Source organism: Pelobates fuscus, chromosome 6 (genome assembly GCF_036172605.1).
Source record: "Pelobates fuscus isolate aPelFus1 chromosome 6, aPelFus1.pri, whole genome shotgun sequence".
NCBI lineage: Eukaryota > Metazoa > Chordata > Amphibia > Anura > Pelobatidae > Pelobates > Pelobates fuscus.
Window position 1 is genome coordinate 44,093,478 of NC_086322.1, and position 72,089 is coordinate 44,165,566.

The following is a 72,089-nucleotide window of genomic DNA, read 5'->3' on the forward strand; positions in this document are numbered from 1 at the left end:
CGGGCCCATCACTCCAGGTACCAGCTGCCACATTTTGCGGCCCCGGTCCATGCAGCAAACCGCTGGGGCAGCATTTTAAGAGGTCCATCGGGTGGCCCATGCTGTCAGGGCCACCCGATGGACATGGATTGTCAGTGGGCCCGGTTAGCGCTGGGAGCTTTAACAGCGAGACCAAGCCCCCTGTGATGACATCACTGCTGGGAGGGAGTGACTCCCTGGTCACTCTTCCCAGCATACAGAGAGCCCGCGCGGGAGGAAGCCGGAAGGAAGGAGTCAGAGTGGGAACTCTGACTCCCATCAGGCTGAGCCACCACTGGACCCCAGGGAAATTCACAAAAGGTAGGAAACATTTTGGGTATGTGTGTGTATCTGTATGTATGTGTGTGTCTGTGTCTCTGCATGTGTGTGTGTATCTGTATGTTTGTGTGTGTGTCTCTGTACGTGTGTATGAATGTGTGTGTCTGTGTCTCTGTATGTGTGCGTGTGTATCTGTATGTATGTATGTGTGTGTGTATCTGTGTGTGTCTGTGTCTCTGTATGTGTGTATGTATATGTGTGTCTGTGTCTCTGTATATGTGTGTGTGTATGTATGTGTGTGTCTATGTCTTTGTATATGTGTGTATGTATGTGTGTGTCTCTGTGTGTGTGTCTGTGTATCTGTATGTGTGTGTGTGTCTCTGTATGTGTGTGTGTGTGTGTCTTTATGTGTGTGTGTCTGTTTTGTGTGTGTCTGTCTATGTCTGTGTGTGTGTATGTGTGTGTGTCTGTGTCTGTATGTATGTATGTGTCTGTATGTGTGTGTCTCTGTATGTATGTGTCTGCATGTATGTATGTATGTGTCTGTCGGGGGGTATGTGTTTGTGTCTGTATGTATGTGTCGGGAGGGGCCCACGGTCAGAGGGGAGAGGGTCAGGGTAGAGGGGGGGGAAGGGGAGGGGGGGCCCACGGATCATTTTCACACCGGGGCCCCATGGATTATGTGTACACCCTCCCCTCTTTACCAGACAAAGATAGACAGGGTTCAGTGAGAATTCAAAGTGAATATGCAATTCAAGGCCAGAGTACCCAATCTGAAACATAGATGACTTTTATAAGAATTATACATACCTATAAAGACAAGCCCCACTAGAGAGCTGCTCAATGTAGTTGTTCTGGTGAGTATAGTAAGTCCCTGCAGGCTTTTTGCAGTAAACACTGTCTTTTCAGAGAAAATTAAGTGTTTAAATTACAGCCTAGTGACACCTCCAGTGGCCACTCCTCAGATGATCATCATCTCCAGCGCCGGGACTCCTGTACTGTAGCCGTCCTCTCCACCTTTAAAGATGTCAGAATGTCTGCTGACATCTTCCGCGATCTCCTCCAATCCAATGCTTCTTATAAATAAGTATTTATGGACGAAATGCACATGCAAGGCCATATGCGGCAGTTCTCCAATCAAATGCTGCTATGCCAGGCTGCTATGAGGAAATCAGCCTCTAGAGGTGTAATTAACCCTGTAATGTAAACATTGCTGTGTCTACAAAACATCTACAAAAAGCATTGTTTCACATTAAAGGACCACTATAGGTGCCCAGACCACTTCAGATCAACAAAGTGGTCTGGGTGCCAGGTCCCTCTAGTTTTAACCATGCAGCTGAAAACATAGCCGTTTCAGAGAAACGGCTATGTTTCATTGAGGGTTAATCCAGCCTCTAGTGGCTGTTTCACTGAAAGCCGCTAGAGGCGCTTCCGCGATTCTCACTGTGAAAATCCCAGTGAGAAGACGCTGGTCGTCCATAGGACAGCATTGAGTAATGCTTTCCTATGGGCGGTTTGTATGTGTGTCCGGCTTTTGCCGCGCATGCGCATTCGGAACTGACGTCGGCAAAGGGAGGAGAGTTCCCCAGCACAGAGGCAGCCTGGCGCTGGAGAAAGGTTTTTAACCCCTTCAGCCCAGCGGGAGGGGACCCCTAAAGGTTGGGGGGGACCTAATGACCCTATAGTGCCAGGAAAACGAGTTTGTTTTCCTGGCACTATAGTGGTCCTTTAAGGGTTAACATACATGTACCACAGCACTTCAACCACTTCATTGAGATGAAGTGGTCTTTGTAACTTTAGGGCTCTTTTAAGTCACTCAATTTCCGATGGCCTTCACGTTTCATATCACGCAAATCTGACTCTAACCCTTAGTCGTCTTAGCAGGTGACCATTTTATATTCATACACTGTATTTTTGTTTAGATCATGAGCCTTCATTTACCATATTTCAAATTATCCTGCAGGTTTGAACTATTTGCAATAAATCAGATGTAGATCTGTCACAATACAAATATAAACTGATTCAGAAGAGGTGCTGACTCCGTGAGAGCTCAATCTATACTCTGTATATAATTCTAATAAACGCATACCAGAGACGTATTGCACGTTGGCATGCTCTTGCCAAGGTATTATTGTATGGAAAATATCCTGGACGATGTACTGTACACAGTGCGTGCCACATTGTCTTGATCCCAAACATAAACATCTCTCATTCTTTTCCACATTTCCCTCTTAGGTTCGCACATAAGTTTTAGAAAAGATTTACCAATTACCTATCAGTGTCTTTGAAGAAATGACTGCTCCACTCCTAAGCATTTAATGCATGCTTTTATTTTGTTTGTGACTTGTGATCTGCATTTAAAAGATCTTGATGTAGTAGTTATGGTGCCAAGTGCTCCCTCAAAATGTTTTTGAGTGACTTCTTTCCTGATGTCCACCAAGCACCAATCCTTGCCTCCATTACCATTTAATGAGTGCCAGATTTTCTACGGTGGGGAGGGGTGCTAGGACACCCTTACTGCCATAATCACTTCAGAAAGCTGTAGTGGTTGTGGTGTGTCAAGTGTTCCTTTAATGCAAGCTAGACGCCTATATGTTCACTGCAATCACAACCCTGTTGATAAGCAGATGTATATGAAAGCTTGTGGCTCAGTGGCCCATATGTCTATATTAATAACAGATGAATTGTGATATAATCATATATAAACGTTATACTCCTACTGTGAGAGATTACCACCAGTACAGGTGAGATCCTCTAACAAACTGCATCTGTATGTCAAACACAGTTATAATTATAAAACATAAATGTTTAATGTTCCTTGATATAAACGTTAGCACAGTGGGTAAGGAATGATACATGAATGAAGAGGCCGGGTGGGGTCTAAACTCAGATGATCAGAATCGGCTTCAGCCTTTAGGCGCTCTGTGCGAAAAATCTTCACTGTGCCGCTCCTGGTCAAATATATAGTGTGTATACTGTGTGTGGATAGGAGTGTAGTGTTTGTATAGGGGCATTATTAAATTATTCATTATTACAAAAAGTAATAATACCTTGCAGAGAGGTGGGCATGCTGATCTCCGGTGGTCTGGTGTGTTGGGTCATACACTGTCAAATACATCCACATGCACACAGTTCTAGGCACATAGTCTCACACACAGTTGCAGGCAGACCATCACAAACACACACACACACTATTACAGGCAGCAACACACAGTCACAGGCAGTAACAATTTATGCAACTAAACTGTAATTAACATCATGAACAATGTATTTTTTTTTTACACAAACTGATTTCTAACTACTACACTTATTGTAATTTAAAGACACATTACTGGGAGTATTATTCATGTAGTCACCTACTATATATACCAAAAATATGGAACTCCTAGAAAAGAAGGAAATTTGGATAGAAAAGGGAACAGAGAGATTTGGACCTAAAATAGAGAAATGTCCTAAATATGGACATTTGGGAGGTATGCTTTAATCACGGCTAACAAACCCTAGGAGTGTGTAAGGGGTGTGTCAGGCCTGCTCAGGCAGGGCCAGATTAAGAGCCCAGTGGGCGTGGTGCTGACAATTATGATGGGCCTAGTTACAAAATCTTATTGACCAAAAACACTAAAACAGTCATACCTCCTAAGCGTCATGTATCTGCTGGAGAAAGGGCCGTCTATAATATGAATAGGACCCTGGGCAAATAATTTTGTTGGGCCCCCTTGGCCCTGCGACCCTCTCAATCCACCAACCCCCCAATTACGCCCAACCACCAATCACACTGACATATTGACACATACACACACAGACAGACATATTAAAACATTCACAGATACATACTGACACACACATATTCTGACACACAAATATATACTGGCAGACATATTGACACACATTCAGACATACTGACACACACACAGACGCACATACATACACACACAGACACATACACTGACAGATATACTGACACACATACAGACACATACACTGACAGACGTATTGACACACACACAGACATGCTGACACACACAGGCATACTGACATACACACAGACACACTGACACACACACAGGCATACTGACATACACACAGACATACTGACACACCGACATACACACACACATACACTGACAGATGTACTGACACACACACAGACACATACACTGACAGAAATACTGACACACACACACACTGACAGAAGTATTGACACACACACAGACATGCTGACACACACAGGCATACTGATATACACACACAGACACACTGAAACACAGACAGACATACTGACACATACACAGACAGACATACTGACACACACAGAAATACTGACACTCACACACTGACAGAAGTATTGACACACACAGAAATACTGACACACACACACTGACAGAAGTATTGACACACACACAGACATGCTGACACACACAGGCATACTGATATACACACACACAGACACACTGAAACACAGACAGACATACTGACACACACACACACAGACATACATACTAACACACACAAAGACAGAAATACTGACACACACAGACATACTGACACACACAGAGACAGAAATACTGACACACACACAGACATACACACACAAACATACTGACATACATTTAGCCACCCTCTAACCACCATTACCTTTTCTGGAGGGTGGTTTCGCTGGAGTCCAGTGGCAGGCTGAGGCAGTTGGGAGTTCTCCTCTGAAACTCCCTTCCTCCCTGCCTTTCTCCTCCTGTGCGGCTCTGATATCCGGTGGGAGGAAGTGACGTGCGGCACTCACTTCCTCCCAGCCGGCTGCCGAACAGGAAGGGGCCCGGTTTGCGCTGTTTAAGCGTAACAGCTTTTCTTTACATATAACTTTAAAAATAAGCATGATTCATAAAAAGGTAGCACGAGGTGGATTTTGGACATGCTAAAACAAAACAAAAAAAAGAACTGCTTTAAACCACCTAGAATGTCCCAAAAGAGACATTCTCCTGGCTACAGGTCTAACCACACACACCCAAAAAAAACCATAGCAGTACAGTACTACTTTAAGTAAAAGTTTATAACGAAAAAAGTGCTTCTTAAAAATAAATATCACTCCCACTTCTATCAGTTCTAATTGGGAAGCATTCAGGCCACATTCCTGCTTTATCTGGTGTCTCTCTACATACCAGACACATGAGTGCAGCAGTAATCTCTAAATATAGCCCATTGCCCACAATATATACCAGCCAAGGATTGTAGAGAAGAGATAAAGACCCTTATGCTGCAACTGTTGACCTTTCGCTGGGGGCACTTCAGTGAGAGATGGCATAATGCTGAATAAAATATTGACGGGAAACTTGATTAAGAAACCACCAACAAAAAATAATATAAGGGACTACGAAATTGGATGGCTACTGAGCCTGAGGTTTTACTACTGAGGATTTACTAGAAGATTTTTGTTAAACGATGCCACTTTAATTAAGGTACTTTACAATCAGTATAGAGAACAAAAATTCCTTGGTCCTGCTGTAATATAAACACTGTAGTGGTTATGGTGTCATGAGTCCTCTGGTACCATATCACAGTAATCACAGTAAGCACCCTCCACCCCGAAGAAAATAACAGAGCCAAGTCCCTTCCCTGCCGGTCCATGAAGGGCCGGCGCTACCCATGGCAACGCTCCAGAGAGAGCTCTAGCACCAGGAGCAGCAGACTAGAGTTCACTTTTACCACTACAACCACCAGGGCAAGGCCGCCATTGGGGGTGACTACCATGACGGTTGTCATGGGCCCGGCGGTCCTGGGGGCCCGGGCCCCATGTGTAGCGGCGGAACTGCCACCAGTGCAGCTGCACCGGGGTCCGCCCACTGATGGGGCCCATCGGGTGGCCCAAGCATTTAAGGCCACCCGATGGGCCCTATATCTTCAGGGGCCCAGTCAGCGCTGCGGCTGTGTAAGAACGCGACCGGGCCCCTTTAAAAAAATGCAGCCGCAAGTACTGCTTGGAGGAAGTCACAGCTGGTCACTTTCTACCAGCTCACTCCGCGCGGAAGGGAGGCGCCAGGCCATGAAGAGGGAGAGCCACACCAACTCCCATCAGCCACAGTCATCCTCCTGCAACGAAACGATAAAAAACAGGAGGGTGGCTGAAAAATTAGCTACGTGTGTCTGTGTGTATGTATGTCAGAATGTATGTATATATGTGTATCTATGTATGTGTCTGTATGTATGTATATCAGTATGTATGTATGTCAGTATGTGTATGTATATGTATATATGTCATTTAGTATGTATGTCAGTATGTATATGTATGTATGTCAGTATGTATGCATGTTTGTTTGTCAGTATGTGTATGTATGTATGTCAGTATGTATGTATGTGTCTGTATGTATGTCAGTATGTAGTATGTCAGTATGTGTGTATGTATGTCAGTATGTATGCATGTGTGTATGTATATTTATGTATGTCAGTATGTATGTATGTGTGTGTGTATGTATGTATGTATGTCAATATGTATGTGTGTGTGCGTCTGTATGTCTTTATGCATGTGTGTGTCTGTAAGTATGTTTGTTAGTACGTGTCTGTGTGTTACTATGTATGTCTGTGTGTCTGTATATGTGTGTATGTCTCTTTCAGTATGTGTGTGCCAGTATGTATGCCTGTCTGTGTGTATGTCTGTTTCAGTATGTGTGTCTGTTAGGTTGTATGTGTGTGTGTTAGTATGTGTCCTTTTGTATCAGTGCGTGTGTTTGTGTCTGTGTGTACTTGTGTGGGCAGGATTTGGAGGCGGCCCTTATGGCGGGCTTGGAGGTAGGCCCAGACCTTGAGCTGTGTGATGGTGGCTCTGCACCAGGGATTCTCCATCAGACCACCAGGGCTTGACAATCGCTACCCCCCCTCAATAGGCAAAGGTAAGAAGGGAGGGGGGATATAAACCATATTTATTTTAATAAAAAAAAACAAAAAAAATTATATTTGTTTTAATCAGCCCGCACCCCCAACACACAATAATTCCGTACACATTCACACACTGCCCCCCCCCCCCACACACACACACACACACTTTCCCCGCATACACACAATGCCCCATACACACACCACCCCCATACACACACTGCTAGTGATGTCGCAAACATAAAATTTTCCGTTCGCGAACGGCGAACGCGAACTTCCGCAAATGTTCGCGAACCGGCGAACGGGAGAACCGCCATAGACTTCAATGGGCAGGCAAATTTTAAAACCCACAGGGATTCTTTCTGGCCATAATAGTGATGGAAAAGTTTTTTCAAGGGGACTAACACCTGGACTGTGGCATGCCGGAGGGGGAAACATGGCAAAACTCCCATGGAAAATGACACACTTGATGCAGAGTCTGGTTTTAATCCATAAAGGGCATAAATCACCTAACATTTCTAAATCACAATGGATATGGATTGACGCCTGACATATGACATATTGACACCTTGACATATGGATTGACACCTGTCCTCAGAGACCCTGATACACACTGACACAGAGCAGAATAGGGACTGTTCCCCCTACATAGGGTCACTTGGCAGATACGGATTGACACCTGTCCTCAGGGACCCTGATACACACTGACACAGAGAAGAATAGGGACTGTTCCCCCTACATAGGGTCACTTAGCAGATATGGATTGACACCTGTCCTCAGGGACCCTGATACACACTGACACAGAGCAGAATAGGGACTGTTCCTCCTACATAGGGTCACTTGGCAGATATGGATTGACACCTGTCCTCAGAGACCCTGATACACACTGACACAGAGCAGAATAGGGAATATTCACTAAATGCCAAACATTGTTATACAGGGAAATATTCAGTAAATAAGGATAAGGGGGGGGGGGACCTACTGTCCTCCCCCCAGGCCCCCACCCCTGCGCGGTGGGTGGGGGCCATAAATCACAATGGGGGGGACCTACTGTCCTCCCCCGTGCCCCCACCCGTGAGCGGTGGGTGGGAGCCATAAAAATAATGAGGGGGGGGACCTACTGTATGATGTTGTATCGATCAGGTAGTGTAAGGGTTACGCCCGCTTCACAGTGACAGACCAAACTCCCCGTTTAACGCACCGCAAACAACCACAAACAGTCCATTTGCACAACCGCAAACTCCCCATTTGCACAAGGTTGGATACCAAGCTAGCCATGTCCCTTTCCTTGTCCTCACTGATGTCATTGAAGGTCTCTTCCTCCACCCAGCCACGTACAACACCAAGGGTCCCCGAAAGGTGACAACAAGCCCCCTGGGACGCCTGCTGTGTTTGGTGTTCCACCTCCTCAAAGCCACCTTCCTCCTCTGACTCCTCTTCTTCAGACTCCTCTCTCTGCATTGCCTCTCTCTGCGTTATTATAAAGTGTGTTAAGTAGTACTATTCTTATCAGTTTAATCCCTGTTACGAGTAGAGGACTATTTCCTTGTTTCGCCAAACCCCTTCAAAGATGGAAAAAGCGGTATGAGTGGAAGAAACGAGGTAACGTGGTCAGCTGGTGGTGCCAGCCCCACCGAGGGCTTGTACCCAGGTATGCTAATAAACTGAAAAAAGAAAAAATCTCCCAAGAAGGAGATCTAAAACTGGCATAGGAAAAGGTTAAACAACTATAATAAAGTGATACCTACAAATCCTAGTGAGCATAGGTGTATAATAGAGGGAGAAAGGGAAAGCAGAGTAATGCTTCCTAATACCGTGGTTAGTACCCTTTGTTAAAGTAAATTGAGCAATGGACAAAAGTCTTTATTGTATCATTTATAAATAACAAAGGGATACTATACTCATTCCCCTATAGTGGCTAATTGTGTAATAATGGTAATACTATTACCTATTACATAATATAGCCAGGGGCAAGGAAATTCCCTCTAAATAGATGGTATAGGCAGAGAGTATGGAGACCGGAGTGATGCTGTCATAAAAGTGTCAATAAGGTGATATAAAGTTAAATGTATCACAGACACACAGACACCCTTTCTCTTAGCTAGTTTCCAGAAATGCTGGATAGGTAGAAGGGCTATAAAGACTCAGAGAGGTCTAAGAAGAATCCTCTAAACTAGCCCTAATCTCCTTAAACACCTTCAATGGTGTTCTAAGCTAAAGCTCAATCTAAACGTTTAGATGACTGCCTGATTTCCCATCACAGATGCTGGCTAGGAATAACACTGTGCAAGACAAAGAGTGGGTCTAAGTGCCCATAGCGCAGTAAAGTGTCCCTAGTGAAATGAAAAAGAGAATAACGAGCTGGCGCCCTATCAGGGGACGTGTATATGGCATCGATTTTAGGAACCGGGAGATGGAAAAGGATGCTTGGTCGGTCCTCCTACTTCAAATTTGGGGCACTGCGCGTGCAATCTAATGTGCCACCAGATAGGAGTGGTGTGTTAAGTAGTACTATTCCTATCAGTTTAATCCCTGTTATGTGCCTTTTTTTTGGTTTGGTTTTTGAAGCCACAGTGCAGCACCAGAGGCCCAAAAAATTAGGCATGTACACATGCCTGAAAAATTAGGTATTCTTGCAGCCGCTGCTGTAGCAGCGGCCAGAAAATTGATGTTTGTTTCCCAGGCAGAAAGTGCCCTAAAACATTGCGGCGTGAACCCTAGTTGGTGGCGGATAAGTCACGCAAGTCAACCAGCATTCAGAGCTAAAATACAGCAGCGTGTGGACCATTTTTAGCCCAAGGCAGCTCTTCTCATCAGGCCTTTTTTAGTCGAATGTTTCGCCCACTGTCAGTCCCTTTGGGATCCATCCCTCATTCATCTTAATAAAGGTGAGGTAATCTAGAGGTAAGGTGAGGTAATCTAGAAGATCTTCTCTTCTCAGTGACAATACCTCCTGCTGCACTGAAGGTTCTTTCTGACATGACACTTGAAGCGGGACAGGCCAGAAGTTCTATCGCAAATTGGGATAGCGCAGGCCACAGGTCAAGCCTGCACACCCAGTAGTCAAGGGGTTCATCGCTCCTCAGAGTGTCGATATCTTCAGTTAAGGCGAGGTAGTCTGCTACCTGTCGGTCGAGTCGTTCTCTGAGGGTGGATCCCGAAGGGCTGTGGCAATGCGTAGGACTTAAAAAGCTGTGCATGTCCTCCATCAACAACACGTCTGTAAAGCGTCCTGTCCTTGCCGGCGTGGTCGTGGGGGGAGGAGGATGACTTTCACCTCTTCCCCTGTTAGATTCCCGTTGTGCTGTGACATCACCCTTATATGCTGTGTAAAGCATACTTTTTAATTTATTTTTCAAATGCTGCATCCTTTCCGACTTGTTGTAATTTGGTAACATTTCAGCCACTTTCTGCTTATACCGGGGGTCTAGTAGCGTGGACACCCAGTACAGGTCGTTCTTCTTCAGCCTTTTTATACGAGGGTCCCTCAACAGGCACGACAGCATGATACCCCATTTGCACGAGGTTGGATGCCGAGCTACTCATTTCCTGTTCCTCCTCCTCAGTGATCTCAATGAAGGTATGTTCTTCCCCCCAGCCACGTACAACGCCACGGGTACCAGATAGGTGACAACGAGCACCCTGGGATGCCTGTTGTGGTTGGTCTTCCTCCTCCTCCTCAAAGCCACATTCCTCCTCTGACTCCTCTTCCTCACAATCCTCTTCCAGCGTTCCCGCAGGTCCAGCAAGCGATGCTGATAAGGCTGTTTCTGGTGGTGATGGTGACCACAACTCTTCCTCTTCACGCTCATCTACGGCCTGATCCAGCACTCTTCGCAGGGCACGCTCCAGGAAGAAAACAAATGGTATGATGTCGCTGATGGTGCCTTCGTGCGACTGACTAGGTTTGTCACCTGCTCAAAAGGACGCATGAGCCTACAGGCATTGCGCGTGAGCGTCCAGTAACGTGGCAAAAAAATTCCCAGCTCCCCAGAGGCTGTCCTAGCATCCCGGTCATACAAATATTCATTAATGGCTTTTTCTTGTTGGAGCAGGCGGTCGAACATTAGGAGTGTTGAATTCCAACGTGTCGGGCTGTTGCAAATCAAGCGCCTCACTGGCATGTTGTTTCGCCGCTGGATATCTGCAAAGTGCGCCATGGCCGTGTAGGAACGCCTGAAATGGCCACACACCTTCCTGGCCTGCTTCAGGACGTCCTGTAAGCCTGTGTACTTATGCACAAAGCGTTGTACGATCAGATTACACACATGTGCCATGCACGGCACATGTGTCAACTTGCCCAACTTCAATGCCGCCAACAAATTTGTTCCATTGTCAAAAACCACTTTGCCGATCTCCAGTTGCTGCGGAGTTAGCCACTTTTCCACCTGTGCGTTCAGGGCGGACAGGAGTGCTTGTCTGGTGTGACTCTCTGCTTTCAAGCAAGTCAAACCCAAGACGTCGTGACACTGCCGTATCCGGGATGTGGAATAGTACCTGGGGAGCTGGGGGGGTGCCGTTGATGTGGAGCAAGACGCAGCAGCAGAAGAGGACTCAGCCGAGGAGGTTATGGAAGAGGATGGAATAGGAGGAGTAGAGGAGGTGGCAGCAGGCCTGCCTGCTAGTCGTGGCGGTGTCACCAACTCCTCTGCAGAGCCACGCATTCCCTGCTTGGCAGCCATCAGCAGGTGATAAACCTGCCCTGACCATGCTTTGCAGACCAGGTATTAGTGGTCAGATGGACCCTTGCCCCAACAATGTGTGCCAGACATGCCATTACTTCCTTTTGCACAATCGAGTACAGGTTGGGGATTGCCTTTTGTGAAAATAAATTTCGTCCGGGTACCTTCCACTGCGGTGTCCCAATAGCTACACATTTTTTGAACGCCTCAGACTCCACCAGCTTGTATGGTAAAAGCTGGCGGGCTAATAGTTCAGACAAGCCAGCTGTCAGACGCCGGGCAAGGGGGTGACTTTCTGACATTGGCTTCTTACGCTCAAACATGTCCTTGACAGACACCTGACTGTGGGCAGGTGAGCGGGAACTGCTCAAGGTTAGAGACGGAGTGGCGGATGGTTGAGAGGGGGCAAGGAGGACAGCAGTGGTTGATGTGGCTGAAGATGCTGGACCAGGAGGAGGATGGCGGCTTTGAGTTTGTGTGCTGCTTGTACTCATGTGTTGATCCCATAGGCGTTTGTGATGTGCGATCATGTGCCTACACAAAGCAGTTGTACCTAGGTGGGTGTTGGACTTCCCACGACTCAGTTTCTTTTGGCACAGGTTGCAAATGGCATCGCTGTTGTCAGAGGCAGACACACAAAAAAAATTCCACACTGCTGAGTTCTGCAATGACGGCATTCTGGTGGTGGACACAGCATGCGTTGATTGGCGTGCTGTCGGGCTGACCCCGGGTGCCGATGCATGCTGTCTGACTGTGCCACTAGCTCCTTGCGACGACCTCCCCCTGCTTCCAACTCGTCTCCTCCTCCTCTCTGTCTCCCCATCTGAACTTTTGCTCTGTTCTTCTTCTTGCCGAGCGGGCACCCACGTGACATCCATGGACGCATTGTCATCATCAACCGCTTCACTTGTATCTGACAACTCAGCAAAGGAAGCAGCAGTGGGTACAACATCATCATCATCACACCGTACGTCCATGTGTGTAATTCTGCCTGACTGAGACATATCCCTGTTATCTACATCCTCTGGAAATAATGGTTGCGAATCACTCATTTCTTCAAACGGATGTGTAAATAACTCCTCTGACAGATAAAGTGAAGCGGCTGTGGTGCTAGTGTTGGTAGTGGCGGCAGGTGGGTGAGTGGTATCTTGAGAGGTGCCCGAAGCTAAGCTGGAGGAGGATGGTGCGTCAAGGTTCCGAGCGGAAGCTGTAGAAGATTGAGTGTCCTGTGTTAGCCAGTCAACTATGTCCTCGGAACTTTTCAAGTTCAGAGTACGTGGCCTCTAAAAACTGGGCATTATTCTAGGGCAAAAGGGAATCACAGCACCACGACCATGACGGCCCCTGCGGGGTGGCCTGCCTCTGCCTGTCATTTTTTTTTTTATTAGTCTGTGAAACCAGATATGAGTGGCACTGTGCAGTGGCAGAGTACACGCTGTAGGCCTGACACACCCGCTTGAAGATAACTAACTGCTATTCAATCTATAACAGTGAAAAAGTTTTGGGGTTTTTAAATGCACGCTATTGTGACACCAGATATGAGTGGCACTGTGCACTGGCAGAGGTTGGCAGAGTACACGCTGTAGGCCTGACACACACTTATGAAGGACACTGACTGCTATTATATTACAGTCAAAAATGTGTTTTTGTTTTTAAATGCAAGCTATTGTGACACCAGATATGAGTGGCACTGTGCACTGGCAGAGGTTGGCAGAGTACACGCTGTAGGCCTGACACACACTTATGAAGGACACTGACTGCTATTATATTACAGTCAAAAATGTTTTTTTGTTTTTAAATGCAAGCTATTGTGATACCAGATATGAGTGGCACTGTGCACTGGCAGAGGTTGGCAGAGTACACGCTGTAGGCCTGACACCCGCTTGAAGGACACTGACTGCTATTAGATTACAGTCAAAAACTTTTTTTGTTTTTAAATGTACGCTATTGTGACACCAGATATGAGTGGCACTGTGCACTGGCAGAGGTTGGCAGAGTACACGCTGTAGGCCTGACACACACTTATGAAGGACACTGACTGCTATTATATTACAGTCAAAAACTTTTTTTGTTTTTAAATGCAAGCTATTGTGACACCAGATATGAGTGGCACTGTGCACTGGCAGAGGTTGGCAGAGTACACGCTGTAGGCCTGACACCCGCTTGAAGGACTCTGACTGCTATTAGATTACAGTCAAAAACTTTTTTTGTTTTTAAATGCACGCTAATGTGACACCAGATATGAGTGACACTGTGCACTGGCAGAGGTTGGCAGAGTACACACTGTAGGCCTGACACACACTTATGAAGGACACTGACTGCTATTATATTACAGTCAAAAACTTTTTTTGTTTTTAAATGGAAGCTATTGTGATACCAGATATGAGTGGCACTGTGCACTGGCAGAGGTTGGCAGAGTACATGCTGTAGGCCTTACATCCGCTTGAAGGACACTGACTGCTATTAGATTACAGTCAAAAACTTTTTTGTTTTTAAATGCACGCTATTGTGGCACCAGATATGAGTGGCACTGTGCACTGGCAGAGGTTGGCAGAGTAGACGCTGTAGGCCTGACACACCCGCTTGAAGACAACTAACTGCTATTCAATCTATAACAGTGAAAAAAAAATTTGGTATTTAAATGCACGCTATTGTGACACCAGATATGAGTGGCACTGTGCACTGGCAGAGGTTGGCAGAGTAAACGCTGTAGGCCTGACACCCGCTTGAAGGACACTGAATGCTATTAGATTACAGTCAAAAACTTTTTTGTTTTTAAATGCACGCTATTGTGACACCAGATATGAGTGGCACTGTGCACTGGCAGAGGTTGGCAGAGTACACGCTGTAGGCCTGACACACACTTATGAAGGACACTGACTGCTATTATATTACATTCAAAAACTTTTTTGTTTTTAAATGCAAGCTATTGTGACACCAGATATGAGTGGCACTGTGCACTGGCAGAGGTTGGCAGAGTACATGCTGTAGGCCTGACATCCGCTTGAAGGACACTGACTGCTATTAGATTACAGTCAAAAACTTTTTTATTTTTAAATGCAAGCTATTGAGGCTCCAGATATGAGTGGCACTGTGCACTGGCAGAGGTTGGCAGAGTAGACGCTGTAGACCTGACACACCCGCTTGAAGACAACTAACTGCTATTCAATCTATAACAGTGAAAACAATTTTTTTGTTTTTAAATGCACGCTATTGTGACTCCAGATATGAGTGGCACTGTGCCCTGGCAGAGGTTGGCCGAGTACATGTTGTTGGCCTGACACACAGACGCTTGCAGACAACTAACTGCTATTCAATCTATTACAGTGAAAAAAAATGTTTTTGTTTTTAAATGCACGCTATTGTGACACCAGATATGAGTGGCACTGTGCATTGGCAGAGGTTGGCAGAGTACACGATGTTGGCCTGACACACAGACGCTTGCAGACAACTAACTGCTATTCAATCTAATACAGTGAAAAACATTTTTTTGTTTTTAAATGCACGCTATTGTGACACCAGAAATGAGTGGCACTGTGCACTGGCAGAGATTAGAAGAGTAGACGCTGTAGGCTGACACACACGCTTGAAGACAACTAACTGCTATTCAATCTATAACAGTGAAAAAACCTTTTTTTGTTTTTAAATGCAAGCTATTGTGACACTAGATATGAGTGGCACTGTGCACTGGCAGAGGTTGGCAGAGTACACGCTGTAGGCCTGACACACACTTATGAAGGACACTGACTGCTATTATATTACAGTCAAAAACTTTTTTTGTTTTTAAATGCAAGCTATTGTGATACCAGATATGAGTGGCACTGTGCACTGGCAGAGGTTGGCAGAGTACACGCTGTAGGCCTGACATCTGCTTGAAGGACACTGACTGCTATTAGATTACAGTCAAAAACTTTTTTGTTTTTAAATGCACGCTATTGTGGCACCAGATATGAGTGGCACTGTGCACTGGCAGAGGTCGGCAGAGTAGACGCTGTAGGCCTGACACACCCGCTTGAAGACAACTAACTGCTATTCAATCTATAACAGTGAAAAAAAATTTTGTATTTAAATGCACGCTATTGTGACACCAGATATGAGTGGCACTGTGCACTGGCAGAGGTTGGCAGAGTAAACGCTGTAGGCCTGACACCCGCTTGAAGGACACTGACTGCTATTAGATTACAGTCAAAAACTTTTTTTGTTTTTAAATGCACGCTATTGTGACACCAGATATGAGTGGCACTGTGCACTGGCAGAGGTTGGCAGAGTACACGCTGTAGGCCTGACACACACTTATGAAGGACACTGACTGCTATTATATTACAGTCAAAAACTTTTTTGTTTTTAAATGCAAGCTATTGTGACACCAGATATGAGTGGCACTGTGCACTGGCAGAGGTTGGCAGAGTACACGCTGTAGGCCTGACATCCGCTTGAAGGACACTGACTGCTATTAGATTACAGTCAAAAACTATTTTATTTTTAAATGCAAGCTATTGAGGCACCAGGTATGAGTGGCACTGTGCACTGGCAGAGGTTGGCAGAGTAGACGCTGTAGGCCTGACACACCCGCTTGAAGACAACTACCTGCTATTCAATCTATAACAGTGAAAAAAAATTTTTTGTTTAAATGCACGCTATTGTGACACCAGATATGAGTGGCACTGTGCACTGGCAGAGGTTGGCAGAGTACACGATGTTGGCCTGACACACAGACGCTTGCAGACAACTAACTGCTATTCAATCTACTACAGTGAAAATTTTTTTTTGTTTTTAAATGCACGCTATTGTGACACCAGATATGAGTGGCACTGTGCACTGGCAGAGGTTGGCAGAGTACACGCTGTTGGCCTGACACACAGACGCTTGCAGACAACTAACTGCTATTCAATCTATTACAGTGAAAAAATGTTTTTGTTTTTAAATGCAAGCTATTGTGACACCAGATATGAGTGGCACTGTGCACTGGCAGAGGTTGGCAGAGTACACGCTGTAGGCCTGACACACACTTATGAAGGACACTGACTGCTATTATATTACAGTCAAAAACTTTTTTTGTTTTTAAATGCAAGCTATTGTGATACCAGATATGAGTGGCACTGTGCACTGGCAGAGGTTGGCAGAGTACACGCTGTAGGTCTGACATCCGCTTGAAGGACACTGACTGCTATTAGATTACAGTCAAAAACTTTTTTGTTTTTAAATGCACGCTATTGTGGCACCAGATATGAGTGGCACTGTGCACTGGCAGAGGTTGGCAGAGTAGACGCTGGAGGCCTGACACACCCGCTTGAAGACAACTAACTGCTATTCAATCTATAACAGTGAAAAAAATGTTTGTATTTAAATGCACGCTATTGTGACACCAGATATGAGTGGCACTGTGCACTGGCAGAGGTTGGCAGAGTAAACGCTGTAGGCCTGACACCCGCTTGAAGGACACTGACTGCTATTAGATTACAGTCAAAAACTTTTTTTGTTTTTAAATGCACGCTATTGTGACACCAGATATGAGTGGCACTGTGGACTGGCAGAGGTTGGCAGAGTACACGCTGTAGGCCTGACACACACTTATGAAGGACACTGACTGCTATAATATTACAGTCAAAAACTTTTTTTGTTTTTAAATGCAAGCTATTGTGACACCAGATATGAGTGGCACTGTGCACTGGCAGAGGTTGGCAGAGTACACGCTGTAGGCCTGACATCCGCTTGAAGGACACTGACTGCTATTAGATTACAGTCAAAAACTTTTTTATTTTTAAATGCAAGCTATTGAGGCACCAGATATGAGTGGCACTGTGCACTGGCAGAGGTTGGCAGAGTAGACGCTGTAGGCCTGACACACCCGCTTGAAGACAACTAACTGCTATTCAATCTATAACAGTGAAAAAAAAATTTGTTTTTAAATGCACGCTATTGTGACACCAGATATGAGTGGCACTGTGCACTGGCAGAGGATGGCAGAGTACACGATGTTGGCCTGACACACAGACGCTTGCAGACAACTAACTGCTATTCAATCTATTACAGTGAAAAAAAATGTTTTGTTTTTAAATGCACGCTATTGTGACACCAGATATGAGTGGCACTGTGCACTGGCAGAGGTTGGCAGAGTACACGCTGTTGGCCTGACACACAGACGCTTGCAGACAACTAACTGCTATTCAATCTATTACAGTGAAAACATTTTTTGTTTTTAAATGCACGCTATTGTGACACCAGATATGAGTGGCACTGTGCACTGGCAGAGGTTAGCAGAGTAGATGCTGTAGGCCTGACACACACGCTTGAAGACAACTAACTGCTATTCAATCTATAACAGTGAAAAAACGTTTTTTTGTTTTTAAATGCAAGCTATTGTGACACCAGATATGAGTGGCACTGTGCACTGGCAGAGGTTGGCAGAGTGCACGCTGTAGGCCTGACACACAGACGCTTGCAGACAACTAACTGCTATTCAATCTATTACAGTGAAAAAAATATTGTTTTTAAATGCAAGCTATTGTGACACCAGATATGAGTGGTGGCACTGGGCAAGTGGGCACAGTATCCACTGTGAGCCTGACACAGAAGTTGGCAGGCAGGCAACTGCAATTAGATTACATAGGGAAAAAAAAGCAGACTGATTTTCTAGCCCTAAAAAGGGCTTTTTGGGGTGCTGTCCTTACAGCAGAGATCAGATGAGTCCTTCAGTACTGTAGTGGACACTGAATACACTAGCCTAGCTATCCATTTCCCTATCAAATCAGCAGCAGCTACACTTTCCCTCCTCTCACTAAGAATGCAGCTTCAGCATTAATCTAAAATTGATGCTGTACAGGAGGTGGGAGGGTCTGGAAGGGAGGGTCTGCTGCTGATTGGCTGGAATGTGTCTGCTGACTGTGAGGCACAGGGTCAAAGTTTACTCAATGACGACGAATAGGGGGCGGATCGAACCGCGCATATGTTCGCCCGCCGTGGCGAACGCAACACGCTATGTTAGCCAGGAACTATTCGCCAGCGAACCGTTCGGTACATCACTACACACTGCCTCTCTACAACCCCATGCACACACTGCCCCCATACAAACACAAAGCACCCATCAAACACACTACCCCTCACACACACTACCCCTCACAGACATACATTGCACCTCTTACACACATACACACTATACTGCCCCTATCCCCTACTGCAGCCTCTATTCCAGCAGAGCCAAGGTAAGTTGTCAAACTGTTCTAAATGGTTTGACTACTTAAACTGGGGGGCGCTACGGCACTCCCACCACCATAACCACTATAGAAAGCTGTGGTGGTCATTGTGCCTGGATTGTTTCTTTAAATAATCTACCATTGTCCATCCCGAGATTAGGTTCTGGAGCCGCCCCTGAGGTTGAGGTGAGAGGTTGAGCAAAAGAAGATCCAAATATACCCTGGTTTCACACTATGTCAGTAATTACTCAAATGTCTATGAGATTATTCACTAAACAATTAATTGCAAGCCTCCCAACCGTTCCAATTTCAGCGGGACAGCCCTGATTTTTGGGTCCTGTCCCCCCTTAGTTCCCTAGTGTCACGCTTTAAGGGACAACAAAAAACTATTCCCAGCAGTCATAGCATGAGTGCGTCATTAGAAGCGCTCGTGCTCTGTTTAGGGGTCAATTCTCAGTCGCTAAATTGATTGGCAGGCAATCTGGTGTGTATTCACACAAGGCTGACCTGCCAGTAATGTGGGTGGACACGCCCCCTTTGGGCAGAGCTAGTGATGCGCTCGGCTGCGGTCATTTTAAATATGCAATTGTCCCCCCAAGTAGCAGGGAGACTCCCATGCAGGGCCGGACTGGCCCACCGGGATACCGGGAAATTTCCCGGTGGGCCGCGGCATCTGGGGGCTGCGCAAGTATGTGCCACCGGGTGGCCGGTCCTGTGGCACACTCAGAGGGGGGCCGGCGGCCGCGTTCCAGGCTGGAGCCGCCGGGCCGGATCCCAGCCTCGCCGGTCCGGCGGAACTCCTACTGCTGAGGGCTGAAGGGGGAGGGAGCATATCTCTACCATGCTCCCTCGCGGTTCCCACAATTCACAGCACGGATGCTGCTGGGGATTGTGGGAACCGCGAGGGAGCATGGTAGAGATATGCTCCCTCCCCCTTCAGCCCTCAGCAGTAGGAGTGCCGCTGGTCCGGCGAGGCTGCAGTGTGGAACGCTGCCGGCCCCCTGACTCCTCTGCCGGCCCCCTGACTCCTCTGCCGGCCCCTGACTCCTCTGCCGGCCCCCTGACTCCTCTAAGGTGGGTGGGGGAGATGGGGGGGGGTGAATAGAGAGAGAGACACAGAGGGGATGGGGGGGTGAATAGAGAGAGAGACAGAGGGGGTGGGGGGTGAATAGAGAGAGAGAGACAGAGGGGGTGGGAGGTGAATAGAGAGAGAGACAGAGGGGGCGGGGGGTGAATAGAGAGAGAGACAGAGGGGGCGGGGGGTGAATAGAGAGAGAGACAGAGGGGGTGGGGGTGAATAGAGAGAGAGACAGAGGGGGTGGGGGGTGAATAGAGAGAGAGAAAGAGGGGGTGGGGGGTGAATAGAGAGAGAGACAGAGGGGGTGGGGGGTGAATAGAGAGAGAGACAGAGGGGGTGGGGGGTGAATAGAGAGAGAGAGACAGAGGGGGTGGGGGGTGAATAGAGAGAGTGACAGAGGGGGTGGGGGGTGAATAGAGAGAGTGACAGAGGGGGTGGGGGGTGAATAGAGAGAGAGACAGAGGGGATGGGGGGTGAATAGAAAGAGAGACAGAGGGGATAGGGGCGGTGAATAGAGAGAGACAGAGGGAATGGGGGGGTGAATAGAGAGAGATACAGAGGGAATGGGGGGGTGAATAGAGAGAGAGACAGAGGAAATGGGGGGTTGAATAGAGAGAGAGACAGAGGGGGGGAGTGCCACAGGGAGAGGGGGGAGAGTGAGACACAAGGGGAGAAAGAGGGGTGAATAGAGAGAGACAGAGGGGGAGGGAGAGTGCCACAGGGAAAGGAGGGAGAAAGAGACAGAGGGGGGAGAGTGAGACACAAGGGGAGAAAGAGAGGCGAATAGAGAGAGACAGAGGGGGAGGGAGAGTGCCACAGGGAAAGGGGGGAGAGTGAGACACAAGGGGAGAAAGAGGGGTGAATAGAGAGAGACAGAGGGGGGGGAGAGTGCCACAGGGAAACTCTAGCCCTGGAGCTACAGGCTAGAGTTCACTCTCACCACTGCGACCACCAGGTCCAAGTGGTGAGAGTGAACTCTAGCCCCATACAAACACTGCCCACACACACACCATACACATTCACACACTGCCCCCCCCCCCCCCATACACACACACAGACCCCCATACACACATTGCCCTACACACACAGCCACCCATACACACATTGCCCCACGCACCCTACACACTGAACCTTTCACACACATTGCACCCCTCACACATTGCACCACTGCTCCTAAACCCTACTACAGCCCCATATCCCAGCAGACCCCAGGTAAGTTGTCAAACTGTACTTAAACGGTTTGACTATTTACTCTGGAAACGGGTCCCGGCACAACTGGCACCATACCCACTACACAGAGCAGTAGTGGTTATTGTGCACGGATTATTTCTTTAAATAATCTATTGGTTCCCCCTCCTGAGATCAGGCTCTGGATCCACCACTGATTATATATATAATTATGCCTATTATATTTACACATATATTAATGTACATTTATATATGCATAATACACTGAGAAATGTCATTGATATGTACAATATGTAATAAGCAGATATTGGCCCAGTCTTGTTGCTAGGTACATACTCCAGCACAATAACATATTTAAAGTGAAGAGTGCACCCACAGAACCTCAAAATAAACAAGATAACGTCATTTTTTACAGTTGTGCCCTACATACATTCACCATTTCAGTCCCATTACCAAGCTTTCCTTAATATGTCATGGTAGTTGGACTGAAACATTGGTTATATGCAAAGGCACGTCTGCTTAAAATAAATCTGCACTCTTTTTTTTAAGCCTATGAGTGCTTTTTTTCACGTTGGAGTAATAATTTTAATTTTAAGTTATCTTTTCTAACTCTGTATCTGCACACTATGCTGGCGCGACGCATTATGGGGCTGGTAAATAATTTTTTTCCAGGGCTGCTTTTAATTCCCAGTCCGGCCCTGCTCCCATGGTCTTAGAAATACCCTGGTCAGGTCTCTCTGCTTTCCTCCTGCTCCTTGATTGGTCCTGGGATATGCCAGCAGCCCAGCATTGATCACTGTTTGTACGAGCTGAAGCATAAGAGGGACATCTCCACAACTGCTACATATGCCGATACACAGACACACACTGCCACACATGCAGACACACAGAAGTAAGCACGGACACAAATCTAGATACACAATACACTGCCACACATGCAGAAACACACACACACTGACACACATGGAGTTACACAGACCCATAGATACAAACACTGCCACAGATGTAGGTGCACAGACACACAGAAGCAAACACTGACACACATTTGGATACACAGATACACACACTGACACATGCAAATACACACACACACGTATACAAACACTGACACACATACAGATACAAACACTACATACATAAATACAGATCCAGACACACAAGCAGATACAGACACACAAAAACACACATACAGGTAAATATTTTAGCCACCTTCCATTTTCCTGTTTGGGAGCAGGATGGTGACTTCTGCTGGCTGGAGTTGTTGGGAATTAGAGGCTAGCTCCTCTCCCAGTCCGAGGGCTTAAACCCTCCTAAAACCCGGTTGCGCTGTTTATAGTGCACACAACCGGGCCCCTGATGGCACCTGTCCATCAAGTGACCCATGCACTTAGGGCCTTCCAATAGACAAATGCTATCAGGGCCCTGCAGTTCCCAGCCTGTACAGTGTGCCAGCAGTAGAGCCACCATTACTGATTTTGAATTGCGTTTTCCTGGGGGAACTGGAACTGTACCTTAGGGTATGCATATATCACAGGTTGGGAACCACTGATCTAAAGGATTGATAGGTCAGCCTGGCGGGAATGCACACCAGGCTGCCTGTCCATCATTGAGGCTGGCCCACTGAGGGCAGACCCTGCAGGCAGCATTGTTTCATTGAACACAATAGCGATATAATGATTGTGATGGTGGCACAGCACCCAAAAATTTAAGACTGTTCCACTGAACCAGGGATGGTTGGGAGGAATGATTTAGTTTAGGTCAATCTTGCCCAATTAAAAAAAAAAAAAAAGTTTGTTTATTTTGGCCATTCACTTTGGATTCACTCAGAATTGAGCAATTCTCACTTTAGTGACTAGTTACGGGATAGGCAACCTCTGGCACTCCAGATGTTTTGGACTACATCTCCCATAATGCTCTTACACCCATAATGCTGGCAAAGCATCATGGTAGGTGTAGTCCAAAACATCTGGAGTGCCACTAGTACTAACAAGGCAGTGTGACCCCTTTCACATACAGCCCACCAACATGTGCTATCAGGAGTCCAGGAAAATAGTAATGATGGTTGCCCTCTGTCTATGAGTACATTTTTATTAAAGCCATTTTTTTTTTTTTTTTTTTGTTATAACAATGTTACTATGATCAAGCTACAAACTGATCCTGACTGCTCCCCCTACACGTGGAATGTCTCTTATCTCATTATAAAGCTAGCGGCTGGAATGTTGCCCTAAACAAAGATGGCCGCCGCGGGCATGTACTTCCGGTCACCTGGCAAAACCGCCGCTCACGACGTCATATATAGCGTCTCTCTGCCCCTGCCGTCGACGTCAGCCGTGACGTGTTATCCCCGCCCCGTTTGGCGGAGTCCTGCAGGAGGGTGGGGGAGTTAGAGGGAGATACCGAGTGCCTGTAACATGGCGTCGGAGGGTGCCATCATCCCGCAGCTAGTGGAGAGTATAACACAGAGCAGCCCCGCTGCCAGTTGTAGCGTGCCCATGGCGGGGGGTGACATTAGTAGTAATGTACAGACAGGTGAGTGTGAGTGAGCCCCAGCAGTCCTACACTCAGGGCCCGGGTTACAGGACACTCAGCCGGGGGAGCCGGCTAGGCCCAGGGCCCCGGGGGGCCAGGAAGGGCTCCCAGGGGCCACAACACGGTCCTGCCTTCCTGGGCCTCTGCTGTGTGAGAGGGGGAGACACACAGGCCATGGCTGCCTACAGGACAGGCTGGAGATACAGAGCTATATATAAACAATGTTATATACTCCATATTATACCATGTTATATAACAGGACAGGCTGGAGATACAGAGCTATACACCGTGTTATATACTCCATATTATACCATGTTGTATAACAGGACAGGCTGGAGATACAGAGCTATACACCGTGTTATATACTCCATATTATACCATGTTATATAACAGGACAGGCTGGAGATACAGAGCTATACACCGTGTTATATACTCCATATTATACCATGTTGTATAACAGGACAGGCTGGAGATACAGAGCTATACACCGTGTTATATACTCCATATTATACCATGTTATATAACAGGACAGGCTGGAGATACAGAGCTATACACCGTGTTATATACTCCATATTATACCATGTTGTATAACAGGACAGGCTGGAGATACAGAGCTATACACCGTGTTATATACTCCATATTATACCATGTTATATAACAGGACAGGCTGGAGATACAGAGCTATACACAGTGTTATATACTCCATATACCATATTATATAATAGGACAGGCTGGAGATATACTCCATGTTATATACACCAGGTTATGGCTCAGTAAATCTCCCTCATTCCTGTGTGTACAGGAAGGCCAAGGCTGCTTAAATAACCGCCTGGAGACATACTCCATGTTATATACTCCATATACCATGTTATATAACAGGACAGGCTGGAGATATACAGAGCTATACACCATGTTATATACACAATGTTATGCCTCAGTTAATCTTCCCCTAGTCCTGTGTGTACAGTAAGGCCATGGCTGCCTATAGGAGAGGCTGGAGATATACAAAGTTATACACCATGTTATATTTTCCATATACCATGTTATATACACCATGTTATATAACAGGAGAGGCTGGAGATAGACAGAGCTATACGCCATGTTATATACACCATGTTATGGCTCAGTAAATCTCCCCCAGTCCTGTGTGTACAGGAAGGCCATGGCTGCTTACAGGAGAGGCTGGAGATAGACAGAGCTATACACCATGTAATATACACCAGGTTATGGCTCAGTAAATCTTCCCCTAGTCCTGTGTGTACAGGAAGGCCATGGCCGCCTACAGGAGAGGCTGGAGATCTACAGAGCTATACACCATGTAATATATACCAGGTTATGGCTCAGTAAATCTTCCCCTAGTCCTGTGTGTACAGGAAGGCCATGGCCGCCTACAGGAGAGGCTGGAGATAACAGAGCTATACACCAGGTTATGGCTCAGTAAATCTCCCTCATTCCAGTGTGTACAGGAAGGCCATGGCTGCCTATAGGAGAGGCTGGAGATATACAGAGCTATACACCATGTTATATATTCCATGTTGTATACACCAGGTTATGGCTCCGTAAATATCCCAGGACTGTGTACACATAGAGTTCTGCCTATTGGAGGGCCTGGAGATATACAGAGCTATATTCTATGTATCATGGTAAGCGATATATATATATATATATATATATATACACACACACACTATTTTTATAGCTCAGGCTCAGTAAGTCTCCACAGCAGCCCTTTGTGTACAGAAAGGCCTGGCAGTCTCCTCAGCAGTAGTTATGTTTTTCATGATTTTTGCCATTTTTCTTTATAAGCCCCTTGTATGTACATAGAAGCCCATGGGAGTTTCCCCTGTAATTCCATATACAGGGCCAGGTTAAAAAGGCAGGGCCTTTCCAGATACATCTAAGGTGCTTCATGTGGATAAATTTCATCTTTTATGCATAAAGTATGGATTACATTATGGTATTGATGAGATTTAACATTAAGCATTCTAAATGATTGTATTTGGGTTGGTTCCTGTTTTTTTGACTCGCCTTCTGTGTTTATATATAGGTTCCACCCTAATGTCACTGTAGAGATATTATGTATCTTGCCTTCTTACACATCTATAGGCTAGGACTTGGGTAGGGATTGTACGGCAATCCAGATGGTGTGGACTACGTCTCCTTTAATGCTCTTGCAGCCATAATACTGGCAAAGTATCATGGGAGACGTAGCCCACAACATGGAGTACCTATCGTTGCCTACCCCTGGGCTAGATGATTTTAAGAGAAAGGTAATCTCGTATTTTAATGTTTTTATTTCCAATGTGAGGATCCAGAGCTCTAAATGCCTTATCCTTATTAAAAACAGACTTAAGATACAAATTTCTGCTCCTAACACTAACTTAAAAAAAACACAAAAATACGAATTTACCAATAAATAAAATGTGACATCCAACATTTTGTGTATTGTGTTTGCAGTGGAGAGATTGCCTTGTAAGACTTTACTTTGTGGGTTTATTCATTAAACTCCAAGTTGTAGTAAACTGGGGAATTTTCACACATGTAGCTCTTAGCTCGTTGACTGGGAGTGATCAGCTGACGTTCTCAGCCAATAAGCTCAGGAGATGTAATGGAAGCTCTTAGCGGGGCAGGGCTCACATATGACATGGATAAACACTTACTAAAATTGGGGTGCTGTAAAGACCTCCTGCATCCTCACACAAGTAATATCAAGTGAAAGGATGGTGTAGTACTCTTCACAAGTTGTGAGGTGTCATTTTTTTTTTTTTTAGTTAATTGCAGAAAACACACAAATGGCAATGTTGCCATTTGTGTGTTTCCTTCAGTGCAATCAGGGCTGTCCAACAGATAGATCCCCAGATGTTGTAGAATCACAACTCCCATGATGCTCTGCATGCCTTTAGAATGACAAAGCATCATGGGAGTTGTAGTTCTACAACATCTGGGGACCTACCTGTTGGGCAACCCTGCGACTAAATAAAACACCTCAGAACTTTTGCAGAGTGTTCTTTCACTTCAAATTACTGAAGTGGTGCTGATCCTTGGAGTGTTCCTTTACTTTTAGTCTCAGTTTTACCATTCTGCCTTCAATTTGCTGCTTTTTAAAGTTTAGCATATGTGTGCAAATTTCCCTAGAATTTCTGTACAAGTAGTTAGTGAATCTAAACCCCATTATTTTATGGGTATCTAGTGAGAAATACAGCGCGGCTTCCTATAATTTAGAATTAGGAACCCTAAGGTATTGTATGTAAATTAGACGCTTATATACTTTTGTGCAGCATGCAGTTGGGGAGCTTCTAAAATCATATCTAGCTTAGGTAGAATAAATTTCCCTCAAATATTCATATGTTGCTCCTTACTATAAGATTATAGCTATAGTTGTAATTAATTCTTTGTTGCCCTGAGATTATGTATGAAAAGAGATTAGGAGGCCCTTGGTTCTAATTATGGGTAATTTGAAACTGAAGAGGAGTTATAACATGGAACTGGATTCCTCAGACCGCATGTGCTTTTTGAGTGAGTATATTTGGAGCAACAAGTCTCATGGGTCAGAGCTACCCTGAGCCCATTCACATTACTAATAGTGGATTGGAGCAGTAGAAATTTGTAAAAATCGCTGCTACTATAAGACAGCACAAAGCAAAAAACATTTAACCCCTTAAGGACCAAACTTCTGGACTAAAATGGAATCATGACGTGTCACACATGTCATGTGTCCTTAAGGGGTTAAAGGGACTATTTAGGCACCATAACAGCTTTATGTAAATTACGTTTTTTTATGGTGCCAGAATGGGTTAAACTGTTCTCAACCTCACCCCAAAGTTTCCTCCAATGTCAACTTCCTCCAGGCGGCATCCCACACCTGAACTTTCAGTTTCAGAAAGCGCAGCATGCTGCCAGGCAGGGGCAACACTAATTGGCTGAGAGAAACATAAGAGTGCACTCTGGAACCTCAGTGGCACCATAACTTCATTTAGATGAAGTTGTTGTGGTTCCTGCAGTGTTCCTTTAATTCTGACCTTCATTGGTGAGAGCCAAACCACAAACTGCGGATTAGTTGACCAATGCAAAGCTGGTAGTGAAACACAGTCCTGTTCACTACACAGTGAACAGGGCTGTGTATAAACTGTGGTGCTTAACAGTTTATTGAGCAGTTCCAATTATCCCATGTGATGATTAGAACAACTATTTGTGAATAAACCGCTTATCCCGTAAATAACAGCTAGACAGAATTTTATGGGATAAGACCATCCTGGTGTGGGAGAGGTCTGCCAGCAAGTAACTTTAAGTTTGTTTTATGTAACCTGTTTTCTAATGCATTAAAATATATGGCAAATTGTTAACACTTGAGGACTAACCCTTTAACACTTTAAGCCTGGGACTTCACTGTGAGCTCTCTTGTCTCCCTTTAAAACACATGCCCTAATAAAATTGACATTGCCTCTGAAGGCTTCACCTTAACATAGAGCCTAGTATATTAGTACGGTATGAATGCTAAATGATGTACACAGGTGAAAAGGCATATTTCTCGTCTATTTATTTTTGATACTGAAAAGTCCTACTGTATTCACACTTCCCATTAATAGAGTATGCAGTTTATCGTGTCAAAATGCCATATTCCACAGCAAGTATAGCAAAGATATTGCTCTTTAAAAAAATGGACACTTATCAGGGATAAGATATTTTTATTGCATTCTTGCCGTATACATTTTAATATGCATACCTGGAAAAAGATGATATGATCACCCTAGTTGCAGCAAAAGCAATGTTTTTTTATTAAAGTGCAAGTTGTATGTCATTTTACCTGTTTGCAGAAGTTATATTTGACATTAATGCTATTCAGCAGCATTCAGCTTGTTGAAAGGAAGTCAGGACCTGTCCTGAATCCTATATTTTAATTTTTTTTTTTTTTTTTTTTTACAAAAATCCTATGTAATGTCGTTTTACTGATAAGTTTCACCCCTGCCAGCAATTTAAGGTCTGGCAATTTCCTGGTTAATTTTCCTTTAAAAACAAAAAAACATATAATTAAAGGAACACTATATTGTTAGGAATACAAACATGCATTCCTAATACTATACTGTTTTCCTACCTGTGTAGGTGGCCACCCCTAACTAAGATCATCAATCTCAATGATCTCAGCCAATCCAATGCTTCCGCGTAGAGAAGCATTGGGAGGCTAATGTGCATGCATGCACTCTGTTCTAGCTATGGCAGCAACTCTAGTGGCAGACAGTTCCTGCAAAGCGGCACTTTTTTCAGTTGCAGGGATAAACAGACGGGCGTTGCACACAGGCCACTTTATTGCAATGAAGTGGTCTCAGTTTTTGTCGAGTCCCTTTAAAGGAACACTCCAAATACCATTACCACTACAGTCCACTATAGTGATTATGGTGGCAGAAGTGCCCTGGTACCATCTCATGGTAAGTAGTCAAACCATTTTAGTACTGTTGGACAGCTTACCTGTGTCCCGTGGGCACCCGTACCTGTAAGAGAAGCTGTATGTCTCCATACAATAAAGCAAATCGATGCAACAGGTGCTTTCAGGTGATACGTGTTCTCCTGCATCTCCCTGCTTGTGCTCTATAGAGCAATCCTAATTCTCAGGCAGGAGAAGACCGAAAGCTGGTGTGCAGCTGGACACGGGTAAGTTGTGAAACCATGCGAAAACTGTTTGGCTACATACCATGCAATGGCACTGGGTCATTCAGCACCATAACCACTACATTGAGCTATAGTGATTCTGATCCTTATTACTCCTTTTAAATTTTCATATAGTCCAACTTTTAATGCATATTATAGATAAAAACATATGACCAAATATCAATTCCCTGATTTTGCTTCACATCACTACGATTTACAGTTGCTTCAGTGATATATTTCAGACAGTTCTCACTAGTAGATTCTATAGGACAGCAGAGCACACATCAAAATCTCACTGTTCCTTGCTAGTAACTTTAATATACGTAAAATCATGAATGAAACTGCAAGTCATGCGGGTAGATGCAACACCTAGTTTCTGTCAGTTTACTGTTGGCACCATTCATGCTTTTTAAAGAGTGTAGCAACCAAGTAAGCGCATGGCTGCTGCACAGTTTCCTTGGTCTCTATGAAGAAGTCAATAAGAGTACTTGTTGGCTTTCTCACTTATAGAATAATAGAAAGAACCTTTAGGATGGATCTCCTGCTCTCCTCTGTTGCTTGGTTGTCATGTAGACATCTACAACAAGAACTGCTGCATTTAAAATATATACATTTGCTAGCATTACTGCTAGGACAATGTATAATTGAAATTTTATTTAAACCCATGTTGGGTGTACCATGACAAGTATGGTTTAAATAAAGCAAGTAAAATATAGTTCCTTGGAGTATTGTACTATTTCTCACAGTTTAAAATGAAGGTTTTTGTTTCTTTTTTTTTTAATTTGTGGGTGTGATGATTAGATAATGATCCATGTTGGGCATCATAATAGTGGGAAAACTGCTCTCTAGTGACCTTTAAAGAGGTATTTAGGCAGAGTGCTGGGGTGGTCATGGTACCACTCTGAGTCAACTGTTTTAAAATGGTTGGACATTTGCCTGGATACCCTGAGCACTTGAGCCCTTTTACTTTGATATAGCTAAAATCAGAAGTTCCTCTTGAGCATTAGATTTAAGTTTTGAACAGAATTCATTGGCTTAGAGCATCTGCTGATTTACTTAGAATTCCAAGAGGTACACACTTTATTAAATAAAGGGTTACTATGAAACACTGCACATACGGCTTTTAGTCCTACTGCCTCCCGGATGTTATACAGCACCGTCACTGGGGTGTCATCAGTTCCCGGCTGGCAATTCTGTGCAATTTTCAATGCACAGAATTGCATCCATTGGTTGAGCATGGTCTCAGCCAATGAATGGTGATGACCGCAGTTAGTTTTTCTTGGTCTGGAGAAGCTGCAAGTGTGTCACTGGACCACTAGGGAACGTTGGAGCCCTGTGCAGATCTAGATAAGGGTGTAAACTGTCACTAAACAGTTTGCCCTGTTTCCGAGTTACAGAGCCAGGGTACTCCTGGCAGCACATTCATTACAGAGGACTGGTTATGATTCTTGGAATAACCTTTTCCTCTATGAATTTACGTCGTAGCTGTTATAGTTTATTTCTGGATCCAGCTTATCTGGAAATTTTCTGTCTATAATCTTAAACACCATTGCAATAATCCAAGCACCATGACCACTTCAGTGACTGGAAGTCGTCATGCAATCTATATTCATTGGCTGAGAATGGTCAACTGCTTTGCAGAATCTAGAAGTGCTTTAGTGGACCACAAGGGTGCCTCGGAGCCTAGTGCAGCCATAGATAAGGGGGCAAACCATTACTAAACAATTTGCCCCAATACCGAGGAACCAAGCCAGGGGAATCACTACAGAGGGCTATACTGGTTATGATGCTTGGAATAACCCTTTCCTCTACGAGGTTTTGTTGTTTTAGTCTATTCCTGGACCAAGCATATCTGGAGAGTGTTTCTCTGCACCTAACCATAAACACCATAGTGGTACATCTTCAGTAATGTTTCATGAAACTCTCATGTCCTGCAGTGTTTACCAGTTAGAGTAGATGCAGCAAAATATTTTTCATCTGCCAATTTATAGCAGCAACAAATTTCACACGTCACAATAAAACATGTCTGTTCAAGAAGGGCAAAAAGTACATTATGCAACTCCTTGCGCTGGTGTGTTTCTTATGAATAATGGCGAGACTGACAAATTCTGTCAGCCATTGTTAGAGTGCTGTGGAAAACATACATATTTTCTTATGTTGTGCCAGTTGATCTATTTAGGATACCATGTGATCCTTCATAGACATTGTCATATGCACGCAGTAAAGTTCAGTAGTCCTATGGGTCCTGGCAGGTGAAAGAGTAGGAGCTGCAGAAAGAAGGGTCCTCCGTGGAGAGATTCAGCTAAGTATCACTACATTCTGCTTCACCCCTGGCTACCGCACAGAAAGCGAGCATGCACCTTCGGGGATCTTTACAAAATATACAAAGATCCTCATAGGTAACGGACTTTCTTTAAATGATACTAAAGTGAACCTGTCATTCAAAGTTTTGCTTCCCTGAAATCGTTCCCATATACCATTGAATACACCATACATCACAAAGATATGTGGTGCAATATAAGTTTTAATTTGTGGGGTAATAGCTTCTTGATCCAAGGAGATATCTGACTGCCATTCTGGGGTCAAGAAGGAATGTTTTTCCTAGTTTGTTGCAAAATTGGAAGCGCTTCAGACTGGGTTTTTTTTTTTTTTTTTTTTTTATTGACCGCAAAAACAAATGTGAGAGGCTGAACTTGATGGGTACAAGTCTCTCTTCAACTATGTAACTATATATTCAGTGTGAAATATACAGATTTACTAATTTTTCCTCCGTTCCAGCGCTGGCATAGTCACGCTTTGTGGGTGTTAACACCCACCTTCAGTCCATCCTGCGCTCTTCCCGCAGTCTTCTTTGATTCGCCCAGCTTGGGACGCATCCCCAAGCAGGGCAAATCTCGTCGTTGACGTACTGGCTTCGAAGCAGAGTGACATCATGCCTATTAAATGTCACTCTGTTTCTATACTCCACAGCCAGCACAAGGTGCTCCAGCTTGAGAGTTTCCATGGCAACCACATCTGGTTTGCTACGGTTGCTATGCGTAGAGAACACCTCCTGTGGTAAGTCCCCTATTTTTTTATAGCTTTTTCTCCTAATCTATACTTTTGATAGCAAAACTAGCATATTGTATAGCTGGAATCTAATGAGCATAGGTTGTTTGGGGCATGACAGGTACCCTTTAAATCGATACTCCAGGCAGATGGACACATTATATGTGTACTAAAGCTTAGACTAAGATACCATACTTTACTTAAACAGGAACTGTTACTTCGAGAGACACTTCCTCGTTCCCTCAACCCAGTAAACAATATTTTTTGGCTTGAATAGAGCTGCTAAGGTAAGCAAAATCCTTACGTGAACTTCAACATTTCAGAGGCTTCACCGCCATCAAACAAAAATTTCGTATGCATGCAGGTGTTCACTTGGAATTGTTTATCGCAAGCCGTACACATGCCTGCTCTCAGTGTACAGCACTGCTGGAGTTAACTAATTTAGTCAACTAAGTATATAGGTTAAGGGGGAAACATTTCAGCGCCACTCATAGCCAACTTGTAGCTGGTATAATTGAGGAAATGTAGTTAGTTATTCTTTAACCCCTTAAGGACCAAACTTCTGGAATAAAAGGGAATCATGACATGTCAGACATGTCATGTGTCCTTAAGGGGTTAAAGGTTACCTGTCACTTCACAGTTTGTTTTTTTGTTGTTGTTTTTTTAATATTGTGCTTACTTACCCCTATATTTATCAAATATGTATTTGTAAAGCCTGAGAAATGTAATTTAGGAATCTTTACCTCTTTGTCAATCATTGTTCTAACTCACTCCCCATGCATACAAACTGCTTGAGAAAGGTGTGTACCATTTATGCGTAAGGAGCTACTGATAGGCTTAGATCGTCAGCTGACCACTCTAAGTCAATTATCTGCGCCCGTGCCTGGCAGGTTTCTCTAGCTGATTTTCTAAAAGCGGATGTGGACAGGGAGAGCGAGGGACGGCGCTGGAGAGCAAATTTTGGGGTTAAATTGTTTGTGAATAGTTTCACCCCTAAAGGTAAGGAAGCACCAGGAATCCCCAGGCTCTGTAACAATTTATTTTGATGAAGTTGTTGTGGTGCACTGACTGTTCCTTTAATACAAATTTAAAAGAAAACAGCATCTTGTGAAAACAAGATTAGCACAAGTTAATGTGACTTTTATTGTTTTAATTAATAGTGTAAATTCCACAGTAGTGACATATCTACTTTAATATGTATCCTGGAAGATGGTCAGGTTATGCAGAGTATAACTCCACCGTCAAATCCAATTTGCCACTGAATATTGACTGCTAAACGCAGTTATAATTCCCCTGTTTATTCAGAAACTCTAGTAAATTGAAATGTGACCAGTAAAATTTAGGCTAAAGTATCCGTTTGAGCCACAGTTTGGATATTGTTGGTATACACTGGGCTGTGCCTTCTGGCTGTGGTAACCTTTAAAATGCTAAGCATACCTACCAGTGTATATCAATATAATTTCTGATACTATAGTGCTGGTGTGGCTGTTTAGGTGACCTGATCACTCTGAAAAGGTGATTTTACTCACCTTTTTTTCCCTCAGCCAATTTAATGCTTTCCCTTATGAGAGGGATCAGTCTGATATGCCATGGAATAGATTCAATGGATTACCAAACGGCAAGCTACTGGTTTTATCTAAGCTTTTGTCTGTTCCCACAGTGCTTATATTATCTATTTTACCCACAGCAAATAATGAATGGCCTTATGCGCACGCACTGCAAAACGCCACGGTTCGCCAATCACCATCTCCTCGTAGAGATGCATTGAATCAATGCATCTCTATGGGGAACGTTCAGTGTCTCCATACAAGGTGTGGAGACACTGAATGTCCGTCACACTGTGCAGTGCTGCATTGCGAAGCACCTCTAGTTGCTGTCTGAGTGACTGCCACTAGAGATGTTACTTGGCATCAATGTATACAGTGTTTACATTGAAAAGCCTGCAGGGACAGGCTGTTGTGTCCCTTTAAACCAAACAATTTAGTAGATATGACTCCAAAGAGAGCATGCATGTTTTCTAAAGCTGCAGCCTTTGCAAGCATTTCCCCTTTTTCCCTGACACAGACTTTGTGTTGGTGAATACGCCGATCAGTCTTCTCTGTGCTGTAGCCAAGATTATGCACGCATACTCTGCTTTCCTATGCCTCTCAATAAGCTGTAATACAGAACACTGAGAAGAAGGAAAAGTAGGCATGGGCTAGCCAGCACACCTGCCACTATATTAGTTCCTGAGAGCATAGCAGAAAAGTAAGAAGTGACTGAGTGACAGCCCGGGATGTGTTTCTGTCCCCAATTGTTAAAGTGCTCCTTTCTATCAAACTTTTATAAACTGTCACACATGATGGACTCCAGACACATAAAGCACTTCAGCAAGCTATGCATGGAGTGTTCCTTTAAATACATCTGTTGGCCCTGTACAAACTAAGCAAGCAACTTTCCATAAAAATAAGTTGGTGAATTATAAACAAAAACTTAAAGTAGTTCAGGAACATTGCCAATTTCCATCCCATATTAAATGTAAGCCGTGATTGCACTGCATTGATAGATATGTTCAATGTAGTTCATGTTTAAAAAAAATAATAATTATTTATTTATTATTGCCATTTATATAGCGCCAACAGATTCCGTAGCGCTTTACAATATTATGAGAGGGGATTTAACTATAAATAGGAATATTACTAATAAACTTACAGGAACAATAGGTTGAAGAGGACCCTGATCAATCGAGCTTACATTCTATAGGAGGTGGGGTGTAAAACACATTTGGACAGGAATTTGCAATCAAATAAGGTGGGCTGCCCTTTAGGAGAGGGCAAGAGACAGGTATGTGAGGTAGGGGTTAGTCTTGGAGGCCATAAGCTTTCCTAAAGAGATGGGTTTTAAGGCACTTCTTAAAAGATGCAAGACTAGGGGAGAGTCTGATGGCGGTAGGCAGGCTATTCCATAGCAAGGGAGCCGCCCGCGAGAAGTCCTGCAAGCGTGAGTTGCGTAATGAAATGAAATGCAGAGAAACAAGCAGATGCTTGTAGCTGCTTTGGCATCTTTTTCCAACAGAATATGGGCAGCTAGACGCCGGAAGGATGCATGTAGATTCCTTCTAAACGTATGTGAAAGCACTTTCACGTGTGCTTCTCTCCAGGCCAATAGAAGCATTTTATTTTTTACTACACTCACACAAGCATTTGCATGGATAAATCATTTCAAAATATTACAACATACAACTTCCTTTTCCAATCCATCACTGTATTCTGCCATAAGAGAAGACTTTCTACACTGACACTCTCAGGGTTCCTTGCATATGCCTCGTTTTAACAAATGACTGTATCTACTGCTGAAAATGTATCTATTCTTCTGGACTTTTGGAAATCTACGTACCCACAAAATTATAGCAGATCCTTCACAAAAACCATTAAATGGGTATCTTTCACCTTGTGTGATAATTCTGACAAGTTTCACTGTCTATATGTATAACCCTCCGTTTTCTCCTGTAAATTTACATTTCTCTAAATTCACAGCGTGCACAAAATTTCTGTTTTCACCCAAATTTAATATGCTAATTAAGCACACCATGTTTTAGAACCTTTTTGTTAACCCATACAAAGCAAACTATGTAGTGAAAAGGGTACAGGGACACCATAGTCAACAGAACAACTACAGCTTATTGTATTTGTTCTGGTGAGTATAATCAATCACTGCAGGCTATTTACACTGCCATTCAGTGTCTCCACCCTCTGCATGGAGACACTGAACTTTCTTCATAGAGATGCATTGATTCAATGCATTTCTATGAGGAGATGCTGATTAGCCAGGTCTGTGTTTGACTTGTGCTGATCTGCCTCCTTAACATTCTTAGCCAATCCAGTGTTTTATGCGAAAGCATTGTGATTGGCTGAGATCAACACTTCTGATAATGTCAGCCAATCAGGCAGATCGGGGGTAGAGCCAGCAGCAGCAGACTGGAGTAAAAGTAAGATTTTGCTATATCTAGGGGCGCAAGTATAGGCCTAGATGGCGGTTTTAATACTTTAGGGTCACGGATACATGTTTGTGTTCCTTTAACATGCTATTTTAATAAGTGATGTCTCTGTGTGCTTGTCCCATGCTGGCAGAGCAAATATTACCTGGCATTTTTTTCAGACACTTTATCTGTAGCCTGGGCGTAACCTGAAAAATTGGGTTGTTTGCTTTTCTCCAAAGCCACCAGGTTACTTCCAAAGGAATAAAACATTCCATATAACCTTTGTATAATCACAAATTAGTTTATGCTCTAAACGCTTAATTGTAGTAAATTAGAACCTGAATTGCAAAAGTATAGCTAGTCTGTGACTGAATTTTTCCTAGTCATCTATTTCGGACTACATTTTGCAAGTCGTTTTCAATTCAGTATAGTTTACAAACAGTTTGACACTTATTTGGCTTTCTAGGGTGTCTGCCCTCTTTCCAGTCTGCAGGGCTGTGCTAAAGCAGAATTTCATACTTCTGCATTACCATACCAACTTTGGATAGTATTCATTGGCATAGATGGTCAGCTGACTCTCTTCAACCAGTGAATCTTGTACAAAGTTGGTAGGTGTTGGTATGTTGCTGCAGAAGTATAAACATCTGCATTGTGAACATTGTGTCCTTTTTTTTTCCCCTCCTAATTTTACAGATTTCAATAGAAATTGGCATGTTTATAAACTAACCAGAATTGGAGAACTAGATCCGTTAAATTCTTGGTAGATTAGCTCAGTGGAGTTAAATGCAAGAGATAGCAATTGCCTAGAGTTCCTGCATTGCAAAGACTTCCTATTGAGCTGCATTGGGAAGTCTGTGATTGGACAGCCACAGAAAGTCTGGGCGGGGTTAAAAGGGGAAGGCTTGCAAAGACTTCAGATGAGATCTGCAGCTTTTACACACTGTTTTTATAAGTGGTGTGTGTGTGTGTTTGTATATATATATATACAATATATATGGAAAGGCGGAGCCTGTAATTGTGGGAGGGGTTTGTCTGGCCTATAAATTCACAGCCCTCCCCTCCCTCTGGGCATAGACTTCCTGGTTCATCCCACCCACTGCTCCCTTTATTAAGCATTCACTTAGTGGGCCCTCATTTACAGGCCTACCCGAACGTCGGTTTCGGCACACCACAACCGATTTGTACCACCACTACTATAACTCTGCTTATTGTTCCCGACCACAAATAAATATATATATATACACATCCCCAATGAGAACAAGCATAATTAGATGCATGCATATATTTATTTATTTATTTTTGGCAGTGGAGTGTCCCTTAAAGGTTATCTGTATTTCTATTTTAAGTTATGCTCTGAGCCCACAGCAACATTATTGTAGACCTACACAAAATGTTCTGTGACTTCTTTTCCCCAAATTATTATTATTTTTTTTATAAAAGCTCAGCGTTGCTTATTAAAGAGACACTCTGGACACCATTAACACTAATGCTTCTTTTATGGTGCAAAGAGTGTATTAGTGCAATTCTTATAGTTTTCGTCAAACCTTTTGAAAGTGGTTTAACAGTAAATGGGGCCTCGCCGAAGTACACAAAAAATATATATTCACGCTGGTATCTATTGCATTAATGGCCGTGGTGCACTGTTTACCATTAATGGAAAACTCTAAGCACCAGAACTACTACAGCTTACCGCAAACAGCCTGTCCCTACACCCTCTCCTTTGTAAACACTGCATTTTCAGTAGACTTGCAGAGATTTGATTCATTTGTCCTGGAAATAATTTTGCATTAAAAGTCTACTTTTTAGTGTTTACATTGAGCAAGTGTAATATTGACATGTAGGCTAGGCCAACAGGAGTAGTTATTAATTTACCCCCAAGGGTTTCTTAGCAACTGGTGTACACTTCATCTTCAAGTTGATCTAATTACCAGAAGCCATTCCATAACTAGGAGCAATTAAGTGTTACTGGGCTGGCCAGGCCACATGGAGAGGAGTTTGTGACCCATTATTCCAAATGTGAATCAAAGCATTATGTGTTTAGATGTTTTTTAAAAAGGGCTGTGTGTAATCCAGGTTTTTTGGATTACGGTATATTTATCATGTCACCCTCAATTTTGGCACTTTTCCCTCTTTCATAAGAAAATGCATTTAAAAAAAAAATCACCTTTTGAAGGTCAGAGCGGTTGCTGAAAATCATTCAAAGGATGGGTTAGAGCGTTTAATAACTAAAATTGGACTACATCAGGCCCACTTGGATGTGTTGTTTAGTACTCTTCAGATCAGCACAATACTAAATACTATACAGGTTGTGACAAATAATGAATCCAATGAGTAAAAAAAAAATGCTTGAGATATTCTTAGTTGGTAACTGTCTGGACTTGTAGATATATGTAATAAAAAAGGAAAATAACCAATAATAGTGCAGATTGTCTGGTGCTAGGTATAAGACAAACAACAGAGATATTTGAGCTAGCACTTGCGTTTAATAGAGCTATAGACCAACTCTGGGTAAAACAGCATACGACAGTACAATCACCACTGATGGATATGTAGTTCAATGGTTCAGTCTCACAGCATACAGATATTAATTATATATATGAAATATAAATGCAAACAATAGTGCTTACTGTGTTTAAAATCTATAAACAAAAAATAGATAATTTACTCACATTTGAAAGAGCAGTGGACACCGTTCAAGTATTTTTGTGTGTGTTCTTTTATTTACTTTTTTTTTTAGCATCAAAGTATATTTTGCATTCACCTTCCCCAGTGTGTTTGACCATTTATTACACTTTTTATGCTTTTAAGTATTTTTACCTTTTTATTGTTCCTGGCACGTCAATTATCTTTGAAAAACCTACTACACCTTATCCCTGACTAAGGATTATCCTCTGGCCAACTAAGGCGGTTACCAACTAAGAATATCTCAAGCATTTTTTTTTATGCTTATTGGGCTCATTTTTTGGCACGACCTGTATTTAGTATTGTTCTGTTCTTTCAATTTGCATGGGGTTTAACCCCTTAAGGACACATGACATGTGTGACATGTCATGATTCCATTTTATTCCAGAAGTTTGGTCCTTAAGGGGTTAAGGTATCCCTTACACTCAGTGTTTGTAGCCTGCACTTTTATATTTATAGTTTAAATTTTAGCGCTTGTCTTATCTTGTGTTTTTGATGCTAGCTGCCATTAGGCCTTCATTTGTAATCGGGAGATCCAAGGTTTTTTTTTGTTTGTTTTTTAATTTGTAAAAATATTTTCTTCTATAGAAGAAACAAGTTATTTTCAGTTATGGGGCATTCGTGAAATACTGAGTACTCAAGCCGTAAGATTGCCTCTCCAGATATATGAACTCCCAAAGTGTCAAGATTAGATTTTATACTGTAGCTATATGATAAGGTTCGATATGTAAAAAATTGCCTAAGCTAGGTTCATATGAGAACATGTGGAGAATGGACTTACAGTCAGGGACCATTAGTACTTTTGAGGTACGCTTGTAATAGGAACCTTCTATCTATCTGAGATGCTGCCTTGCATCTGATAGAAAATCAAAAATGTGTGATTTATTCTTTTTTTTTTTATATAAAAAGGTCTTATTTCAATTGTTAGATTTTTTTGCTAAATTAAATACCTCCAGCTTTTCACACTGGTGAAGGCAAAGTCTATCAATCAATCTATCAGCAATATCATGATCCGTTGTATTTTTTTCCCCACCTTACCATTTCATTCATTGAACACGTGATGTTAGAGGAAGCAGCATTGTGAATGCTCAAGTGGCTTTTCTGTGTTAAAGACTTCTTAGAACTGCAAATCCAAGGATAAAAGGTCGAGGTTGGCTGGATGCATTTGTACTGTGCTCTAGATTAAGTAGTCGTTTATCAGAATGTATTTTGTACAGACACAAGTCTGTGTTACTTAGAGATTGGAAACACAGCTGTTACATCAGTGCATGCAAAAGGCTAGCCTCAGCTGGGACTTTGAGCGGCACCTGAGACTCTTTGGAAATCTGTGATGATTATAGGTATAATTAAAACCGCTAGCACAGATTGCAGAGCTCTGAAACGGCAAACTCTTTAATATATTCTTATTTAGACACTACAAGATACGTGCTCTACATCTGTAACCGCCTTGGTGGCGACCATTTGGAAATTATCTACATGTACATGTTTTGTCGCTTGTTTAACAATCTGTCATCCTAAAAGTTGTGTAGTCAATAGCTCAATTTAAAAATAAACTGATTTCTTTTGGATACATATATATATATATTTTTTTTTTTATTTTATATTTTATATATATATTTTTTTTTTTATTATTTAAATTTACAAAAAAAACAAAAAAACAATAGAGCTTAACTATTTCTCAAGAATTAAACTGGAGCCTGCGTAATTCATTGCGAAGTGCTTTGTCCGTTCAAGTTAAGATTTTTGAGCCAAATACTCATTTCGGTTTATGTTCAGACAGTGTGTCCCCTAAGCATGTTTAGCCAAAAAAAAAGCTCACAGAGCACTCACTCCAGCTCATATTGTGTGTTACAACCCTTTATCGTGTCCTAAGATTCAGATTTTAGTGAAAATGATTCAGGAAAGGCTGTAGAAACATGTGGGGGATATGGAGTCTTAACTTACTGCATTTATGGCTGATGTTTATAATCAAACTGTAAAATAACCTCTTTAACCTGTGTAATATGCCGCATGAAAGTATCAAATTATTCAATAAATCTCCTTAGATTTATAATATCCTGTTATTAAACTGAACTAAAGGATCCCTTCTGGTTGTCTGCATTGTGTATCATATCCTGCATGCTATGTTATGTACTTACTGGAGGTAAACCAGAGGCTTGTATTGTGTGATAATTAGAAGAAATTCTCCAATCATTAAATCATTACAATCTACAGCTACTAATCCTTCCACTCCTCCAAGAGACTGACAAAGGATCATAATGCTGGAGAGATGCCTTTTGGATCTCCTGAACTAGGCCTTTGTACAGTTATTTAATTTTAAAACAAAAATAGCTTTGTTTGATCAACCCTTTCCAACTGTATGGACTTCAAGCTGGGTCCTTACCACGTTATTATATTTCTGTACACTTTGACCTTCATCGGAAGGTTTCTAACTTTCTTTCCTTTTTAATAGATTTTTATTTGTTTTTGTTCACTCCACAGAGCTGGTCTTGGATGAAAAAACAAAAAAGGAACTTTTCACAGACACGTTTTGTAGGGTGTGCGGTGCTGTCCTGCAGTTTGAATCCCACAGAATATCACATTATGAGGTATGGAAATCGGTAGAAAAGACTGTAAACGCTTGATCAAGTTTTCTTTCTTTAAAGGACTACTATAGGCACCCAGACCACTTCAGCTTAATGAAGTGGTTTGGGTGCCAGGTCCAGCTAGGATTAACCCTTTCTTCTATAAACATAGCAGTTTCAGAGAAACTGCTATGTTTATAATAGGGTTAATCCAGCCTCTAGTGGCTGTCTCACTGACAGCCGCTAGAGGCGCTTCCGCGCTTCTCACTGTGATTTTCACAGTGAGAAGACGCCAGCGTCTATAGGAAAGCATTGAGAATGCTGTCCTATGGACTGGCTGAATGCCGCGCATTCAGCCGATGACAACGACAAGGAGGAGCAGAGACCCCCGCCCGGTGCTGGAAAAAGAGGTACATTTAACCCCTTCCACCCCCTAGAGCCCTGCGGGAAGGGGGCCCTGAGTGTGTTTTCCTGGCACTATAGTGATCCTTTAATACAGCTTGGGAGTCACTTGCTCTTTGAATGCAATAATATTACTTTAAGTTAAATGGCTACCAAGCCAGAAAATAATTACATTGCACATTTCGAAATCTACTTCCTATTTCACTGGCTTCTCAATTTTTTTCAACCAATCAGAATGCAAGGAGAAGTGTGTGTACATTTTTGTCCCTAGTGCCATAAAAGATAAAGGTACGAGTTTAATATTGGCTTGTAAAATGGAGGTTTCCCCCAGTGCTTTTTTTTTTTTTGCTGTTCTCTTAACTCTGGATGTTTGGAGTTTTGTATTTAGATAATAAATTAACCTTTTTTTCAGTCCCTGTGACAGACAGCTGGCGTGTGTGTTCAGCGCATGCTAAAGGGGGGGGGGGGGAGAGACACTGGTGCAGTATCAGCACTTTACGAAATGCACATTTCAGTTTTAGAGCTCTGAAGATGTCAATTAGACATTGAAACCGAGTCAGATACCAACTATATAGAGATACCAACTATAATTAAAAGTTTGCATTTACGACTAGTTTAGAGGATAGGTTTATATAAATCATAAAAACTGTTTGACTTTCAGGGCAAGAAACATGCACAGAAAGTCCGCCTTTACATTCAGAACATGGACCTTGAAGAAACCCCATCAAAAAATCAAAACTTAGATCAGCCTGATTCTCAAGTAAGTGCTTAAAGGAGAATCTCACATTCTCATCCTTTATTCACCAGAAAATGTGTCTAATTCTCCTGTTTGGCTTCAGGTGGATGGCAACTCTTCAATTGACAAAAACAAATTCTGCAGTCTTTGCAACATGGTCTTTAGTTCAAAAGTGGTGGCCCAGTCACATTATGTTGGGAAGATCCATGCCAAGAGACTTCGGCAACTCACTGGAGAATCATTTGAATGGATGCCACAGACCGATCAAGCCAACAGTGCCATGTCACCGAATACACCCCAGGCAGACACAGGTGAAGCAATATTGAAAGTTTTGGTCAGCTTTGTTTATTATCTAGTAATTACATGAAATAGCTGCTGCTTTTCAAGAGGGTTGTTTGATGGACAGGGTGGCAAGTATTCTTTGAAGTATTTATTTCCTATTTTTGTGAGTTTGTGCTAAATGTCACTGGCTTTATTTTAGTTGTTTTGTTTTTGTTTTGTTTGTTTGAGGTATTTCTTCCCCCACTTTAAAGCCCATGCTTTATTAAGATATATCTCTCTTTTTACACTTACATTGCACAGGGTTATTCTCTACACTACACTTGAGATTTTTTTCCACATGAACTATTTTTAGAGAGGAGTTTTGTGAATAACCCTTATGTAGTGTCCTTTTTCTGTGTGCAGAACATCCGTGATTGAGTAATGGTAATTTAGATATGGTAGAAAACTATAATGGACATGAGGGACATCATGATAGATGAGATATGTGCAATCATGGAGGGTTAGCTCCTACGAAAAGCCATGTTTTCGTGTGTCACTAGTTGTTTTGGTATGGAAAATAAACAGGCACTCAAGGTGAAACCAAAGCATGCAGATTTATTGGAGCAGAAATGAGCAAAGTTTCAACCCAATCAAGGTCTTTTTTTAAAGCTAGTAACTTGAAAAAGACCCCGATTGGGATAAAATTTTCTTATTTCTGTTCCAATAAATCTGCATGCTTTATTTCACTGGAGTGCCTGTTTATTTTTCATATCTGTTCAGCGAACCTCAGGCCCGGTTGCACCCTGGGAACCAGGAGAGTGCAGTGTCCTTAATCTCATACTAGTTGTTTTGGTGACCAAATCATTATTTTTTTTGCAGTGTAGAAAATGAATTTTAGGCACTGCACGACCAGCGACATAACATATTTCGGTCAGATGGCATTTTGCCTAATTTCATTGCCATGTAGGGGTTAATATGTGCCCTCCAGATGCGTGGTGTATTACTGTGTTTTGACAGCTGTCCCACCTGTTGTAGAGTCAAGTCAACTGGAAGCAAGTACAGAACAACACTCCTTGCCTGATAACGAGATTGATCTAAATGACCCAAACAAGTACTGCAAACTCTGCTGCGCTTCTTTCAATAAATCAATGGTAGCCCAGCAACACTACAATGGGAAGAAACATGCAAGGAATGAGGCCCGGAGGAGAATGATGGAACGAATGGAGAAGGCTGGCGTGGAATCTACTGGTAAGCTGGAGAGAACAAAATGGCTACCAATGTATGGAATGCTAGTTATTTCTATTTAACAAAATCCTCTAAATTAAGACCGAGAGACAGCTTGAGAGAGAGCATTATCTTCAAGGCGTTACCAGCAATTTCTGACCCAGGTTGATACAGTGGTAGATCCAGGGAGGGGAGGGGAGGGGGGGGAGGCAAATGCCCTCCATACACACACACACACTGCCCTCCATACACACACTGCACTCATCACACACAAACACACTCACATTACTGCCCCTATCTCCTGCTACAAGCCCTATCCCGGCAGATCCCAGATAAGTTGTCAAACAGTTTGACTGCTTATTCTGGGAGGGTGCCACGGCACTCCTGGAATCCTAACCACTACAGAGAGCTGTAGTGGTTATTGCGCCTGGATTGTGCCTGTAAATAATCTCCAAGTGCCCCACCTGAGATTCGGTTCTGGATCCGCCCCTGGGTTGACATTCAGAAGAAATATATATCACGTTTAATTGTGAGCATAGGCGTGCGCACGGGGTGTGCCGGGTGTGCCTGGGCACACCCTAATCCCCGTGGCACGCCTATGTATTGAGTCCTGCAGGAACAGCGTTCCTGCACTTTTATTTGAGCAGGAACGCTGTTCCTGCAGACACTCAGTGCCCCCCAAATGCCCCAGTTCCGGCCCCCATGTTCCCCCTGTCGCGGGGGGGGGCAAGAGGTGAAGGACACCCACCCCCGCCCCTGGTCGGGTGCCTGTCTTCATCTCAGCCGCGGCGAGGGAGCTGTGTGCTCTCTGCTTCCTCTCACCGCGCGCCGTTTGCTGATGCTGGGAGCCGGAATATGACGTAATATTCCGGCTCCCAGCTACAGCAGACAGCCCACGCAGTGAGAGGAAGCAGAGAGCACACAGCTCCCTCGCCGCGGCTGAGATGAAGACAGGCACCCGACCCACTGGACCCCAGGGACAGGTCCACGCCAGCACTCCAGGTAGGGAGGCTGGGTGGACATTTTTTGTAATAAAATAAATACATTTGTATGTGTGTGTCTGTGAATGTATGTGTGTGTGTCTGTAAGTCTGTGAATGTATGTGTGTGTGTGTGTCTGTAAGTGTGTCTGTGAATGTATGTGTGTGTGTGTCTGTAAGTGTGTCTGTGAATGTATGTGTGTGTGTGTGTCTGTAAGTGTGTCTGTGAATGTATGTGTGTGTGTGTCTGTAAGTGTGTCTGTGAATGTATGTGTGTGTGTGTCTGTAAGTGTGTCTGTGAATGTATGTGTGTGTGTGTCTGTAAGTGTGTCTGTGAATGTATGTGTGTGTGTGTCTGTAAGTGTGTCTGTGAATGTATGTGTGTGTGTGTGAATGTATGTGTCTGTGAATGTATGTGTGTGTGTGTGAATGTATGTGTCTGTGAATGTATGTGTGTGTGTCTGTAAGTCTGTGAATGTATGTGTGTGTGTCTGTAAGTCTGTGAATGTATGTGTGTGTGTGTGTGTCTGTAAGTGTGTCTGTGAATGTATGTGTGTGTGTGTGTGTGTGTGTCTGTAAGTGTGTCTGAGTGTGTGCCTGTGAACAGGGGCGTATTTGCCGCGAGGCAAACAAGGCATTTGCCTTGGGCGGCATTTTCCAGGGGGCGGCAAAAAAAGCCGCCCCCAAACGCCCAGGGCAAATGCCTTGTTAGCCTTGCGGCTAACAGACATCCTGGGCTGGTGGCTGCTGGGCTGGTTGCTGGGCGGGCAGGCGGCTGGCGAGGGAGCACTTCCTCTGAGCTGTCTGCTCAGCTCCCTCGCGCGCCGCAGAGTGAGGCTGGGAGCCGGAATATGACGTCATATTCCGGCTCCGCCTCCCAGCCTCACTCTGCGGCGCGCGAGGGAGCTGAGCAGACAGCTCAGAGGAAGTGCTCCCTCGCCAGCCGCCCGCCCGCCCAGCAACCAGCCCAGCAGCCCGACCAGACACACTCACTAACAGACACACTCACTAACAGACACACTCACTAACAGACACACTCACTAACAGACACACTCACACACAGACACACTCATACACACACACACTGACAGATACGCATCCATTAGCTAACAGTTAGCTAATGGATGCGTATCTGTCAGTGTGTGTGTATTTAGAAGGCGGGGGAAGGGTTGGGTGGGGGGGGTGGGGGTGAGGGGGGCGCCTGAGTTTTGTCCTGCCTAGGGCAGCACAAAACCAGGATACACCCCTGCCTGTGAATGTATGTGTGTGTGTGTCTGTGTATGTGTGTGTGTCTGTGAATGTGTGTGTCTGAGTGTGTCTGTGAATGTATGTGTGTGTGTCTGTAAGTCTGTGAATGTATGTGTGTGTGTGTGTGTCTGTAAGTGTCTGTGAATGTATGTGTGTGTGTGTCTGTAAGTGTGTCTGTGAATGTATGTGTGTGTGTGTCTGTGAATGTATGTGTGTGTGTGTCTGTAAGTGTGTCTGTGAATGTATGTGTGTGTGTGTCTGTAAGTGTGTCTGTGAATGTATGTGTGTGTGTGTCTGTAAGTGTGTCTGTTAATGTATGTGTGTGTGTCTGTAAGTGTGTCTGTGAATGTATGTGTGTGTGTCTGTAAGTGTGTCTGAATGTATGTGTGTGTGTGTCTGTAAGTGTGTCTGTGAATGTATGTGTGTGTGTGAATGTATGTGTCTGTGAATGTATGTGTGTGTGTCTGTAAGTCTGTGAATGTATGTGTGTGTGTCTGTAAGTCTGTGAATGTATGTGTGTGTGTCTGTAAGTCTGTGAATGTGTGTGTGTGTGTCTGTAAGTATGTATGTGTGTCTGTAAGTCTGTGAATGTGTGTGTGTGTGTGTGTGTGTCTGTAAGTGTGTCTGAGTGTGTGCCTGTGAATGTATGTGTGTGTGTGTCTGTGTATGTGTGTGTGTCTGTGAATGTGTGTGTCTGAGTGTGTGTGTGTCTGTAAGTGTGTCTGTGAATGTATGTGTGTGTGTCTGTGAGTGTATGTGTGTCTGTATGCGTGTCTGTGAAAGTATGTGTGTGTGTGTCTGTGAGTGTATGGGTGTGTGTCTGTAATTGTGTGTGTGTGTCTGTGAGTGTGTGGGAGTATGTGTGTGCACGCGTATATATATGTGTGTGTCTGTGTATGTGTGTCAGTATATATATATATATATATACACACACAAATGTATATTATTTTTTTGGGGGGGTGGGAAAAGAGTTCCCACACTTTATTCCCCAGGACTTCTCCAGAGATCTCCGGATCTCCCCTGTAGGCTCACGCAGAGGCGGCACTATCTGAGTGCCGGCTCTGCTCTTAGCCTTCATGGGCTGGCGGGGAGATCAAAGATCTACCTCACCAACCCACAGCAACATGGAGGGAGGCAGGAGAGGACCCGGGGAGCTCTAGACAGCAGCTCTGCCAGGTTCCTCTCACGAGATCTGAGCATTGCCAAGGCAACACTGAGATCTCGTGAGAGTTAACTCTAGCTCCGCAGGCTAGAGTTCACTCTCCACTGGACCACAAGGGATGGCACATGGCAGCAAGGATTCCCCCTCCCTACATAAGGTAGGGAGGGGGGATATTTACTAATCTGCCCTCACCTCCACAATCCCTCCAAACATACAGCCCACACACACACAGCACCTAGACACATACAGCACGCTCACACACACCATACACTAACCGCACCCTCACAAATACACACAGCACCTTTACAAACACACAACACCCTCACACACAGCACACTAACAGCACCTTCACAAACACCCACACACACAGCACCCTCACACACACACACAGCACCCTCACACAGCACAGTAACAGGACCCTAACAAACAGACAAACACCCTCACACACAGCACACTACCAGCACCCTCACACACAAACAGCACCCACACAAACACCCTCACCCACATAGCACACTGCCAGCACCCTCACACACACATCACACTACCAGCACCCTCACACACACATCACACTAACAGCACCCTCACACACACACTAACAGCACCCACATCACACACTATATACACACACACATATATACACATGCGGCGTGTGTATGTGCTTTAGGGTGCACACCCTAATGCAATAGACTGCGCACGCCTATGATTGTGAGTTATGTCAGTAACACATTTCTTGCCTGTCTATAGCGCTTAGAACCTAGTTTCCAATGTGCACATGGCAATGCTGCTCGGCTGTGTATACTGTATCTCTATAATGTGTGTAAAGACCTGTCAGAGAGGTTCCTGATATGTGTCCTAATGTCCAGAAAAGCTTTTAACTAGGTGTTTTGTATGATTTTTACTTTTCTTTTTTTTTTTTTTTTATCAGTGAACGATGGAAATTATGTGTGTCCAATCTGCAGTATTACTCTTACATCAATAGAGATGTACCAGTCTCACATGCAAGGGAATAAGCATCAGATTAAGTAAGTCATTATTTTTAATTTAATGTATTTAATTATTCACAATGTAGCTTATGATAAAATCTGTTCCATGTTTTTTCAGTAATATGAATAATGTGCCGTTTACTGACATGGTAATATTTTTGTATTATTATTATTGGCATTTATATAGCATCTACAAATTCTGCAGCACTTTACAATATTATTAAGGGGACTTTAACAACAAATGAGATTTTGTCTTCCGTTGGTTCAAAGTGGTGTCCCACATGTCTGTTCTTTCCATAATGCCACTCCCTGTAGTGGCTGTAGCCACTCTGACTTCTGCCATTTTACAGGAGAGAGTATTATGTTCAGGGCTGCCATCATGGCATGACAACATATATATATGTGCATCTTTGGCCCTCAGCTACCGGTACACTGCAGGGAGCCCAGCACACGCGATATATACTTCCCAGCTGCTCTGCTCGTCTCTAGCTATCGCAGGTGCTGCTATTGTCAGAGGGTTACCATGGCAAGGCTCGGCACTGCTCGCGAGAGTTACAGTGCAGAGCAGCTGGAAAATGTATATGGAGTGTGCTGGGCCCCCGGCAGTTTACAGATAGCCAGAGGGCCACACCATGCCACTAGACCACCAAGGAATGTGATCTCCCCCTTCCCTTGGCCACAGGTAAGACGCAGGGAGGGGGCTGTAAAATAAAATGTATTACAATTAATGTGGAAAAAAATACCTCCGGTACAATACCTGAAACAAAATCTTGAAAAATTAAATACAGAGGTTCACTTATTTCCCCACTTAGCTCCTTAAGTACTCGTGGGTGGATACCGTCAGGCCCCGGAGCTTTATTTACATACATTTTCTTTAATAGCTGTAGCACGTTGTCTCGAGTTATCCAATCACAAGTTATCTGCAAGTTTTTGCAGCAATCATTTGCATATCTCTTGCCATAGGATCATCATCATTAAGATCATCATCATTAATGTATAGTGAAGAAAAATAGTTATTTAACATTTTTGCCTTTTCCTGGTCTTCATTAAATAACAGACCCATCTCTGTTTCCAGTATACCTACACTTTCATTTTTTGTTTTTTTAGAGTTGATGTACTTGAAAAAAAATTGGGGGTTGGTTTTGCATTCTTTGGCTATCAATGTCTAATTTTCTAGTTTAGCCACTTTAATTGCCTTTTTGCAAGTATTATTATATCTTATATAGGATACCTCTGATTTGTCCGATTTAAATGCTTTAAATGCCCTTTTCTTGTTTTTAATCTCTTGTTTTACTTCTCTACTAAGCCACATTGGTTTTAATTTGTTTCTTTTATATGTATTACTCAATGGTACATACTGTGAAATGTACCTTTCTAATATTTGTTTGAATAGTTTCCTTTTTTCCTCAGTGTTTTTATCACTAAGGAGCTGCCCTAATCTTATTAAAATTGGCTTTTTTTAAATTATACGTTTTAGTATTCCCCACGTGCTTTTGCTTTTTTGAGTTTATTTCAAAAGTTACCATATTGTGATCATTATTTCCCAAATGCTCCCCTACTTGAATGTTGGTTAAAAGATTAACATTGTTTGTTATAACGAGATCCAGACAAGCATCCTTTCTAGTTGGTGCTTGTACCAGTTGTGACATAAAGGTGTCATTTAACACATTAAAAAATCGGCTTCCCCTTGCTGAAGTACTAGTCCCTCTATCCCAATTTATGTCCGGGTAATTAAAATCTTCAATAATTAACGTGTTACCTCGATTTGCAGCTCTCCCAATTTGCTCTAACAGCAGTTCTTCCTCATTAATATTTAAATTTGGTGGTTTATAACATATCCCAACCAATAATTTATTTCCCTTTGTTTGCCCCAAGCAGATATCTACCCATAAAGCTTCCACATTTTCCTCGTCACACTCCACATGACTAAGATTTGACTTTAACTCATGGCTGACATACAAACATACCCCACCACCCTTCTTGTTTTTCCTATCCTTCCTAAATCACGTGTACCCATTTAAGTTAACTGCCCAGTCATGTGTCTCATCCCACCATGTTTGTGTTATGCCTAATATATCGTATTGTTTAGTGTATGCTATTGCCTCTAGTTCCCCCATTTTGTTATATAGGCTCCTTGCATTAGTAAGCATACATTTAATGTTATCATGAGTCATTTGTACTTTTTGTGAATTATCAATATCACATACCTCCTCTGTTCTGAGCTTTCCCCTCCCCCCATCTCCATCCCCTTTGTATGGAGCTAAAGCCCATCTCCTTTCTATCCTATTTCCATTTTCTAGATTGCTTTGACCCTCCCCCCCCTCCCCCCCCCCCCCCACTACTAGTTTAAAATCTCCTCCAACCTTCTAGCCATCCTATCTCCCAGCACAGCAGACCCTCTTCCGTTTAGGTGCAATCCATCAGGACTATACAGGTTGTACCCAAGCGCAAAATCGGCCCAGTGCTCTAAAAAACCAAAACCCTCTTTCCTGCACCAAGACTTCAGCCACGCATTGACCTCTCTAATCTCCCGCTGACTTTCTGCTATAGCGCGCGGCACAGTTAATATTTCTGAAAATATTACCTTGGAGGTCCTTTTCTTTAGTTTACTTCCTAGATCCCTCAACTCATTCTTTAGGACCTTCCATTTTCCTCTGACTTTGTCATTGGTACCAATATGGACCATGACAGCTGGGTCATCCCCAGCCTCTCCCAATAATCCCTCCACTCTGTCGGCAACATGCCGGACCCGAACACCCGGGAGACAGCAAACTGTCCGGTTGAGTCGATCAGAGTGGCAGATTACCCTATCTACTCTCTTAATAATGGTCCCCTACCACCAAAACCTGTCTAGACTTCCTTACCCTGTCAACCCCACCCGTACTGGAGGGGCTGTTCCAACGGCTGTTAGAAGGAACAGCTTCCTGCAGTACAGCTACTCCTGAGCTGATGCTCCCACACACACTACATCCTTACACAAACACGCACTCTTCATTCACTACACACACTACATCTACTACACAAACACACACTCTGCAGTACCTATACACACACTACATCCACTACATAAACATACACTCTGCAGTCACTATACACACCACATCCTTACACAAATACACACTGTGAAGTCAATATACAGACACTACATCTACTACTAAACACTTTCTGCATTCACTATACATACACTATGTCAATACACAAACACACTCTGCAGTCAGTACGCAAACACTATATCCACTACACAAACACACAATCTGCATTCACTTCACAAACACACGCTCTGAATCTAATACACAAAAACACAACATACATTACATGCACAATCTGCATCCACTATACACACTACATCCATGACACACACACCTCATCCACTTTACACATTCTACATCCACTATACACACACCACATTCACTACACACATACACTTCATCCTTGTGGGTGGACTCGGGGGCAGGCCCTCCAGACGGACTACTGTGTGGCCCTATGGGCAGACTCAGGGGCGTGCCCCTGGAACCCAGAACTTGAGCTGTGTCAGGGACCCCAAAATATTTGATGGCAGCCCTGATTATGTTCAACGATTCAGAAAGAAGTGATATAGGGCTATATATTCCTGGCCTGAAATGTTCAGTCTCCATCTTCTTCTCTTCAAGAGCTTCATTTTTTTTCTGCTGCTGACTGAAACAGAAATTAACAGCTACTTAGATTTTATGTATCTTCCCCAAATGTGTTTAAAATTAACTGAAACACATATACACAATGCAGTTTTATGCTATTTATACTCCTGCGACAGAATTCCGCGCACTCCACACATTAATGTTTCAAATTAGCTAAATGGCGTAAGCCTATCCAACTGCAGATTGGCTTGGTAGTTGAGTTAGTTTTAGCCCATCAAGACGTAGTTAAAGGAACAAACACAAGGTTTAACTTATATTATTTGCTTGTTAGAACAACGTATTTACTGTAAAAGGTTTGTGAAATTTAAAGGAGAAAATATGCAATTTTTAGAACAAGTTTTACTGTTTGTCATTAACCTATTGTGTGTAATAATCATTAGAAATGTATTATATGCTATTCAAGTCCGCTTTGCCACCATATTTACTGTCCAAGAACCATGACCTATGCATCCTATTGTAGTGGATATGGTGCAATGTTTATATCAAATGTATTTAAGAGATGTGACAAAAGTTGTGTGTTTCTATGGCACCAAAAGCCACCTCTCCTTCATTAAATGTCATAATGAGGAAGCTCCGTATCATCCATCCAATTTTTTTCTATTCTAACATTCACATATAGTGTATCTGTGCAATTTTGTGATATTTCCTATATAGTAACTGTTCTTTTCCTCATAGACAATATATAAAAAAATATATCTTTTTTTGTTTTCTTTTAACTTTTTGAACACTTTATTAAACAATTATAATTTTTTTTCTCTACAGAGAAAACATAGTTGCTAATTTAATGAAGACATCAAATAAATCTTATGATTCTTTTCAAGATGAGTTGGCAGACTACATAAAAGTACAAAAGGCCAGGGGATTGGAGCCTAAAACCCAGTTTAGACAGGAAAAGGATCAGTATGACAGTGGTGATGAAGAGGAATTAGAGGACAGGCCTCCGCTAAGGCATACAAACTCTAAGATGAGCGTCCCCTATAAATATATTGATCACCATTCCATTCCTTATGCACCATTTAATTCATCTTACCCGGATGATCAACGGAAAGCTGCTTGGAAAGCACGCTGGGAAGCTTCCCAATCTCAAAATCTAAACAAGGCCGCATACTTTAAAATGCAGAACACCAGACACAATATTCATGCCTCGTCCAGTCAGGGTTCCAGCGATGACTATAAAGGGTCTTCTTCAGATGATAGTGATAGTTCCCATCGTAGAGATAAAAGGCACAAAAGGAAACATCACAAAGAAAGCAAACACAGAACTGGCACCAAAATCAAACAAGAGGAAGAGGCTCCTGAGAAGAAGAAGAGGAGACTTGAGGATGAATATTCTGGAAAAGAGGAGGAGAAACAAGAATGCAGGAAAGAGGAAGTTGAGATAACTGTGGACAAATCTAAACAGAAGAAGGAGAAGAAGAAAAAAGAGGAACAGTCTGACAGAGATAGCAAAAAACACAAGAAAGTAAAGAAAGAGGGGGACCAAAGAACAGAAGAGGAAATCCTCTGGGACGAATCCATACTGGGATTTTGAAACTCACAATCTCAGTAGAGGAGAAGTCAAATTCTTGTAGTGTGTCAAGTCTTGAGCAGAAAAAAAAGAAGTCTAAAAAAATAAATACGTTTATATAAAACTTGCACATTCATGACAAAATCATGAATTTAGTAACCAGGGAAATTTAACTCAACCAGAGGACATTTAACATTTTAGCAGTGTGATAATCAAGCTGTGAAAGAGGCTTGTACAGAATAGTAGCTGGGTCTTGAATTTGTATTGTATTTTGCAAATTTGTCTTATGTAAAATGTTTAATTTATTTATTTTTTTTCTTTTTATTTACTGATATTTCTAGGTGGTAGCTTTTCTTTTTTTCTAGGAAACTAACATTTCCTTACTACACGCGTTATACTCGAACATGTCGGCTGCTATACAGAAAAAAAGTAAATTGTATAAGAATAGTGTAAATCTATATATTTACTCACAAGCAAGTTGAGGACATTTTCTATTGGTAAAATAACCATCTTGGAGTTGCCATTGTCACACTTTGTGTTTCTTAACCAGTAATTTTTACAGTTTAATTTTTATATTCTGAAAATATGCTATGCTGGTTATTTCTAAAATTTAACACATATATATATATATATATACTCTATTTGTCATTCTTTCCACCATATTGTGTCCTTTCCTACCTCTGTCAAAAATATTTCTTGGCACTCTACAAAGTAAACCTGTTAAAACGATTATGGCGAGCCAAAAAAGAGATTGAAAGCAATTTGAACTGTTCGTATATAGGGACCAAAAACGAAATAAACATTAGCAGGGCTATTCACTATAGAGTGGTTTGCTGTGGATGCCAAGTGATTTAAACATTTTAGGTTTAAGTAGCAGAACACAAAGCATATCTGGGTATTTTATTCCAGTTTGCCTACATTGCCTGAAATATTCACACCTGCAGGCCTCTAAAATTATGTCATGATATGTTAATGCAATGTACCCACCAAAGACTTGAAAACAGTTAACCTTTGTTACAAATGAGGTTGAAAATAGTAAATAACAACCCGTATGTTTGCTTTTTGGATGTTCTTGTTTTTGGTTTTTAATATTATTTAAACCACAGACGTGTTAACAAATTTAATACTTATAAGATTCATTTTTAGTTCATAGGCTTCTGGAAAATACAAATGTCTGCTTAAGTATGAAGCAAGTTCGTTCTGGACTTTTAGTTAAACAGAAAAAGTACAGAGCTGTCTCCTTCTAATTTTATCTACTAAATTCATGTCCTCAGATTATGTATTTATTTACTAAACTCCGTATTGTAGCAGATTGATCACTGATTTGCAAAATTTAGGTTAAAATAACTGCTCTGGAAAAAACGTATTCAACTCTGCTTAGCTTGCAGCCTGACTGTTTAAGCCTGAATTTTAGAATTCAGAGTTTAATGCAGTCATAATTCAGAGTTTAGTGAATAACATTAAATGGATTTCAATCGGGCACGCATACAAATGTAGTTAATATGGTGCTTACATACAAAGGTAGTTTTTGGGATACCCGTCCCCTAGCTCAAAGATTTGTGAAGTCACAATGGCTCAACCAATTATATATATTTCTTTTTGCATTTTACAAAAATTTCACTATAAATTACAACTTTTATTAATGAGCCTTGTTACACCCTCCTAGTCCCCCTGTCAATCAGAAAGCCGGTCCTTTTGCTTCCTGGTTGTTTAGCTCCGTGAAGATGAGGCAACAATTGCCCAGAGCCACCTGCTTTGCAAAGAATTATCATTGAGTTGCATTGGTATGTCGTTGATTGGACAGCCACAGAAAGCCTGGGTGGGCTTGTAAAAGCTGCAGACAAGAGATTTGTTTTTAGATATAACCCCAATTGAGAAAAAATGCATAGAAGGCATTCATCATATGGGGTGTATCTACTAAATAGTGATTTTATTTATATTGTGTGGGTATTTAGGCAGTGCAGTGTCCCTTTAACTTTTTTTTGTGAAAAGTTAAAAATAATAAAATAAAGTACATGGCAAAACAAAAAGACACCACTACCTATAAGAAAAAAAAGCATCTTCCGAGAGAGGTAATCATCCATTATATGGCTTCAGGTTAAACACAGCAGAATCCATCAAACTAAATTGACTTCGGGGAAAGTAGTAGCACAAACCTTGGAATAGATGTTGCCTGCCATCTGACAGATGTTGTGATGTCCAGCATAATGTCTCACTCTAGACCAGTCTCTACCACTGCAATGGCTCCTTATAGCTTACTGAGCTTGCACAAATGTTGTTAATTTAAGCAGTAGTTCATTTTATCATATGGAACAGCTACTAAGTCTCCCACAAAACCTTAGCTGGTATTTATTAAAAACACGAGAATAAGGATTGTCTGACCACAAGTTGTCGAGGCAGTTTTGCAGCAATCCGGAACTTTCTTTAAAGGACCACTATAGTATGTTTTCCTGGTACTATAGTGCCCTGAGGGTGCCCCCCACCCTCAGGGTCCCACTCCCGCCGTGCTGGATGGAGAGGAAGAGGTTAAACACTTACCTTTCCCCAGCGCCGGGCTCCCCCAGTGCTGGAGACTCTCCTCCTCCTTTCCCCGTCATCGGCTGAATGCGCATGCGCGTCAAGAGCCGAGCGCGCATTCACCCAGTCTCATAGGAAAGCATTCTCAATGCTTTCCTATCGACGCTGGTGTCTTCTCACTGTGAAAATCACAGTGAGAAGCGCCTCTAGCGGCTGTCAATGAGACAGCCAATAGATGCTGGATTAACCCTAAAGTAAACATAGCAGTTTCTCTGAAACTGCTATGTTTACAGCAGAAAGGGTTAATCCTAGATGGACCTGGCACCCAGACCACCTTATAAAGCTGAAGTGGTCTGGGTGCCTATAGTGGTCCTTTAATACATTATTTATTGCCTTATATGATAGACTTCAGCTTCAGCATGTTGTGTCCTGTTTAAGCGGCACGGTCACCCTATATTAAAAATGAGTAATCCAATCTTTATGAAATGCTCATTATGACTGATGAAATGTTAATGAAATATACTGAGACAGAGTAGGGACTTCTTTGTTTCTGTATTTCTCCTCCACCTGACACAAGGCGGAGTCCACATGTCAAGAACTGCAGCCATCGTCATTGACGGCTGCAGGGAATTTTACTGTGTCTATGGAAGGTCTCGTGGGATCCACCGTAGACCTCAATGCTGTACAGCAGTGACGACGGCTACACCAGGAGTTCAAGAGAAACAGCACAACAAAGATGATGGAGCCCCTAAGAGACAGGTCTAGGTATATAATCTCGCCCTTACCTGCCCCCCACCCCCGGCTGTTAGTGGTAATGTCAAGTACCCAGACAGTGATAATCCCGCTTTAACCCCTTAAGGACCAAACTTCTGGAATAAAAGGGAATCATGACATGTCACACATGTCATGTGTCCTTAAGGGGTTAATGATACTAGTGGATAAACCTTTGTAATACAATCCTTGAGAAGCACTGATTAAAACTGACGATTGATTTCCTATAAGATTACGTGGTCCGTAATGTTACTTATGAGCATGAACTAGGCATTCGCCTAGGGCGCCGGCCTGCTAGGGGGTGCCCACCAGGATGTTTCCTGGTGGGCTCTCCCTGTCTGGGGCCACAGCGCTGGGGGGAGCGGCTCTTGAGGTGGGGGTACCGAGAGGATCCCTGTCACAGGGTAGGCCAGGAGGTGGCCATCTGGCCATGTCAGGGCGCCCCCGAACCAGGCACCTGCTTACCTTGATGACCGGTGCCTGCTCTGCCAGAAAATGCCGGTGCCCGGAGGAGAGGGTACGGAGCAGGAAGGCGGTGAGGGAGCCTGTTCTTGCAGCCTCTCACTCCTCCCTCGTGCGTCCTCTGTAATGCCGGGAGCCCGGAATATGACGTAATTCCGGCCCTGGCATACTAAACGGCACGCTGTGTGTGTGTGTTTGTCAGTGAGTATGTATGTATGTCTGTCAGTATGTGTGAATGTGAGTATGTATGTCAGTCAGTGTGTGTGTGTATGTCTGTCAGTAAGTGAGTGTGAGTGTGTGTGTCTGTCAGTGAGTGAGTGTGTGTGTCTGCCAGCGTGTGTCCGTCAGTGAGTTAATGACACAAGGGGGCGGCAAAATGGATCTTTGCCTAAGGCGGCAGATATCTTTGCACCGGCCCTGCTTAAGAGGAATAAGACAGTGACTGGTTTGCAAGCCCAAATGAAGTGTCAATAACATTGTCAACAGACCACATTGGTCCATGCATGAAAGGATTGGAACACCACGGAAAGTCTGGGCTAGATCTGCAAGCCAATATTTAATTTACCCCCAAAGAAAACATGCAAAACAAAATACATGCATATTTTCTTTATCTAAACTATTTTATTTATAGAGTGTTCCTTTACCAGCAAGCCCTGAATGTTGCCATGGCTAAAGTTAACCAAGGATAAAATCATTATGATGGTGTATCATATTGAGCAATGTGTAGCATCTTCAGCTCTCTCTCCTGAGCGAAGCCCTGCAGTGCAGGTCTAGCCTATTGGATGAGACAATAGTTTGGAGTGTTCCTTGAAGAGAGGGGGATACTTGATGATCTCTTACTTGATTTGTAACTCTATGTAATGAGAGCAAAGATTTTAAGAAAAATTCCAAGTACCATAACATCTATATACCACTGTTGGTATTATGGAGTGCCCTGGCTCCCTTCCAGATAAAGTAATCAAACTGTTTAAGAATGTTTGACAATTTACCTGGGTCCCCTTTACACCCTCAGTACATCATGCTTTCCCTGTAGGAGGCAGATGTCTCCTCTGAGCTAAGGACGGACAAATAGAGGGTGACAATCATTGGCAGAGAGCAGTCGGCTGACGTCCATTGAGAGCAGCCCTGCATGGCCCTGCTTAGCTCATTGCAGGAGAACCATAAGCAGGATTCAGGGGACCCAGGTAAGTTGTCAAACTGTTTTTAAACGTCTTACTCTGGGAGGGCACCACAGTGGGCTACAGTGGTGTTCCTTTAATTCTTATAGGGACCATGGATGTGTGTTCCTGCTACAAATTAAATTGCAAGATCCTAAATCCACCTCATTATTTGATTAATGTTATAGCATAAATAAATAAGATCATCTTTTCCTTGTTCCAAATATTTTTTCCTAGATGTTTATTTGTATTTGGATAAATTGATTATTTGCATTGAGTATTAAATGCTAAGTTTTAACAAAATCTATTGTAAGGACTCCTGACAATTAGGGATGACATAACCTTACCCTAACTGACTCCTGACTTTAATTTACTGTTTCCACTATAAGAGGTTAACACTTCAAACTGGAAAAAACTTTTTGGTTATTTATTTGTATTTTATACAATCCACTAGTAGAGATATCTGTGGCTATCTTGTCTTTTCTGTTGAGTGAGAGGGATTAAGTGAGCCATTAAATATATTCTGCCATACTACATTGTATGTATCTATATTTGTAGATTATACTTTTTAAAGTATATGAGTAATTTCCTCAAATGTTTTTCAATATTTTAGAATCCAGACACAATTTGCAGAGCATCTGCACTTGAGTATCGAAGTTACCAGAAAATAATGTACATAGCGAGGATGTTACAAATCTTTGTGGGTTATATGCCAACCACATATATAACCAACTCCCATATACTACGTGCTTCCATACGTTCTGTCGTGGATCAGCACTTCACTAACCCACATCCTTTTACAAGAATTAATTGTAGTTTATTTATCTGTAACGGTCTAGTAAACTTGCCCATAGCAAATGTTTTGTGTTCAGGCGCTACATGGACACTCCGGACCCCCAAAGCACTTTAGCTTACTGAAATACTTTGTTTGAAGATGGTGTTCTCTTTTTTTTTTTTTATATTACAAATTAACTTTGTTAAACACCACCAGCATCACCCTCCACCTTCCCCACCTGTCAATCAGACAATTGGTTTTGTTACTTCCTGGTTGTTTAGCTCAGTGGAACTAAATTTAATAGGCAGCAATTGTAGATTATGCTAACGTAGTGTACCTATAATCTTAATTTTAATAATGACAGGAGGCGAGTATTTTGCATAACTTTCTTTACTTTATGCCTCCAGCAGCACAAGTCAATCAAGAAACTTTAAACCAATCAGAAACAAGCATAACATCCATATAAAGACCTGACAGACATATCACTTCCTCTATCTTTGATGCGAAAACAGTCTATGAAAACATCAGGAAACATAACGAAAATCTTGGATAACCAAAACTCGAGCTGAATCGTGAAGTAGTCCAGCTTCTCAATTCCGAATCCACAAATGACGATTACACTGTAAAAAACAGAAACAAGTAAAAGGTGGTGGAAACAAACTGTTGTCCACATATAAATCCTAATTCAATTTAGCCATATTCGAGACATTATAATATAATAAAACGTATATGAAACTCTTAAAGCTACATATCCGCAACCTTAAACGGTTTTACTCTTTAAGAAACCGGAGCAGGAAAACCAACATAACAATACTTAGAGGTATACTAGCAGTATAAATCGAAGTAACATAAGAAATCGAAGCAATGTATATAAAATATCACAAGAGTTATATGGAGGGAAACCCAGGGAAGGAAAATACTCGCCTCCTGTCATTATTAAGATTATAGCTACACTACGTTAGCATAATCTACAATTTTATTAGATGACAGGAGGCTTCCTATTTTGCATTTTGAACACTGTGGCAAAAAAAAAGAAAAGGACACGTGAGGGCTGGCAGAAATAAAAGACTTTGAAGGTGTACGTCGAATATCTGACCATGAGGCCCCCACAGCGAAGGCCCGAGAAGCGGCTGCACCCCATACCGAGTGAGCACCAAAACACGTCTCCACTCCCGCCATGGATAAAAGCCAACATACCCATCTAACCATTGTGGTTATTGTAAGGTTTGGTATAAGAGACCATAAGTTGGCCAGACCGTGAAGAACAAAGGGGTGCAGAAATCTCCACGTAACAAAGTAAAGTATTCACTACGCAAAGAAGGATAACCGCCAGGAAAAACGGATATGACACGGATGCGGAGGCCGATTTGGTTCTATGAGACACCGTAAAGGAAACCCTGTCTGGGGATATCGAAAACCCATCCACATCGAACGCTCGAATGTCCGAAACACGACAAAAGGACACCGGACATAAAAGCAACATGAGTTTGGCCCATAGCTGTCTGAGTGAGTATCCCCTGGAAAAGCATTAACGGCGAAACACGCGTTGGGACATTACTTAGTATGGTGTTGGCTTAAACGAAGAGGGAAGACATGCCTTAACACTATTTGACAATACCACCCATACTTTATTTTATTCCTCTTTTTATTTCATTATTATTATTTCTTCTTTTTTTCGTTTTTCCGTCAATTCACCTACTTTATTTTGATTGTTAACTGCATTTAGAACCACTTTCTTTACCGAGGGCACCCCTTAGCATTTTTTAAGGGGTGCCCTCGAAGACACAGCAGAGCATTTATTTTTTCGATCTACTGCAGGGCTTTCTATTTGCTCAACCATTATATCTCCTTATCCATTTTTGTCTCCTCTCCTCTGGCCAATTAGACATGCTACAAATGTAACTTCTATCTTTTAAGTTACACTATTTTGTAGCCAATTTTGATTCACACTTTGCAGTACATGATCTAAATTTCCAACTATCACTGATTTTTAGGGAGATTATATTGGATATTTATTTTTATTTTCATTATTATTTTTTCCATTTAATTATTTAGATAGCTTTAAAATTATATAAACTTTCTTATACTTTCCTTATGTGTTTGGAGAATTTATTTATCCTATTAGAGGCAGTAGATATACTCAATCTGCTACCTTTTATTATGTAAAAGCACTCCAATTGAGACCTAGTGTCAGGGCTCCGCGGGCAGCGGTGAGGGGAGGCTGCAAGCCGCTCGCAGCACTCACCCTCGGTCCATCGCTGCCCGCGGTCCCCCCTCCTCTTACTGTTCGGCGAGCGGCGTCCTCTCCTCTTGACACGCCGCTTGCGTCCTCTCCTCCTCCTTCCCCCAGCGGCAGCATGTCTAACGCTGCACGCTGGGAGCCGGCACCCATATCAGTACGCCGGGGTCACTCATGTGACCCGGCGTTAAAGCGAAAGTACAAAAATCACAGTGGGGGGTATAGATACCCCCCACGTGTGTTTGTTAATTCTGATTGGAAGCTATCCAATCAGAATTAAGGCTAGGATATTTATACTTACCTTTCCTGCCTCTCAGTGCCCTGTTGTGGTCTTTGCTTTATGTATTGATACTGAACGTGTGCTTTCTGGTTACGTACTCTCTGGCTTGTTATACTGACTTTGTGACTTTCTCCTACCCTTTGACCTCGGCTTGTTTATCGTTATTCTGTTTTCTGGTTCCCCTTACTCGGCTTATCTCCTGACTATTCTGTGTGTGCTTAGCCCGGCCACTCTAAGGTCCGGTACTGCACACTTTCTGTGTGTGTGTTAGCGTGTTGGGTTCCCCGGAATCGTGACACCTAGCACTTTCACCAACATTTATATATATATATATATATATATATATATATGTGTGTATATATATATATATACCTTATTAAAAGTTATTTTTTATGGGTTACTCGTTGCACAGAAGGGCTTACCTCCTAAACGGTTTATCCTTTTGTCTCTCCTTTCTTTATTACAGTTTATTCATTCTGGGAGTTACTATATAGATGCTGTAAAAGTTCCTCTCCATACACCAGCGATTCCAAGTATTCCATGCTGATATGTAGTTCCATCTAGTACTTGGTGCCCACAAGTCACATAGTAGGTCTCTAGTCGATTGCGATAGGCCCTTGATGGACCAGGCTCCCCTGAAAGACTCAAGGCCACTAACTTCAGACATTGTTGTAGAATCAGTGGATGAGGCTCCCCTTTCGGGTTGTTCGAAGGAGGGGAAACAATGGGAGGAGTAATGGGTGATCCTGAGCTATGGCTAACAGTTCCGGGAACCACACTTGACTCCTCCACAATGGCGTGATGAGTATCATCGAAGTCCTGGTTATGCGAAGACGATGGAGGACCCTCGCCAACATCAGAAATGGTAGGAACGTATACGCTCCTAGCGGTGTCCATGGTTGTAGAAACGCATGTATCGCCTCGCACTGGGGATCTGGGAGCCAGCTGTAGTACCTCGGCAGTTGTGTGTTCGTCCGTGACGCAAAAAGATCTATGTGTAGCGGTCCCCTGTTCGCTCTCACCACGGCGAATACCGATGCGTCTAGCCGCCAGTCGCTGCTGTCTCGCCAGTGGTGAGAAAACCAGTCTGCAGTGAGGTTGTTGATCCCTGGTAGGTTCTCCGCTTTAATTGTAATGTTGCAGGAAAGACAAAAATGCCAAAAGTCGCTCGTTGCCACGGCACACGATCGGGCTCCATCCAATCGGTTTATGTATTAAACCGCTGAGATATTGTACATGCGTAATTGGAGCAATTGTATGCAGCAATTGGACATGTTCTTGGCCAGACTGCGAATCACAAAAGATCCCGCGATCAGTTCCAGGCAGTTGATATGGGGATACGTCTCCTCCTCCGACCACGGACCTCCTGTGGAGGCTAGTGTGCAGTGGGCTCCCCAGCCCCAGAGGCTGGCATCCGATTCCATGATGAAATCCGGAGTCGATCCGATGATGGCCCTGCCATTCAAAGCTTCCATGTGAAGGAGCCACCAGCGAAGTTCCGTCCGCATCTCTGTGGAGACCGGTCCCCAGCGGTCGTACGGTATGAGTGACCGGATCGTAGGTAGTGAGCGTTCAGGTGTTGCATGGCCCGATAATTAAGTGGTCCCAGGAAGATCGCCTGGATGGAAGATGAGAGCAGTCTGACCACTCTGGCGAGGAGGCGCAGAGGGATGGTTTCTTTCTAGAGTACACGTTGTATCTGCTTTTGAATCGCAGTTATTTTTAAGGTGGGAAGGCGTAAGACACATGTCCGAGGAATTGGATCACTCGGAAAGGAGAGTGCCAATTTCTTTCTGTTCACTATGAAGCCCAACGATTCTATAAACAGAACTATAAACCTCGTTTGAGATTGCAGTCTGGATGCGTATTCGCAGAATATCAGCATGTCGTCCAGATAGATGAGACAGCGGATTCCCTTTGCTCGCATTTGCACCATGACTGGCTTCAGAATCTTTGTGAAGCACCACGGGGCAGAGCTGAGTCCGAACGGTAGACATGTGAATTGGTATGGTCGATCTTTCCAAGTGAATCGAAGGAATGGACGACACACATGTGCAATGGGGACGGACAGGTACGCGTACTTCAAGTTCAAACGCGTGAACAAGTCGTTTTAAAGGAGCAGATCTCGTAATAGATGCATACCTTCCATCTTGAAATGTCGATACGCCACAAAACCATTGAGTTGGCATAAGTTGATGACTGGTCGGTAGTCTCCCGTCTTCTTTTTGACCACAAAGATATTGCTGAAATAACCCGTATCGTCCAAAACGAATTCCACCGCTCCTTTGTCGAATAGAGTGTGAATCTCTTAGTCTATGAGCGTTTTGTGGTCTTCTGAAGAGTGGGTGGATGTTTAATCTGCACCAGAGTGCCGGTGAACTCTATTACGTATCCTCTTTGTCACATCCTGCTCTGTTCTGTGGAGATGTCTGGCCTTGGCTTCTGGTATCCAGTACTCTTTTTACAATCCTTGCTTAGTTTTTCCTGTTTTTTCTGATTTTCTATTCTATGTCTGATTTTCTTTATGCTGGGTTTCTGGGTTCATTCTTATATTCCGTCCCTGGATTTCCCAGTCTCTTGGTTTCATTTAAATGTTTGTTTGATGTTGCCACACCCGTTTGTTTTCCATCATTTCTTTTGTTTCAGCCTGGACCTGCAGCATTGTTTCAAGTCTCTGCCCTTTCTTGCAGGTAAGTGCTATTGCGGTTTAGTATGGTTCTTTTAGCAAACATTAGGCAGTGTAGGACCTGCCGAATATGGGCTACATTGGCGTTGTGGCAGGCTTATGCAACGTATGATCATATAATGTAACTAAATCCCCATACTTTTCATATATAGTGCTTAGTTATGTCTCCTCTTGTTTTGCCTATTATATCTTGTCTTGTTTTATTTTGTAATACCCAGTCCATGTACATTCCTGTCCAGTCATGCCCATGTTATGTTCATGTTTCCCTCATGTCTTGTGTACATGTTCTGGGTTTGGCTTCCTATCCTTCTCTGGTTCTGGGTTCTACTAGTTCTGTCTTGTTTTCATGTTTGGTGCCTGTTCTAGTCTTGCCTTGTTTCTGTACTGGATACATGTCTGTTGCAGAGCCCCCCTATCCAGTTCCGGGGAGGTTTGCATATCAAGCTCCTAGTTGCTGGGATCCGCTGTAGCTGCATCAGGGTTCTGGTATGTGGCTGCACAAACGCTGGTGCTCAACACCAGGGGGCGTGTGGTTACCCTGCACCAGGCCCTGATAATCCACTTCCATGCTGGAGACTCCCAACTTCTCAGTAGGCACTCAGGGGTCCCGGTTTCCGGACCGCCACCTGTGACAGATGGCCGTAGGCACTTGGAGTTTGTGGAGTGGACTTTGCAGCTTTCCTGTTCTCTTTGTGTCGTGTCATGCCTGGTTCTTTTGCATGCCAGAGATCCTGTATCTGGACCAGTCTGCTGGAGATGGCTTCCTTATTTTTGTTGTGGAGGAGGTCGATCTGCTAAGCGGTACAGTGGTCGCTTCAGGTGTTCTCTTGTGATGCCTGGTTCCTGGTTTCTTATTCTAGTTCCTGTTGGTTATTCAGCATGCAAGAGTTCCTGTATCTGGACCAGTCCCGGTTTCCGGACCGCCACCAGTGACACTCTTATCGTCTGGAGAACCCAAGCGTCCGCGGGAATCTTCTCCAAGTTCTGTGGAAAAAGAGACCGTCTGCCTGCGGTTATACGTGATTGACAAGGTAATGAAAGAGGTAGGCTCACCTGAGTTGAAACATCCACGTCCTCGACCACAAAGCACCTCTGGCACGAAAGGATCCCCTTGTGAAGGCAGCTCATGATAACGGGAAGAAGGTTTGTGGTGTTTGATTTCTGGGGCCTGTGGACCAGAAGCGGCTGGTGGCTCGGCCCGGATGGTGGCTCGGCACCTCTGCCAACCAGCCCTGCCAAAAAACCCTCTTCTCAGTGTAGGATTGCTGAAAACGTGTTTTATGGATGTTTGGGCCTTATTCAGGGTAGTAAACAAATTCACATGCTTCTTAAGTTTCGCAATAAATGGTTTTCCGAAAAACAGTACGTTCGCCAGGGGGCCCAGTTCCTTCTTTCCAAACGCCAACAGTTTGGAGTCCATTTTCAGTAGGACCGCCTTGCGTTGTTCTGCGCATAACGCCACGTTTGTGTTGCCCATGTCATGTGCATCCAAAGGAGTGCCCTGGGCGAGGGCCAGGCTCGCAAAGTATAGAATTTTTCCCAGAGGACCGAGCATATCCAGTAGTTTATCTTGGGCAGCTTCAAGCCCTTTCTCTATACCCTTTCGTGGGTCTCGGCCCGAACGGGAGATAAAATCACCACCGTGGTTTCAAATTCCGGGTGTGGGCGATCTTGTCCGACAGTATTAGTCATGGGCATTCAGCCCAGAGCAGAGCACGAACTTCATACTCCATGAGTTTTCTCAACCAAAAGTGGATGAACTGTGTCAGGTGATCTGGCAATCCCCATTCCGATGATCTCAGGTGCCGTATCGTGTGGGGATCAAACATGGCTGTGCCCAGAGTGTCAAAGAACGCACCGTCCTCTAACATGTCGAATGATTTGCGAGAACTCCTCTTGCCAAATTGACCTCTTGGACCATTTCTTAGACGTATACCAGGTCCTCCTGTGGCAAATCCTGCCATTCTTCCACCTGTGAGGGAGACTTCTCCGCCTTCCATTCATCCACGATCTCCAGGGAGGGAGGATGGATGGAGTCCTCATTCTCCTAGGGTGGGATATGGGGCGTTCCGCCTGCCAACTTCTTTTGAGTGAGGCCTTGCCCCTTGATTTCAGAGGGCCCGTGGTGGTGCCCTTCCAATGTCTTTTAGACGCTAAAGCTTCCACTTTGACATTGTTGGGATCCCTAGCCTCCGCTGCTGTTGAGATGTCAATGTGCGCCATGTCGGGTGAGTTGTGCACCAGCCTCTTGGCAATAGTTTAATCTTCCCGTCTGTGGAAGACAGAACAGGTTCAGGTACAGTAGTACACATGTTGTTACACAGTGGGCCTCCACGTACAAGCGGGGGTCACCCAGTGTTGTCAACATTCCTCAAACCAAGTTGTTCTGATTGACTGTTAGGTGGTCTGAGGAGGGGGTCACCCTCTATAAGACTGGGATGAGCGGTCAAGGTGTAATTGGGTTGTAGCCCGTGTAATGGGAGGAGGTAAGAGCCTCGATATTGACCAAGTGGGTCACCCTTGTTATGGCCCAAGACTGCTGAAACGGTATCACTGGGATTTCACCCTCCTATAACCTGTAAGGAGCTGTACAGATCACCCCAGTTGTAGCATGGAGTTGCCGTATTGTTTATTATTATTGTTATGCCCTGTGGTCTGCGTATGGCAATGACGGAGTGTATGCCGCGTAGTTGAGCCTCTTTGTAGGGCACGTGGGGGGTCACTTCATCTATAAGGCAGGTCATCCCTGTAGTATGGTTGCCACTGAAAGGCCAGTGCAATGCTCGCTTGGGGGTCACCCAGCGTTATGGGGGTCACCCCTGTCAGTCCAGTGATTAATAACAACAATGTATGCCCTTATTTGAATGGGGGGTCACCCCTAGTAGAAATACTCCTCTTGGAGTGTATAAGCTTAATTGGGCATATGTATTATAAAAGATCAATACATGATCAGGTCTGGCATCAATTATAAACTGGCAGTACTAGCATAGTACACATATATGCAGGAGTAAACCACACTGTTTAATGGGTAAATGGTTCAGGTAATGAGAATCACAATCTGGTTTGAAAAAAATGGCCAACGTGAATCTCGCGGTACCATGAGATTTAAGATAGCCGACGTTCGTGCACAAATTTAGCCGAAGCGGGTCACGACTGCGGCCCGCCGGTATAAAAACAGTGCCTCACGCTCCCCCACCCACAGTACCCTGTCAACAGCAGCACGATCACATTGAAAAGGCCGCGATGCGCGACAGGAGAGACGGTGTAGTAAAATGAAGGGACAGCAGAGTGTGAAAAAAATGGTAAAAAACAATAATTAACTAACAAATTAGGGTAAGACAGGTGGAAGAGAGAGCGGGGGAATCAGAATAAGAATCAAAATAATCAAGTGCAATCCAACACAATAGACAATGTCAGTGAGCTGTGAACAAATTACTTTGACCTGTGACTGGCTGGAGCAGCAAAGAAAGAGGAAGTTATATGCCTGTCAGGGCTTTATATGGATGTGATGCTTGTTTCTGATTGGTTTAAAGTTTTTTTGATTGACTTGTGCTGCTGGGAGGCATACGTAAAGAAAGTTATGCTAAATTGGAAGGCTCCTGTCATGTAATAAAATTGGCAATAGCACCTGCCTTGCAAAGACTTCTCATTGAGCTGCATTGGGAAGTCTGGGATTGATTGAACAGGTACCGAAAGTCTGGGATGAGGTAGATGTGAGGAGTTAGCAAAGGCAGTAGACAAGAGAACTGCAGGTTGTGCAAGCTGTTTTTAGATATAACCCCGATGAAAAAAAAAAATCATAATTAAATACATGCATGTTTTCATTTGGGATATAACTACTAAACAGTGTTTTTTTTTTTTTTTTTAAATATTATTATTATTTGAGCGATGGAGTCTCCCTTAAAATGAGTAAAAAAAATTCTTAGACATAAATTATTTAGTATATTTTTTTGTTTGTTTTAAGGAATTTGATTATGTTTTTCTTTTTTTCAAGGATTATTTTTTAAGTAGTTTACCAGCACCACCACCACCTGGATATTAAAGTTCCATCACAAATAATGCCTGCTTTCTCCTTTGAGTTACAGTGAGTCTGTGAGCATGTGCATCCACGGGGCTCAGTTTACCCCTGTATCCTTGTTTTCAAGCACATGCACGTCCAAGTGTGCACGCATGCCTCTCACAAATCAGTCTTCTCAATGAGAAGCTTCTATTGGTCACACGAAGTGAAAAGGGGGAGGGACAGAAAAGGTTGCTGACAAGGGATCTAACTATTGTTAGAAATGCCTCTAATGATAGAAAATTTAATTAAATATATGCATGATGTCATTGTGGGTCTATCTACTAAATAGTAATTTTCCTTTTAAACGGTAATCTCTCTTTAAGTTTTGTTTTTTACACTTTGTCTATACAGCAAATATAATATAAATATTTGATTTTGGTCTTTAGTAGTCAATATGTTGCTTCTTGCCATATCACTGCTTCTCGTCATATATTTATATATTTATATTATTATTTTTTACAAATACTAGGGTAATATGTTCCTGGCTGAGCTATGATTGCCCAACGATACTGCCAGAGATTGGGTTTCATGGGGTTAAACTCTCTATGTGCAATATTTCATAGAGAAATGATGCACATACAAACACCGAGCACCATAACCATTTCAAATTACTTAAGTGGTCATGGTGGTTGGAGTGATCATTTAAAGTGTTTCATGTTACACATGGGTATAGGAGTAGGTGGACCAGTGAGTCTAAGAACCCTCATTTCTTTTACTGAATTGTATTAACAAAATGACTTTTATTGTTAATGAATTTCAGACTAACCAAACTGACATATTAGCAAAATACAGATGAATTACAAATATTAAAGTATTAAGAACAATTTTTTTTAGGCAAACCAACATTTCTTCATGTACAAAGGTTTATTTACATAGAAAAAAAAATCGAATTGGGGGTACAGCTAGAACGCACAGAAATACAGTTTTTTAAATGTTACAAGGCTACTAAAATCCCCTATCTTAGCAAACAAATATGGGGATTCAGTTCCACCATACGGACATAGCATGTTAGGCCCACCCCTACGCCACAGTACCCCAATATCAGTGGGTCCTTTAATAATATTTTTTATTTAATAGAGAGCCAATATATAATATGCATTGTGAGTAGATACAGCAAAGCATTATCACTTTATTTTATTTAGTTTTGACACTGTATTTTTTTTATTTTATTTTTTCTAACATTTATTTTGCATTATATACATTCACTATGCTCTTATAACAGATTAAATACACTGTATTTTTTTTTAGCACTATTTAATTTGTCTCCCATGTTAACATTAGTGTAGGATCCACCGGGGGTACTGTGGCGTAGTGGTGGAACTGAATCCCCATATTTGTTTGCTGAGACAGATAATTTTAAGTAGCGTGGTAAAATGTTAAATTGTATTTTTGTGTCTGCACTGTTCCTTAACATGTATTTTGTACAAAGGTTTATTTACAATAATCCCTCCACCGAACAGTTAATGTTCAGAATTATGTCTCACTATAAAGTGGTTTCTTACCACTCTAAAACACTTCCTCAGCAAGGCTTTCTAAGCAGGAGATGGTGAGCACATGCATCTGCCCCCATCCATTCAGATCCGAGTAAGATAAACCACAGAGACCGGGTGAAAGGACCCTCACACACACACTGCATTCACACAGAAACAGCAATAGATATATTCCGACATTGCCGTATGTCTTCTTATCTCTTTTATTTATATAGTCTCTTGAAAATCTACATTCGTCACAAATATGTATTTGTAGTGTCCCATACCTGTTTTTATTGGATTTGCAAACTTTTGATAAAAGGAGTATGAAAAACAAAATATAGAAAAATACTAAATTAACATTTATATGATTTACACATCTCACACAGAATGAACCTTGAAATATTCCTGCAGTGACTACATAAAGTCTAAGTCCACGGAAGTCTTTTAAAGGGACACTGTAGGCACTATAACAATTTCATCTACCTGAGTTAGTTATAGTACCTGGAGTCCCCTGACACTCTCCCCCCCACTCAGGCTTTAACCATTTTCTAGCCGTTGAACACTGAATGTGAGTCCCTGGTCACCCACAGCTCTGCATCTACTGGAGACAGGGCTATGGCTCAGGCTAATACCTCCTCATTACGCCAAGTAGCACAGAGTGGATGGGCTACAGGGGATTCTTGTTTGGCATTAATAGGATGGGCCAGGGGACTCCAGACACTGTAACCACTTCAATTAGATAAAGCAGTTAGAAAGTCTACAGTGTCCCTTTAGAGCAGGGGTTCCCAACCTAGTCTTCAAGTACCCCCTACCAGTCCATGATTTAGGGATTATCCTGTTGTGTCTAAAGTGTTTTTTTTTTTTTCTAAAAACACATTAGACACAACTGGGTAATCCCTAAATCCTGGACTGGTAAGGGGTATTTGAGGACTGGTTTGGGAACCACTACTTTAGAGGAACATTCTAACTAGGGGCTTTGCTAGGCTCCAAAAACACCTGGTCCTTGAGACCAAAGTTTAATTTGATGACCATACCCTTACAGGGAGGTGGGGATATGTTAGTACATTTTGTCCCCTCCTCTCAACCCATGAACAGCGTGCTCTCCAGGATCTCAATGAACAAATATCTGTAAACAAGCACATGCTGCACGGCCAGGTATTCAACTCAATCTCACCACGCTATCTAACTAATAGAGAGGGGTGAGGGGTGCAGCAAAGTCTTGTTCTCCGACACCCCCTTCCGAAAGTTACTTGGGTGGCACCACATGCTCTCTCTTAGTAGCCTTGTGGAGCACTATACTAGGGATCTTTCTTATTATATCAGAAAAACCCAACATCTTTCTGTCCCCTCCTCTGGGGCTGAATAGTCCAAATCCACGGGTTCAGCCCCCCAAAGCTCCCTCCTAGCGACGTCTATGATTTTAATGATAAAAATAAACATAACTATTTTTTATTGTTAGAGTGTTTCTGTTAGTATTTGATCTATAAATCATTCTAGTGCTGTAACAGTCTCCTCACTGCAGATGCTCCTCCTCCAGTAATGATGATGTTTGTCCTATCTACTGTTGAACACAAATGGGGCAATGGCCACACTTCAACAGAGAAGCATTGATTCCGATGATAGAATGCACTGCTAGTGTCTTCTGGTCTGACAGTCACCAGAGGAGTGATATCAGACAAATATAAATATTCCTGTTTCTCAGTAATGGCAATGCTTTGACATTATCTGGAAAAATGGACAGTATTTGCACTCAAACTACTTCCTGTTAAAG

General features: G+C 43.1%; 1 protein-coding gene across 1 annotated transcript; it reads left to right on the top strand.

Annotated features, from left to right (window-relative positions):
* Positions 1–23,649: 23,649 nt before the first annotated feature.
* Positions 23,650–54,966, top strand: KRCC1 (lysine rich coiled-coil 1). Its single transcript, XM_063457623.1, has 7 exons — positions 23,650–23,828; positions 41,641–41,747; positions 42,787–42,885; positions 42,965–43,172; positions 44,158–44,370; positions 48,661–48,757; positions 53,155–54,966. Exons 1-7 carry the CDS (start codon positions 23,711–23,713, stop codon positions 53,921–53,923), a joined length of 1,611 nt encoding a protein of 536 aa, XP_063313693.1. The 5' UTR covers positions 23,650–23,710; the 3' UTR covers positions 53,924–54,966.
* The last annotated feature ends 17,123 nt before the right edge of the window (positions 54,967–72,089 follow it).

Excerpts from the sequence above, each read along its gene's own strand:
- KRCC1 (XM_063457623.1), top strand. The coding sequence starts at position 23,711 with ATGGCGTCGGAGGGTGCCATCATCCCGCAGCTAGTGGAGAGTATAACA. Across the intron at positions 41,748-42,786 it reads ACAGAATATCACATTATGAG|GGCAAGAAACATGCACAGAA; the intron begins GTATGGAAATCG and ends TTTGACTTTCAG. Across the intron at positions 44,371-48,660 it reads GGCTGGCGTGGAATCTACTG|TGAACGATGGAAATTATGTG; the intron begins GTAAGCTGGAGA and ends TTTTTTTATCAG.